This window comes from Dendrobates tinctorius, unplaced genomic scaffold (genome assembly GCF_039654945.1).
Source record: "Dendrobates tinctorius isolate UK_male_01 unplaced genomic scaffold, ASM3965494v1 ptg000086l, whole genome shotgun sequence".
Taxonomy (NCBI): domain Eukaryota; kingdom Metazoa; phylum Chordata; class Amphibia; order Anura; family Dendrobatidae; genus Dendrobates; species Dendrobates tinctorius.
Genome location: NW_027361754.1, coordinates 69,490,884 through 69,562,972, shown reverse-complemented (window position 1 = coordinate 69,562,972; position 72,089 = coordinate 69,490,884). Strand labels below are relative to the sequence as shown.

General features: G+C 46.2%; 1 protein-coding gene across 1 annotated transcript; it reads left to right on the top strand.

Moving 5' to 3' along the window:
• Positions 1-46,998: 46,998 nt before the first annotated feature.
• On the top strand, positions 46,999-70,455 carry LOC141097988 (cysteine-rich motor neuron 1 protein-like). The gene is made up of 4 exons (XM_073585563.1): positions 46,999-47,362; positions 65,207-65,386; positions 69,411-69,548; positions 69,885-70,455. The coding sequence occupies exons 1-4, from the start codon at positions 47,077-47,079 to the stop codon at positions 70,124-70,126; spliced, it is 846 nt and encodes a 281-aa protein (XP_073441664.1). The 5' UTR covers positions 46,999-47,076; the 3' UTR covers positions 70,127-70,455.
• Positions 70,456-72,089: the final 1,634 nt, after the last annotated feature.

The following is a 72,089-nucleotide window of genomic DNA, read 5'->3' as shown; positions in this document are numbered from 1 at the left end:
CCCACAATCCCTCTCTCCTGACCCTGTAGTGTGGCCTATATATGTAGTAGTTGCTAAGGGGAAGCACGCAGTGTGGGGTACAGCACGCAAGCATCCCATAAGCAAAGTATCACAGAAGATAAGCATCCAGCAAAACGGCAGTTATACATGGCATGGAATTAACATTCATCTTCTCTCTTCACACAGGTAATCAACTGAGCCACCCTGCATGTATTTACTCCATTCACTGCCAGCAAGCAGCCTGAATGATACAACTTCCCACCTCTGCTGCCTCTATTCTCTGCTGTATTATATCCAAATGGTAATCAACTGAGCCACCCTGCATGTATTTACTCCATTCACTGCCAGCAAGCAGCCTGAATGATACAACTTCCCACCTCTGCTGCCTCTATTCTCTGCTGTAATATATCCAAATGGTAATCAACTGAGCCACCCTGCATGTATTTACTCCATTCACTGCCAGCAAGCAGCCTGAATGATACAACTTCCCACCTCTGCTGCCTCTATTCTCTGCTGTAATATATCCAAATGGTAATCAACTGAGCCACCCTGCATGTATTTACTCCATTCACTGCCAGCAAGCAGCCTGAATGATACAACTTCCCACCTCTGCTGCCTCTATTCTCTGCTGTAATATATCCAAATGGTAATCAACTGAGCCACCCTGCATGTATTTACTCCATTCACTGCCAGCAAGCAGCCTGAATGATACAACTTCCCACCTCTGCTGCCTCTATTCTCTGCTGTATTATATCCAAATGGTAATCAACTGAGCCACCCTGCATGTATTTACTCCATTCACTGCCAGCAAGCAGCCTGAATGATACAACTTCCCACCTCTGCTGCCTCTATTCTCTGCTGTAATATATCCAAATGGTAATCAACTGAGCCACCCTGCATGTATTTACTCCATTCACTGCCAGCAAGCAGCCTGAATGATACAACTTCCCACCTCTGCTGCCTCTATTCTCTGCTGTAATATATCCAAATGGTAATCAACTGAGCCACCCTGCATGTATTTACTCCATTCACTGCCAGCAAGCAGCCTGAATGATACAACTTCCCACCTCTGCTGCCTCTATTCTCTGCTGTAATATATCCAAATGGTAATCAACTGAGCCACCCTGCATGTATTTACTCCATTCACTGCCAGCAAGCAGCCTGAATGATACAGCTTCCCACCTCTGCTGCCTCTATTCTCTGCTGTAATATATCCAAATGGTACAACTCCATACTTCTGCTGCTTTACCATTTTGCTGCTTATTTAAATGTGCTTGCTAAAGCTTTGGTATAATTCATTTGTTGCACTGTATGTAATACTTACTGCTTTAGATCTGTGACTGGGGCCTTTCTAGATCTTATCAGGTGGAAGGTGCTATAGCATTTTGCCACATCTTGGTCTAGTGCCTTTGATCATCTAACCATCCCCTGGTGTGCTGGCCCCAGCTGCCAAATTATACCCAACCATCTCCCACAATCCCTCTCTCCTGACCCTGTAGTGTGGCCTATATATGTAGTAGTTGCTAAGGGGAAGCACGCAGTGTGGGGTACAGCACGCAAGCATCCCATAAGCAAAGCATCACAGAAGATAAGCATCCAGCAAAACGGCAGTTATACTTGGCATGGAATTAACATTCATCTTCTCTCTTCACACAGGTAATCAACTGAGCCACCCTGCATGTATTTACTCCATTCACTGCCAGCAAGCAGCCTGAATGATACAACTTCCCACCTCTGCTGCCTCTATTCTCTGCTGTAATATATCCAAATGGTAATCAACTGAGCCACCCTGCATGTATTTACTCCATTCACTGCCAGCAAGCAGCCTGAATGATACAACTTCCCACCTCTGCTGCCTCTATTCTCTGCTGTAATATATCCAAATGGTAATCAACTGAGCCACCCTGCATGTATTTACTCCATTCACTGCCAGCAAGCAGCCTGAATGATACAACTTCCCACCTCTGCTGCCTCTATTCTCTGCTGTAATATATCCAAATGGTACAACTCCATACTTCTGCTGCTTTACCATTTTGCTGCATATTTAAATGTGCTTGCTAAAGCTTTGTTATAATTCATTTGTTGCACTGTATGTAATACTTACTGCTTTAGATCTGTGACTGGGGCCTTTCTAGATCTTATCAGGTGGAAGGTGCTATAGCATTTTGCCACATCTTGGTCTAGTGCCTTTGATCATCTAACCATCCCCTGGTGTGCTGGCCCCAGCTGCCAAATTATACCCAACCATCTCGCACAGTCCCGCTCTCCTGACCCTGTAGTGTGGCCTATATATGGAGTAGTTGCTAAGGGGAAGCACGCAGTGTGGGGTACAGCACGCAAGCATCCCATAAGCAAAGGATCACAGAAGATAAGCATCCAGCAAAACGGCAGTTATACATGGCATGGAATTAACATTCATCTTCTCTCTTCACACAGGTAATCAACCGGGCCACCCTGCATATATTTACTTCATTCACTGCCAGCAAGCAGCCTGAATGATACAACTTCCCACCTCTGCTGCCTCTATTCTCTGCTGTAATATATCCAAATGGTAATCAACTGAGCCACCCTGCATGTATTTACTCCATTCACTGCCAGCAAGCAGCCTGAATGATACAACTTCCCACCTCTGCTGCCTCTATTCTCTGCTGTAATATATCCAAATGGTAATCAACTGAGCCACCCTGCATGTATTTACTCCATTCACTGCCAGCAAGCAGCCTGAATGATACAACTTCCCACCTCTGCTGCCTCTATTCTCTGCTGTAATATATCCAAATGCTAATCAACTGAGCCACCCTGCATGTATTTACTCCATTCACTGCCAGCAAGCAGCCTGAATGATACAACTTCCCACCTCTGCTGCCTCTATTCTCTGCTGTAATATATCCAAATGGTAATCAACTGAGCCACCCTGCATGTATTTACTCCATTCACTGCCAGCAAGCAGCCTGAATGATACAACTTCCCACCTCTGCTGCCTCTATTCTCTGCTGTAATATATCCAAATGGTAATCAACTGAGCCACCCTGCATGTATTTACTCCATTCACTGCCAGCAAGCAGCCTGAATGATACAACTTCCCACCTCTGCTGCCTCTATTCTCTGCTGTAATATATCCAAATGGTAATCAACTGAGCCACCCTGCATGTATTTACTCCATTCACTGCCAGCAAGCAGCCTGAATGATACAACTTCCCACCTCTGCTGCCTCTATTCTCTGATGTAATATATCCAAATGGTAATCAACTAAGCCACCCTGCATGTATTTACTCCATTCACTGCCAGCAAGCAGCCTGAATGATACAACTTCCCACCTCTGCTGCCTCTATTCTCTGCTGTAATATATCCAAATGGTAATCAACTGAGCCACCCTGCATGTATTTCCTCCATTCACTGCCAGCAAGCAGCCTGAATGATACAACTTCCCACCTCTGCTGCCTCTATTCTCTGCTGTAATATATCCAAATGGTACAACTCCATACTTCTGCTGCTTTACCATTTTGCTGCATATTTAAATGTGCTTGCTAAAGCTTTGGTATAATTCATTTGTTGCACTGTATGTAATACTTACTGCTTTAGATCTGTGACTGGGGCCTTTCTAGATCTTATCAGGTGGAAGGTGCTATAGCATTTTGCCACATCTTGGTCTAGTGCCTTTGATCATCTAACCATCCCCTGGTGTGCTGGCCCCAGCTGCCAAATTATACCCAACCATCTCCCACAATCCCTCTCTCCTGACCCTGTAGTGTGGCCTATATATGTAGTAGTTGCTAAGGGGAAGCACGCAGTGTGGGGTACAGCACGCAAGCATCCCATAAGCAAAGCATCACAGAAGATAAGCATCCAGCAAAAACGGCAGTTATACATGGCATGGAATTAACATTCATCTTCTCTCTTCACACAGGTAATCAAATGAGCCACCCTGCATGTATTTACTCCATTCACTGCCAGCAAGCAGCCTGAATTATACAACTTCCCACCTCTGCTGCCTCTATTCTCTGCTGTAATATATCCAAATGGTAATCAACTGAGCCACCCTGCATGTATTTACTCCATTCACTGCCAGCAAGCAGCCTGAATGATACAACTTCCCACCTCTGCTGCCTCTATTCTCTGCTGTAATATATCCAAATGGTACAACTCCATACTTCTGCTGCTTTTCCATTTTGCTGCATATTTAAATTTGCTTGCTAAAGCTTTGGTATAATTCATTTGTTGCACTGTATGTAATACTTACTGCTTTAGATCTGTGACTGGGGCCTTTCTAGATCTTATCAGGTGGAAGGTGCTATAGCATTTTGCCACATCTTGGTCTAGTGCCTTTGATCATCTAACCATCCCTTGGTGTGCTGGCCCCAGCTGCCAAATTATACCCAACCATCTCCCACAATCCCTCTCTCCTGACCCTGTAGTGTGGCCTATATATGTAGTAGTTGCTAAGGGGAAGCACGCAGTGTGGGGTACAGCACGCAAGCATCCCATAAGCAAAGCATCACAGAAGATAAGCATCCAGCAAAACGGCAGTTATACATGGCAAGGAATTAACATTCATCTTCTCTCTTCACACAGGTAATCAACTGAGCCACCCTGCATGTGTTTACTCCATTCACTGCCAGCAAGCAGCCTGAATGATACAACTTCCCACCTCTGCTGCCTCTATTCTCTGCTGTATTATATCCAAATGGTAATCAACTGAGCCACCCTGCATGTATTTACTCCATTCACTGCCAGCAAGCAGCCTGAATGATACAACTTCCCACCTCTGCTGCCTCTATTCTCTGCTGTAATATATCCAAATGGTAATCAACTGAGCCACCCTGCATGTATTTACTCCATTCACTGCCAGCAAGCAGCCTGAATGATACAACTTCCCACCTCTGCTGCCTCTATCCTCTGCTGTAATATATCCAAATGGTAATCAACTGAGCCACCCTGCATGTATTTACTCCATTCACTGCCAGCAAGCAGCCTGAATGATACAACTTCCCACCTCTGCTGCCTCTATTCTCTGCTGTAATATATCCAAATGGTAATCAACTGAGCCACCCTGCATGTATTTACTCCATTCACTGCCAGCAAGCACCCTGAATGCTACAACTTCCCACCTCTGCTGCCTCTATTCTCTGCTGTAATATATCCAAATGGTACAACTCCATACTTCTGCTGCTTTACCATTTTGCTGCATATTGAAATGTGCTTGCTAAAGCTTTGGTATAATTCATTTGTTGCACTGTATGTAATACTTACTGCTTTAGATCTGTGACTGGGGCCTTTCTAGATCTTATCAGGTGGAAGGTGCTATAGCATTTTGCCACATCTTGGTCTAGTGCCTTTGATCATCTAACCATCCCCTGGTGTGCTGGCCCCAGCTGCCAAATTATACCCAACCATCTCCCACAATCCCTCTCTCCTGACCCTGTAGTGTGGCCTATATATGTAGTAGTTGCTAAGGGGAAGCACGCAGTGTGGGGTACAGCACGCAAGCATCCCATAAGCAAAGCATCACAGAAGATAAGCATCCAGCAAAATGGCAGTTATACATGGCATGGAATTAACATTCATCTTCTCTCTTCACACAGGTAATCAACTGAGCCACCCTGCATGTATTTACTCCATTCACTGCCAGCAAGCAGCCTGAATGATACAACTTCCCACCTCTGCTGCCTCTATTCTCTGCTGTAATATATCCAAATGGTAATCAACTGAGCCACCCTGCATGTATTTACTCCATTCACTGCCAGCAAGCAGCCTGAATGATACAACTTCCCACCTCTGCTGCCTCTATTCTCTGCTGTAATATATCCAAATGGTACAACTCCATACTTCTGCTGCTTTACCATTTTGCTGCATATTAAAATGTGCTTGCTAAAGCTTTGGTATAATTCATTTGTTGCACTGTATGTAATACTTACTGCTTTAGATCTGTGACTGGGGCCTTTCTAGATCTTATCAGGTGGAAGGTGCTATAGCATTTTGCCACATCTTGGTCTAGTGCCTTTGATCATCTAACCATCCCCTGGTGTGCTGGCCCCAGCTGCCAAATTATACCCAACCATCTCCCACAATCCCTCTCTCCTGACCCTGTAGTGTGGCCTATATATGTAGTAGTTGCTAAGGGGAAGCACGCAGTGTGGGGTACAGCACGCAAGCATCCCATAAGCAAAGCATCACAGAAGATAAGCATCCAGCAAAACGGCAGTTATACATGGCATGGAATTAACATTCATCTTCTCTCTTCACACAGGTAATCAACTGAGCCACCCTGCATGTATTTACTCCATTCACTGCCAGCAAGCAGCCTGAATGATACAACTTCCCACCTCTGCTGCCTCTATTCTCTGCTGTAATATATCCAAATGGTAATCAACTGAGCCACCCTGCATGTATTTACTCCATTCACTGCCAGCAAGCAGCCTGAATGATACAACTTCCCACCTCTGCTGCCTCTATTCTCTGCTGTAATATATCCAAATGGTACAACTCCATACTTCTGCTGCTTTACCATTTTGCTGCATATTTGAATGTGCTTGCTAAAGCTTTGGTATAATTCATTTGTTGCACTGTATGTAATACTTACTGCTTTAGATCTGTGACTGGGGCCTTTCTAGATCTTATCAGGTGGAAGGTGCTATAGCATTTTGCCACATCTTGGTCTAGTGCCTTTGATCATCTAACCATCCCCTGGTGTGCTGGCCCCAGCTGCCAAATTATACCCAACCATCTCCCACAATCCCTCTCTCCTGACCCTGTAGTGTGGCCTATATATGTAGTAGTTGCTAAGGGGAAGCACGCAGTGTGGGGTACAGCACGCAAGCATCCCATAAGCAAAGCATCACAGAAGATAAGCATCCAGCAAAACGGCAGTTATACATGGCATGGAATTAACATTCATCTTCTCTCTTCACACAGGTAATCAACTGAGCCACCCTGCATGTATTTACTCCATTCACTGCCAGCAAGCAGCCTGAATGATAAAACTTCCCACCTCTGCTGCCTCTATTCTCTGCTGTAATATATCCAAATGGTAATCAACTGAGCCACCCTGCATGTATTTACTCCATTCACTGCCAGCAAGCAGCCTGAATGATACAACTTCCCACCTCTGCTGCCTCTATTCTCTGCTGTAATATATCCAAATGGTACAACTCCATACTTCTGCTGCTTTACCATTTTGCTGCATATTTAAATGTGCTTGCTAAAGCTTTGGTATAATTCATTTGTTGCACTGTATGTAATACTTACTGCTTTAGATCTGTGACTGGGGCCTTTCTAGATCTTATCAGGTGGAAGGTGCTATAGCATTTTGTCACATCTTGGTCTAGTGCCTTTGATCATCTAACCATCCCCTGGTGTGCTGGCCCCAGCTGCCAAATTATACCCAACCATCTCCCACAATCCCTCTCTCCTGACCCTGTAGTGTGGCCTATATATGTAGTAGTTGCTAAGGGGAAGCACGCAGTGTGGGGTACAGCACGCAAGCATCCCATAAGCAAAGCATCACAGAAGATAAGCATCCAGCAAAACGGCAGTTATACATGGCATGGAATTAACATTCATCTTCTCTCTTCACACAGGTAATCAACTGAGCCACCCTGCATGTATTTACTCCATTCACTGCCAGCAAGCAGCCTGAATGATACAACTTCCCACCTCTGCTGCCTCTATTCTCTGCTGTAATATATCCAAATGGTAATCAACTGAGCCACCCTGCATGTATTTACTCCATTCACTGCCAGCAAGCAGCCTGAATGATACAACTTCCCACCTCTGCTGCCTCTATTCTCTGCTGTAATATATCCAAATGGTACAACTCCATACTTCTGCTGCTTTACCATTTTGCTGCATATTTAAATGTGCTTGCTAAAGCTTTGGTATAATTCATTTGTTGCACTGTATGTAATACTTACTGCTTTAGATCTGTGACTGGGGCCTTTCTAGATCTTATCAGGTGGAAGGTGCTATAGCATTTTGCCACATCTTGGTCTAGTGCCTTTGATCATCTAACCATCCCCTGGTGTGCTGGCCCCAGCTGCCAAATTATACCCAACCATCTCCCACAATCCCTATCTCCTGACCCTGTAGTGTGGCCTATATATGTAGTAGTTGCTAAGGGGAAGCACGCAGTGTGGGGTACAGCACGCAAGCATCCCATAAGCAAAGCATCACAGAAGATAAGCATCCAGCAAAACGGCAGTTATACATGGCATGGAATTAACATTCATCTTCTCTCTTCACACAGGTAATCAACTGAGCCACCCTGCATGTATTTACTCCATTCACTGCCAGCAAGCAGCCTGAATGATAAAACTTCCCACCTCTGCTGCCTCTATTCTCTGCTGTAATATATCCAAATGGTAATCAACTGAGCCACCCTGTATGTATTTACTCCATTCACTGCCAGCAAGCAGCCTGAATGATACAACTTCCCACCTCTGCTGCCTCTATTCTCTGCTGTAATATATCCAAATGGTACAACTCCATACTTCTGCTGCTTTACCATTTTGCTGCATATTTAAATGTGCTTGCTAAAGCTTTGGTATAATTCATTTGTTGCACTGTATGTAATACTTACTGCTTTAGATCTGTGACTGGGGCCTTTCTAGATCTTATCAGGTGGAAGGTGCTATAGCATTTTGTCACATCTTGGTCTAGTGCCTTTGATCATCTAACCATCCCCTGGTGTGCTGGCCCCAGCTGCCAAATTTTACCCAACCATCTCCCACAATCCCTCTCTCCTGACCCTGTAGTGTGGCCTATATATGTAGTAGTTGCTAAGGGGAAGCACGCAGTGTGGGGTACAGCACGCAAGCATCCCATAAGCAAAGCATCACAGAAGATAAGCATCCAGCAAAACGGCAGTTATACATGGCAGTTAGACAGGGCAGGAGTCAGGTAACCCACACTTTGCCTTCCCCTTTAACCATGTGCTTTATTTTTATCCTCCTGTGTTCCCTTGCCATCCACATTCATCACCCTATCCCCCCTCCATCACAACTCATACACATCAGCCCCTCTATACTTCCCTCTCCCATGTACAGCTCCCACACACTCCTCACCTTCCTGAGAAACCTCAGCCCATCTTGCCCAAACACATCGCAGAAAAAAACTACTTACAATTCCAACAACTATTGGCTCTTTATCTTCCTTCTCCTACTGATTTCAGGGGACATCTCCCCCAACCCTGGTCCACCATCCCCCAACCTCAACCCCTACCCTACCTCATATCGAAACCACAATAATCTGATTAACATTACTTGCACTCCCTCATCTCTATCTTTTAATTGTGCCCTCTGGAATCCACGGTCTGCTTGTAACAAGCTTCCTTTCCTACACAACTACTTTCTGAACAACTCTCTTAATCTGTTGGCCCTCACTGAAACCTGGATTCAGGATTCTGACACTGTCTCTCCTGCTGCCATTTCCTACGGTGGCTTACAATTCTCTCACTCCCCGAGACCCACAAACAGACCTGGTGGTGGAGTTGGCATACTCCTGTCCCCACAATGCACTTTCCAGGTCATCCCCCCAGTCCCATCACTCTTATTCCCTTCTTTTGAGGTCCACACCATCAGGCTCTTCCGTCCCCTCTCCCTCAGGGTAGCGGTCATATACCGGCCCCCAGGCTCACACACCCACTTCCTTGACCACTTTTCAGCCTGGCTGCCACACTTCATGTCCTCAGAACTACCAACCCTCATCCTGGGAGACTTCAACATCCCCATTAACAGCCCTAATTCCACATCTGCATCCCAGCTTCTATCACTAACCACCTCTCTAGGCCTCTCACAGCTTTCAACCTCTGAGACACATAAGGACGGTAACACCCTTGATCTGGTCTTCTGCCGGCTCTGTTCAATCTCCCACCTAAACAACTCACCGCTTCCACTCTCTGACCACAACATTCTCTCCTTCACGCTCACAAATCCTCGCCCACCCCAGCTTATTCCTACCTACCACACAGTCAGAAATCTACAAGCTATTAACCCTCAGACACTTTCAGATTCCCTACATTCATCTCTGTCCCCAATCTCCTCTCTTTCCTGTCCTAATCTGGCTGTTCATCACTACAATGACACTCTTAGAAGCACCCTTGACCAAGTAGCTCCCCTCACCCTCAGAACCTCCAAACACAGAGTAAAACAGCCCTGGCTCACATCGCAAACTCAACATCTCCAGCGATGCTCCAGGAGTGCTGAACGCCTATGGAGAAAAACCCGCACACCAGAAGACTTCATCCACTTCAAATTTATGTTAAGAACCTATAACGCTGCCCTTCACCTTGCCAAACAGACCTACTTCACCACCCTGATCTCCTCACTAGCCAACAACCCCAAGAAACTTTTTGACACTTTTCACTCCCTCCTCAGGCCAAAAGCACAAGCCCCTATCACAGACATTTGTGCTGATGACCTGGCCTCCCACTTTACAGAAAAAATAGATAATATCCGTCAAGAAATCTGCTCCCAACCACCAAGTGCTGTGACTCCCATCCCTTCCTACATCTCCCCTGGCTCACTCTCCACATTTGATCCCATCACAGAAGAAGAAGTCTCCAGACTCCTCTCTTCTTCTCGTCCGACTACATGCACTACCGACCCCATTCCCTCACATCTCCTCCAGTCTCTCTCTCCAGTCGTCACAACCCACCTAACTACAATCTTTAATCTCTCCCTCTCCTCGGGCATTTTCCCATCCTCCTTCAAACACGCCATCGTTACTCCATTACTAAAGAAACCTGCTCTCGACCCATCCTGCACAAACAACTACAGACCAGTCTCCAATCTCCCCTTCATCTTTAAACTTTTGGAACGCCTAGTTTACTCCCGCCTTACCCGTTACCTCTCCATTCACTCCCTTCTAGACCCTTCACAGTCCGGCTTCCGCCCCCTACATTCGACTGAAACTGCACTCATCAAAGTGACCAATGACCTTCTGACAGCAAAACGTAACGGTGACCACTCTCTGCTCATTCTTCTTGACCTATCTGCAGCTTTCGATACTGTTGACCACCATCTCCTACTCTCTAGGCTCCAGTCACTAGGCATTAAGGACACTGCACTCTCCTGGTTCTCTTCCTATCTCTCTGACCGCTCCTTCAGTGTTTTGTTCTCTGGCTCCACGTCATCTCCTCTTCCTCTTGCTGTCGGGGTACCTCAGGGCTCAGTCCTTGGCCCCCTTCTTTTCTCTCTCTACACAGCCCCAATTGGACAGACCATCAGCAGATTTGGCTTTCAGTACCATCTTCATGCTGATGACACACAACTATACACGTCTTCCCCCGACCTTACCCCCGCTGTACTACAGAACGCCAGTGACTGTCTGTCCGCAGTCTCCAATATCATGTCCGCTCTCTATCTGAAACTCAACTTCTCCAAAACTGAACTTCTTCTGCTCCCGCCATCTACTAACCTCCCTAAATCTGACATTTCCCTCTCCGTGGGTGGTACCACAATAACACCCCGGCAGCAGGTGCGCTGTCTGGGTGTTATGTTTGACACCAATCTCTCCTTCACATCCCATATACAATCCCTTGCCCGCTCTTGCCGCTTACACCTAAAGAACATCTCTAGAATCTGCCCTTTTCTCACTATGGAAACAACAAAAACCCTCACTGTTGCATTGATCCACTCTCGCCTGGATTACTGCAACGCTCTATTAATTGGCCTCCCCGTCACTCGACTATCCCCTCTCCAGTCCATACTTAATGCAGCGGCCAGGATCGTCCATCTGGGTAATCGGTACTCGTACACGTCCGCTCTTCGCCAGTCCTTACATTGGCTGCCCATTGATTATAGGATCCAATTCAAAGTACTTGTTCTCACCCACAAAGCTCTCCACAGTGCGGCACCCCCTTACATCTCTTCTCTCATTTCTGTCTATCGGCCTAGCCGATCGCTGCGCTCTGCAAACGACTTTCGACTAACCTCTGCACTAATCCGTACCTCCCACTCCCGACTCCAAGACTTCTCCCGTGCTGCTCCTATCCTCTGGAATGCTCTACCCCAAGAAATCAGGACTATCCACAATTTGCATAGTTTTAGGCACTCCCTCAAAACACACCTGTTCAGAGCGGCCTATCACATTCACTAATCAAAGTCATTCTCTGTGTAAGTGTAAGTGTGCATGTGTAGCCCATTCACTATCTCATTCTCCATCCATCCTTCACTCCCGCAAGATGGCTGGACCTTCATTGTAAATACACCATTGTAAATACACACCTGTACTCTGTATCTCCCTCACCTCATTGTAGATTGTAAGCTCTCACGAGCAGGGTCGTCTTATTTTGCTTTAATTATTGTATTGTTAGCGTTGTTACTTATGACTTGTGTTTTGAAACTGTTAAACTGTAAAGCGCTGCGGAATATGTTGGCGCTATATAAATAAAGATTATTATTATTATTATAACATAACATGAAATATGTTCCTGGTGCAAGTAACCCACCTTGAGAAGGAACTCCTCAGAGGCAAACTTAATAACGTTTTGAGCCAATGGTGTCTTATCAATGGCAATGATATAGATGGGAGTCTCTAGCCTAACTGTCCCTAACTTTAACTTGGACACCAGATTAAAGTCAATGAAATTCATGGAAGATCCACAGTCCACAAAAGCTGAAGTGGTTGCAAAACCACTTCCATAACAAAGTTCCACCTCTAACAAAACTTTTTGAAATGATGAAAATGGTACCTGAGAGTCTGGGTGACGTCCTCGACAATCACCCAGACTCAGCAGCTTGTTACTCGATGGACAAGAGGGGCAGTCCTTCTTCCAATGTCCCGGATCTCCACAATAAAAACATAATTTCCCATCATGTTGTCGCTTCCTCTCTTTCTCCTCTCATTTCCAGATGATCTGGGTATAAGGGGGAAAAATAGTTTACAACTTTCTCTGAATACGAGAAACCTTTCCTTCTCTCCAGAAAAGTGTCAGGGAGCCTGATCGTAGGTTCAGGAGAGGGTAAGGACACATCATTGGGGTTAGATTGCCTAACAGCTGATTTAGTCATGGAACCTTGAAAAGATTTAACAGTCTGAGTAAGCTCCCGCTGGGGTTGGTTGTGAGAGGAAGCAAAAGCCCCATGTTCCAATTACAAATCCTGCATTATTTGGGTCATATTGGACACCTGATCCACGAAGTTCCAAAGCGGATCCATGATCAGAGAAAAAAAAAAGCAAAATCCCCTTTAAATGTATAGGTCATCTATAATGTCATGCTACTGCAGGATAGCACAACCTCCACCAGGGGGTACTGGTGAGGAAAGAGAGGTTGCACACACAGCGTAGCAACACTGAGCAGCAGCACAAGCGCCACCAGATGGTGAAATAGTGGTCAGACAAGCCGAGTCAGAAACAGTCAGGAGCAGAAGTACCAGAGGACAAAGACAAAGGACAGAAGCAGGTCCGAATGCAAGCCAAGTCAAAATCAGGGAGTCAACAAACTTACAGGAAAACACTGAGTCAGGACAGACAGAGGGCATAAACAGACATGGGGCGAGTCAGGGATCACAGCAGAACAAATCGGGATATACCAGTCAGATGCACACGTCAAAGGCAGAACTATAGCTGATACCGCCTGCAGGATGCAGCAGAGCTAAATAGCAAACCTCAGACCAGATTGAGGCTGGGAAAAGTTAACCAATGAAATGACCAGACCGGGAACATGGAAATACAGGACAAAATCTGGTCTGGATCATGACACCAACCTGCAGTTGCAATCAAAATTATTCAACCTTCATTGTAAATTGGGTTCATTAGCAAAAGTGGTTTCTTTAAATTCACTACAAACTACCACTACCAGTAGTCTCAGAATTAGGGTACCGTTACACCTAGCGATGCACCAGCGATCCCGACCAGCGATATGACACGGTCAGGATCGCTGGTACATCGCTAGGTGGTCGCTAGTGAGCTGCCACACAGGCATATCTCTCCAGCGACATCGCTGGGGACGGGGATCGCTACTTACCTGTCAGACGCGGCGATCCTGTGTCCTCCCGCCCGGCTCCACACGTCGCTCCTCGGCGCCACAGGAAGCGCCGCAGGAAGTGACCGACGAGGAACGGTCCAGGAGCTTCTCGCGCGATCAGCGATAACCAGCGGGGGAGCCGGTCGGAGGTAAGTATCACATGCAGCGATATCGCTAGCAATATTGCTGCAACGTCACAAAATCGGTGACTTTACAGCGATATTGCTAGCGATATCGCAGTGTGTAACGGGGGCTTTATTCAATCACGTAAACTAAATCACTCAAAAGCAAAAGAACAAACATTTATCTCCAGCAGCTGATAGGACTTTACTAGTTACAACAGATGGGCTTGAGATATAACACATCAAAGACCTGAACTGGCTAGGGGATTTGTTGTCTTTGATGTTTGATTTCATGTTAGAAATAAGGCTACAGTAAAAGAGGAATCCAAATTTTTAAAAGGATTGTGCACTTTTGTAAACTTTTTTACTTAAATGCATGTATTTGGAGCTAAAGATAATTCATGCAATTAGATCTCATAAAAAATGTTGCACCATTTGGCTTTTACAGACTTTATTTTCCTTAACATTCAACAGTAATATGTGGTGGCAGCAGACGCTGAGGTTTTAGTTTACAACGTAAGGAGCATACCTAATGCTGAAGGCCTCCAAGCCTGAATTCCAAGAAAAGTCATCTCCAATATTCTCAAAACCATATAAATAAGTCACAGATCTTTTGGGATTATGTTCCATGGAGAGATGACACAAAACTGGAACTTTTCAGACCTACTGATCAGAGGTATGATTGGAGAAGTAAGAATGAAGCATACACTGAAAGGTACACCCCGCCTACAATGAAGCATAGAGTTGACTCAGTGATTCCTACAGTGATGCATGGTGGTGGCTCAGTAATGCGGTAGATTTGTTTTGTCTACAGTGCAGCAGGATGGTGGATCAGTAATGCCTATAGTGAAGCATGGCGATGGTTTGGTGATGCGTACAGTGAAGCATGGTGATGGCATAGTGATGTCTACAGTCAAGTGTGGAGATAGCTCAGTGATGCCTGTAGTGAAGCATACTGGTAATTTGGTGATTCCTAAAGTGAAGCAAGGTGGCAGCTTTGTGATGTCTACAGTGCAGCATTATGGTGGCTCAGTGATGCCTATAGTCAAGCATGGCAATGGCTTGGTGAGTCCTACATTGAAGCATAGTGGTGGTTTCATGATAACCAGTGAAGCATGGCGGTAGCTTGTGATGTCTACTTTGAAGCATGGTAGTGGCTGGGTGATGTCTACAGTGAAGCACAGTGGTGGCTCAGTGATGCCTACAGTGAAGCCTAGTGGTGGCTTGGTGATGTCTACAGCAATGCATGGTGATGGCTCAGTGATGCCTACAGGGAAGCCTGTTGGTGGATTGGTGATGACTACAGTGAAGCATGGCAGTGGCTCAGTGATTGCTACAGCAAAGAATGGTGGTGACTTGGTTGTGCTCTAGGGCTTCTATTCTTATTCTGGCATCAAAAACATTCAGCATGTGGAGGAGAAGATGGACTCAGTATAATACCATTAAATCCTAGGATAAAACCTCATACTTTCTGTGAGGAAGCTGAAACTTTGGCGGCATTGACCATGACAATAATCCAATGCATACCTTACTGTCCACCTGAAATATTCGTGGAAGGCTGTTATAGTTGCTTGACTTGAATTCCATAAAAAAAATGTTGTTAAGATTTGAAGAATGATGTTTGTTAGAAAGGGGATAATTCTGAGACTGCATTAGTCAGTAAAATTGTAAATTTGTGAGGAATTTGGAGAAACCACTTTTTATGTTAGTTGTGTTGAGATATTTAACCCCAGAGTCAGAAAAAGCCGAGACCCTGGAGAGCATAATCAGGGACAGATTTTCCGGTGTCCGTCATATGATTGCTGTTATTCAGTGAATAATAGCAATCACAAAAAAGTGCCCTGACTGTTTCAATGATTTCTCATCAGGAGAGAGAAATGATGCCACCCGAGACCCCCGGTACCTCCACCATCCCCAGATCCCTCCTGACCCGTTCCCCAGGTCGGCATCATCTTCCTGGAAAAGAAATGGTGGGCGCATGCGCAGTGCACCCGCTGAGATCTGCCAGCTGATACCCAGCAACAATAGGAATTTTCTCCAATGGGTTCCTTTTGATCACTGTGATATAGATCCTATCACAGTGATCAAAATAAAAAAAAAATAGTAAATCAAATTCCACTTTGTCACCCCCCATAGTTAGATAAAAATGCTAAAAGATATATTTTTTAATTTTTTGCAGTTGGGCATAGGGTTAGAGTTAGGATTAGGGCTGTATTGGGGTTGTGTTATGGCTTGGGTTAGGGATGTATTAGGGTTAGGGTTGGGTTAGAATTGTTTTTTTTAAGTAAAAATAATGACGATATGATGGCTGGTGTTGAGCGTAAGTGTGCGTTACTTGAGTTTGCATCAGGTTCTCGGGTATGCAGGGAGTATCGTGGATCTCCGCATGATTTTTTTGAGTGTCTAACAGCCACAAAACATGCAGGGCAGAGACTCGGGCATATGACTCGAGCAACCATGATATTCGGTCCATACCTGAGCGCCCGATGCAAATTGGAGTAGCAAGCACTTGCGCTCAACACTAATGACGACCTATTCAAAATGACAACCTAATGTTATTAAATTCTGTGACATACCTGTGGGTTCAAAATGCTTACAATACCCCTGGATAAAATTCATGAGGAGTATGGTTTCCAAAATGGGGTCACTTGTCGGGGTTTCCACTGTTTAGGCACATTAAGAGCTCTCCAAATGCAACATGGCATCCACTAATTATTCCAGCAAATTTTACATTCAAAAAGTCAAACGGCGCTCCTTCCCTTCCGAGCCCAGCCGTGTGCCCAAACAGTAAATTTCCCCCTCAAATAAGGTATTCAGGAGAAATTACACAAAAAAAATTTTAGGGTCCATTTTTTCTTGTTACCCTTGTGAAAATAAAAAAGTTTGTGTATAAAGTAATTCTTTGGTAAAAAAATTAATTGTTTTTTTTCCTTCCATATTGCTTCAGTTGTTGTGAAGCACCTGAAGGGTTAATAAACTTATTGAATGTTACAGTTTTTAGAATTGTGTATTTTCGGTCATATTGACCCCTCAAAGTCACTTCAAATGTGAGGTGGTCCCTAAAAAAATGGTTTTGTAAATTTTATTGGAAAAATGAGAAATCTCTGGTCAAATTTTAACCCTTATAACTTCCTAACAAAAAAAATTATGTTTCCAAAATTGTACTGACGTAAAGTAGACATGTGGAAATTGCTATTTATTAACTATTTTGTGTGACATAACATTCTGATTTAAGAGCATAAGAAATAAGTTTGAAAGTTGTGAAATTTTGAACATTTTTGTCCAATATCCAATTTTTTTCACAAATAAACACAAGTCATTTCGAAGAAATGTTACCACTATCATGAAGTACAATATGTCATGAAAAAACAATTTTAGAATCAGTGGGATCCGTTGAAGCGTACCTGAGTTATAATTACCAAATAAAGTGACAGAGGTTAGAACTGTAAAATTTGGCTTGGTCATTAACGTCAAAATTGGCTCGGTCACTAAGGGGTTAAATTGTTATTCTTTGGTCTATTGCAAACAACAGAACGTTTGTACATTTTGTTAATAAACATGATTTGCAATAGGGCTTTGAATAATTTTGATGATATCTGAATTCTAAAGTTTTCCGTATTCCAGAGGAAATGTAAGTGTGACCTATATTTTACTATTGCTAAATAAGTGGTGGTTAAATTATAATGAATGCATTGTGAATTAGTGTATGATAATAATTATGGGGGAAATTATGTCCCTATTTAAATCCTCTTGGTAGATGACAACCAATGATAGCATAAACTCTCCATTTAATGTTACCCGCTTAACCCAGCAAGAACTTTGGCACTGCTGCAAAAACATTAAAAGAGATGAATCACTGTAAGGAGTAGTAAATATGTGTGATTGGGTTAATAAGTGGCTCAGTGATAGGAAACAGAGATTAATTGAAGACACTCAGATTGGGTCCCGGTTAACAGTAGAGTAACAGAGGGGTCAGTATTGGGCCTTTTTCTTTTTAACATATTTTTTAATGAGCATTCAGCGTAAAATGTCAATAATTTAAGTTATTACTAAATTCAACACAGAGGGTGATAATTTGATATGACAGAGAGATTTTTGTAAGTTGGAGTTTTGGGCTGAGACTTTGGATTCTTTACTGTTAAAGAAGTGACACTGGATTCTTTACTGTGCAAGCAGTGAGTCTTTGGAACTCTGCCTAATATTGTAATGGTTGAGTCACTAAAAAATTCAAGAAGGGCCTGGATGTCTTACTTGACAACTATAATATGATAAGTTATGGGTTAGATTGGGCCTCATGTGGTTTTTGCCTTCCTCTGGATCAACATGTCTGGTTATAAGTTGATATGGATGGACTTTTATCTTTTTTAAATATTTTTTTTATAAAATAAGTGAAGGAGATATGAATGATACATAAAAGAAACACCACAACACACCTTCTGTTTGGAGAAAAGATATTCTATCTCCAATACCTCTTCAGTATGAGTTGTGTTAATCTGTGAAATAGCCAACCTGAGGAGCTGGGCACTAATGGAACACTCTATGGCTTAAAAAAGCTTCATTAAAACTGACCCCATGTTGTGACACGACCCGACGGGTGGGGGGGTTAGGTCAGCAGACAACGAAAGACACACACGAGATGGAAATGGGGAGAGGAAGGCCCTACTGATAGTGAAATGGGGGATGGTCATCACCTGAGCTCAAACCTGAACCTGTCCCTGCACTCCCCTAATGCCCTAAGTGGGTCCTTCTCCCCACCACTGTCAGGAACCTCATCCCTCGCTGTCACCTAGCACTTCCCTTGCTAGTGCACTGGCTGGCAAGGGGTGCTAGCCTCACCACTGCAGATAGTACCACACGGGGACAGTGTGACAAACACGAAAGGGACAAGGAATAAACACTACACTTAGCTTCCAGACATCGCTGCCAAGCTCCACACTACAGATGACACAGAAACAGGACTCCAAACACCAGAATTAGCTGACACCAGAGAGCTGCAACTGAACCACTGGTCTCCATTGAGAAACTCTATGACCAACAGTCATCTGATGCATCAGGTGACCATTTAAAGGATGGTGGGTGTTAGGGCTGGCGGAACGCCCCAAATAATAAAATGATAGTAAGGTGTGTCATGAACTCATTTTCTGCTCCACCAGTTGAGAGTTCCCCTTCCGTTCTCCCTCTGGTGGTGACAGGAGGTAGTGCGGTTGGTTTAAGTGGTAGTGTTCTGCCACCTCATGAGGAAGATAATGATTGGATCTCTGGAGTATCAGACTGGATATAAGACAGCTGACGCCCTATCTGGGTAATGGTGATTCAATCTGCTTCTCAGGTCCTGGACTTCAGCTCTCTTCCAGTCTTCTCAAGTTAAGTTTGTTTTTTTGCTAATGTTCACACTTGCGCTTGTTTGTCAATTCAGTTTTTTGTGTAATCAGCCTGCCCCTGCTGGGGCTATGCTGAAATTCCACTCCTATTAATCAGTATTTGCCAATCTTGCTTTTTGTCGTCCCTTATTAGATTGGCCTCTTTTTTGCTCTGTCTCAGAATATTTCAGAGTGCTGATATAGGTTTAGAAGTCTAGTGACTTCAGGGTTAATTTTGCTATCAGAAGTGTTGGACAATATTTTTGTAGGTTTTTTTGGGCAGATTGCAGACAGTGTCTTTCCTTTTCTTTCCTTTTTAGTTAGCTGGGCCCCATCGTTTGCTCAGCCTATTTTTCTGCCTTTGTTTGTATTTTCATCTTGTTTCACCGTCAATACATGTGGGGGCTGTCTTTCCTTTGGGGTCTGCTCTGGGGCAGTTAGTTTTCCTCTTTTCCTGCATTAGGCTTATGTAGTTCTCCGGTTATGACGAGGGATCTAGGACCAACGTAGGACCGCTCCATGACTGCTGCTAGTTGTACGGGTAAGATCAGGGATCTGAAATCTGCATAGATACCAACTTCTCTGGTTTTCTGAGACTTAGCTTGTTGTCTTTTTTTCCTCCTCGGTTTCCCATTCATAACAAAGGTGCGTTCGTAGCCCGGGGTCCACAGTGCAGAGGTGGTAAACTGCTGCTTGGTAATGGTGGATGTATATAGTGGTAGGGGTTACAGAACTCAGCCCCAAGGACACGAGATCTGAGTCCCTCTTGATCTACTGAGCGTGCGGCGTCACACCTGTGGACGCCCCTAATGAACGCTGACCACCGAGGAGTGCAGACTATGTGTACCGTGGCATACAGATAAAGTCAACGGTGGATGCTGATGCCAGTCTCTGACTCTGCCTCTACCTGGACCTCAGCCTGGGCCCTAGCAGGATAGGCTACACAACACATGCGTATCAAGGGTAGGGATTTCTGTTGTGAGTTCATTTTCTGGTCTACCAGTTGTGAGTTCTCCTTCCAGGCTCCCTCTGGTGGTAACAGGAGGTAGTGAGGCTGATTTAATCAGTAGAGATCTGCCACCTGATAATGAGGATGACGATTGGACCTCAGGAATCTCAGATTGGATTTAAGACAGCCGACGCCCTACTCTGGTGCTGGTGATTCCTTCTGCTTGTCAGGTCTTGGTTCTCAGCTCTGTTCAAGTCAGGTCAAGCTAAGTTTTTCTGCTAATCTTCACACTTGATTTTGTTGTTCTATTCCACTCTTATTTATCTGTATTTGCCAATTTGCTTTTTTGTCCCTTATTACATTGGCCTCTTTTTGCTCTGTCTCAGAATATTTCAGAGTGCTGATATAGTGGCAGAAGTCTAGTGACTTCAGGGTTAATTTTGTTATCAGAAGTGTTGGACATTATTTTGTAGGGTTTTGGGCAGATTGCAGACAGTGTCTTTCCTTTCCTCTCCTTTCTAGTTAGTTTGGGCCCCATCCTTTGCTCAGCCTATTTTCCTGCCTGTATTTGTGTTTTCATCTTATTTCACCGTCAATACATGTGTGGGGGCTGTCTATTCCTTTGGGGTCTGCTCTGGGGCAGTTAGTTTTCCCCTTTTCTTGCTTTAGGCTTGTTTAGTCCTTCGGCCGTGACGAGGCGTCTAGGTTCATCCTAGGTATTCTCCACGGCTGCTGCTAGTTGTGTGGTTAGGATCAGGGATATGCAGTCTGCATAGATACCAACCACTCTGGTTTTTCTGGGCTTAGCTTGTTTAGGTTTTTTCCTCCTCCGTGACCCATTCATAACAGATTTCAAAATGAGTCATTCACCAGAGACATTCATACAGGCATACAACACTCATTCCACATGGTCTATATCTTTCTCTATATTAGCGCATGGCCCGGGCAGCCATGCTAAGCTTTTATAGTTGCAGGCTTCCGAGACCTTCCTGGTGGTCCAATCAAAGCAGCAACAGGATCTGAGCATGTGACCTCCGACCTCCAATGAGAGGTCGTCCAACGGGCATGCTCAGTAGGAGAAAAGCAGGACTTAGTCCCAGGAGCATCTGCTTTCCGTTGACTCATGCATGGTAGAATAGCTGAGCCTGGAGGAGCAACCTGACGCCTAGCATTAGCCTGAGCAAGACACTGGGACCGACATCTCTGCTGAGCAGGAACCTCTGTGGCTGCAGAAGAATGGGAGACTGCAGAGGGCATGGCTCAAGACTCCCCCTGTGCAGTGCGAAAAACTCGATGCCTAACATTACCCCCCCTCCTTGAGCCTCGCTTTGTTCGAAAGCTGCAATGAGCTGGGGAGCACTAATGTTGTGAGTTCATTTTCCCCTTCGTCACTGAGGTCTGGTGAACTCCCTATTCTGGTAAGGGAAGGTAATGAGCCTGATTATCAGGCACCTGAGCCTAATGAGGATGACTGGCTGAGTGGAGTCACGGACTGGATATAAGGCTGCCGACGCCCTTCTGCCCTGCAGGTGATTTCTCTGTGGACTTCTAGGACTCCAGTCTGATTCCTGCTCCTCTAAAGCTAAGTTTTCTGCTTTGCCTGTTAGCATTTGTGTTTTGTTTTTGTTTTCCTTGCTTTTCTGGATTCTGCCATTCCCTGCTGGGGTGAGCTGAATCTCCTTTTGCCTGTTGCTCTGTCTTCAGAATATTCCTGAGTACTGACATAGTTTTTTTGAAGCCTAGCGTCTTCAGGGCCTTTTTCACTGTCAGTCTGTTGGCTCTTATTTTCATCGGGTTTTTCACGGTTTGCAGACAGCAGCCTTCCTGTCCTTTCCTATCTAGTTAGCTTGGGCCCCGTCTTTGCTCAGTCTATCTTTCTGCCTGTGTTAGTGTTTTCATCTTGCTTCACCGTCATTATATGTTGGGGGTTGCCTATTGCTTTGGGGTCTGCTCTGGGGCAGTTTAGATTTCCCCTTTCTTTCTTTAGGCCTATTTAATTCTCCGGCTGTGATCAAGGGGTCTAGGGCATCGTAGGAACCCCCCACGGCTACTGTTAGTTGTTGTGGATAGGATCAGGGGTCTGCAATCCGATAGCTGCCAACCTCTCTGGTTTTCTGGACTTAGCTAGCATAACAGAATCACCCGCCATACCGCAGATCCTAGGGTACTCAATAGCAGGAAAGAATTGTGTTTAAAAAAAAAAAAAGTGTGTGTATATTCTTTCCTCTATATCTCTGAGGCCGTAGGGGGAATTTTTTTTTTTCTCTCAATGGAGTTAAAGCAATTGTCTGATCGTGCGGAGCAGCTTGCTGCGGAAGTGCGGGGAACTTCTGCCTACCTTGCCCGTTCGCATGCTGTTGAACCAAAGATCCCTACACCTGATGTATTTTTTGGGGATCGATCTAAATTTTTGAGTTTCAAAAATAATTGGAAATTATTTTTTGCCTTGAAGCCTAACTCGCCAGGGAGCTCCGCGCAGCAGGTTAAAATTGTCATCTCTTTGCTGCGTGGCGATCCCCAGGATTGGGCGTTTTCTTTGAAACCAAATGATCCTATTCGGACTAATGTGAACGCATTCTTTCAAGCCTTGGGGTTGTTGTATGACGAACCTAATGCTATTGATCAGGCTGAAAAGACCCTGTTGGCATTGAACCAGGGTCGAGATTCTGCAGAGTTGTACTGTCAAAAGTTCCGAAAGTGGGCGGTCCTTACTACCTGGAATGATAATGCCTTGGCTGCTCTATTTCGGATGGGTTTGTCAGAAGCCATAAAAGATACTATGGTGGGATTTCCTGTTCCCTCTGGTCTGGACGATTCTATGTCATTAGCCATTCAGGTTGATCGGCGTTTACGTGAACGCAGGATTGCACAAGAGGTGTTGCCACCGGTTGAACATACGTCTGAACCTATGCAATGTGATAGAGTTTTGTCTAAGGCGCAACGTCAGGAGTTCAGAAGGCGTAATAAGCTGTGTTTTTTCTGTGGAGATGCCTCGCATATTATTTCTGTTTGTCCTAAACGAGAGAAACGCTTTGCACACACGTTTTCTGTTGGTGGTGTTCAACCTAAGTTTCTTCTGGCAATTACTCTGATCTGCTCCCTGTCCACATTTTCCGCCAAGGCTTTTGTGGATTCGGGAGCAGCCCTAAACCTAATGGACTTGGATTTTGCTAAACGTTGTGGATTTCCGATGACACTTCTGCAGACGCCTATCCCTTTGAGGGGGATTGATGCTACTCTTTTGGCTTAAAATAAACCTCAGTTTTGGACCCAGGTGGTCATGCGGGTCACCCCAGACCATCAAGAAAATTGCAGATTTTTGGTGTTGCATGGTCTGCATGATGCCGTTGTTCTGGGGTTTCCCTGGTTGCAAATTCATAATCCAGTTTTGGATTGGAAATCTGTGTCTGTGGTGAGTTGGGGTTGTCGGTGTGCCTTTAGTGAGGCTCCGTTTTTTTCCACCTCTCCTCAGTCGCATGATGTTCCTGACTATTTGGCGGACTTTTATGATGTATTTAGTGAGAATGAGTCTGCGTCCTTGCCTCCTCATAGGAGTTATGACTGTGCAATCGAACTAAGCCCGGGGTGTAAATTTCCCAAGGGTCGGCTCTTCAATTTATCTGTACCCGAGCACGAGGCTATGCGGTCCTATATTAAGGAGGCGTTGGAGAAGGGTCATATTAGACCATCCTCTTCACCCTTAGGTGCCAGTCTTTTTTTTGTGGCCAAAAAGGATGGTTCTTTAAGGCCTTGTATTGATTATCGTGCCCTCAATAAAATTACTATTAAATATCAGTATCCGTTACCCCTGATTTCGGATCTATTCTCTAGAGTTAGAGGTGCTTGCTGGTTTACCAAGCTTGACCTCAGGGGGGAGTATAATCTTATCCGCATTAAGCAGGGGGATGAATGGAAGACGGCGTTTAATACTCCGGAGGGACATTTTGAGTACCTGGTGATGCCTTTTGGGCTCACTAATGCCCCTTCTGTCTTCCAGTGCTTCATGAACGATATTTTCCGAGACTTTGTTGATAAATTTTTGATTATCTATCTGGATGATATTTTGATCTTCTCCAAGGATTGGGATTCTCATGTGGAACATATTAGGACTGTGTTCCGGATCTTGAGGGAGAATTCCCTGTATGTCAAAGGATCGAAATGCCTGTTTGGAGTACAGTGGATTTCATTTTTGGGGTTCATTTTGTCTCCGTCAACTATTGAAATGGACCCGGCCAAGGTACAGGCCATTTATGATTGGGTTCAGCCCACTTCTTTGAAGGCCCTCCAGAAGTTTTTGGGTTTTGCTAATTTTTATCGGAAATTTATAGCAAAATTTTCTAGTATTGACAAGCCATTGACTGATCTGACTAAGAAGGGTGCTGATGTGTTGAATTGGTCTCCGGAGGCTGTTGCTTCCTTCCAGGAGCTGAAGCGAAGATTCACTTCTGCCCCGGTTTTGTGGCAACCTGATGTCTCACTCCCGTTCCAGGTAGAGGTGGATGCTTCTGAGATTGGTGCAGGAGCTGTTTTGTCCCAAAAGGATCCTGTAACATCTAAAATGAATCCCTGTGCTTTCTTTTCCCGAAAGTTCTCTCCATCTGAACGTAACTATGATGTGGGGAATCGAGAACTGTTGGCCATGAAATGGGCATTTGAGGAGTGGAGACATTGGTTGGAGGGAGCTAAACATCAAGTTGTGGTCCTCACTGACCACAAGAATTTGATTTACCTAGAGTCGGCTAAACGCTTGAACCCTAGACAGGCTAGGTGGGCCTTATTTTTTACACGTTTTGATTTTGTGGTCTCTTTTCTTCCTGGAACTAAGAATGTCAAGGCAGACGCCCTCTCTAGGAGTTTCTTTGCTGATTCTCCTGTGGTGACCAAGCCTGCTACCATCTTAGGCGAAGGGGTAGTTCTTTCTGCCATCTCGGCCGATTTGAGACTTGCTCTGCAAGAGTTCCAGGAGGACAAACCTGAGCGTTGTCCCAGTGGAAAGTTGTATGTTCCTGACCAGTGGAAGAAGAGAGTGATGTCTGAAGTTCATTGCTCTGCATTGGCTGGTCATCCAGGTATTTTTGGTACTAGAGATCTGGTGAGTCGCTCTTTTTGGTGGCCCACCTTGTCTCATGATGTCAGGAATTTTGTGCAGTCCTGTGGGACTTGCTCCCGGTCTAAATCTTGTTCTCGCTCTAGTGGGTTGTTGATGCCTTTGCCGGTCCCCAGGAGGCCATGGACCCATATTTCAATAGATTTCATCTCTGATATGCCGGTCTCTCAAAGAATGACTGTTATTTGGGTGATTTGTGATAGGTTCTCTAAGATGGTTCATCTTGTACCATTCCCTAAGTTGCCATCTTCCTCTGAGTTGGTGCCCCTGTTTTTGCAACAGGTGGTTCGCTTACACGGGATTCCTGAGAACATTGTATCTGACAGAGGAGTTCAGTTTGTGTCTAGATTTTGGAGAACTTTCTGTTCCAAGCTGGGAATTCAGTTGTCCTTCTCCTCTGCTTTTCACGCTCAGACCAATGGGCAGACAGAGAGAACAAACCAGACCTTGGAGTCGTATTTGAGATGTTTAATTTCCGCTGATCAGGATGATTGGGTTTCATTTTTGCCCTTGGCCAAATTTGCTTTAAATAATAGAGCTAGTTCGGCCACTTTGATGTCACCTTTTTTTTGTAACTTTGGGTTTCATCCTCGATTTTCTTCAGGGCAGGTGGAGCCTTCTGCCTGCCCAGGTGTTGACACTGTGGTGGAGAGAATGCACCAGATCTGGGACCAAGTGGTGGATAAGTTCTCTCTCCCAGGAAAAGGCCCAGCGGTTTTCCAATCGACATAGGACCATTGGTCCCCAGTTTAAGATTGGTGATATGGTGTGGTTATCATAAAAAAATATTGCTATGAAGGTGGCTTCTCCTAAGTTTAAGCCTAGATTTATTGGACCTTACAAGATTTTGGAGATTATTAATCCGGTCTCTTTTCGTTTGGCTCTTCCTGTCACATTTAAAATCCATAATGTGTTCCATAAGTCCTTGTTGAAGAGGTTTGTTGAACCAGTTGTTCCTGGGGTGGCACCTCCAGACCCTGTATTGGTTGAAGGTAACATGGAATATGAGGTAGAGAAAATACTGGATTCCCGTTTAGCTAGACGGAGACTCCAGTATTTGGTTAAGTGGAAGGGTTATGGTCAGGAGGATAATTCCTGGGTCTCTGCCTCTGATATTCATGCCAAAAGATTGGTGCGTGCCTTTCATCGGGCTCACCCTGATCACCCTGGTGGCGTGGTTGAGGGTTCGGTGACCCCTCCTCAAGGGGGAGGTACTGTTGTGAGTTCATTTTCCCCTTCGTCACTGAGGTCTGGTGAACTCCCTATTCTGGTAAGGGAAGGTAATGAGCCTGATTATCAGGCACCTGAGCCTAATGAGGATGACTGGCTGAGTGGAGTCACGGACTGGATATAAGGCTGCCGACGCCCTTCTGCCCTGCGGGTGATTTCTCTGTGGACTTCTAGGACACCAGTCTGATTCCTGCTCCTCTAAAGCTAAGTTTTCTGCTTTGCCTGTTAGCATTTGTGTTTTGTTTTTGTTTTCCTTGCTTTTCTGGATTCTGCCATTCCCTGCTGGGGTGAGCTGAATCTCCTTTTGCCTGTTGCTCTGTCTTCAGAATATTCCTGAGTACTGACATAGTTTTTTTGCAGCCTAGCGTCTTCAGGGCCTTTTTCACTGTCAGTCTGTTGGCTCTTATTTTCATAGGGTTTTTCACGGATTGCAGACAGCAGCCTTCCTGTCCTTTCCTATCTAGTTAGCTTGGGTCCCATCTTTGCTCAGTCTATCTTTCTGTCTGTGTTAGTGTTTTCATCTTGCTTCACCGTCATTATATGTTGGGGGCTGCCTATTGCTTTGGGGTCTGCTCTGGGGCAGTTTAGATTTCCCCTTTCTTTCTTTAGGCCTATTTAATTCTCCGGCTGTGATCGAGGGGTCTAGGGCATCGTAGGAACCCCCCACGGCTACTGTTAGTTGTTGTGGATAGGATCAGGGGTCTGCAATCCGATAGCTGCCAACCTCTCTGGTTTTCTGGACTTAGCTAGCATTTCTGTTTTTGCCTCCTACGGTGACTCAATCATAACACCCTAATGTGCTCAACAGGTTCCCAGGTCCTGTCCTCTGGACCATGACCCTTCCAGTCTACTAGATAATATTTTTTGCCCTGTACCACCTTACACCCCATGATGGCGTTCACCTCATACTCGTCCGAGGACAAGCTTGATGTCCCGGTAGATGGCTTAAAAAAATGGGACATGTGAAAGGGCTTAAGGAGGGAGACGTTGAAGGTGTCAGTGATACCCAGGTGCGGAGGAAGGGCCAGACGTAGACCACAGGGTTAACCTGCTCAAGTACCTTGAAGGGACCTATTAAGCGAGGCGCAATTTTAGAGGACTCGACCCATAGCCTGATATTACGGGCGGAGAGCCACACTAGGTCACCAGGAGCAAAGATCGGAGCAGGGCATCGGTGAGCATCGGCGGAAACCCTCATTCTCTCCTTGGAGGCCTGGATGGCATCCTGTGTGCAGTCCCAAATATCACGTGCCTCCACTACCCTTTCTGCCACCCTAGAGTCGGTGGAAGACTCGGGCATGGGCACAGGAACCTGCGGATGCTGGCCGTAGTTAAGGAGAAACGGGGTTTGTCGGGTGGAATCGGCTATGGCATTGTTCAGCGCAAACTCTGCCCATGGTAGCAAGGACGCCCAGTCATCCTGCCTGGCCGAAACAAAATGCCACAGGTACGTAACCAGTGTCTGGTTGGCCCTCTCTACCAACCCATTCATCTCGGGATGGTAAGCTGAACAGAGATTTAGCTCAATGCTGAGTGTTATGAATGGGTCACCGAGGAGAAAAAAAAGCAATACAAGCTAAGTCTCAGAAAACCAGAGAGGTTGGTAACTATGCAGATTGCAGATCCCTGATCTTAACACACAACTAGAAGCAGTCGTGGAGCGTGCCTACGATGGTCCTGGACGCCTCGTCTCAACAGGAGAGCTAAGAAAGCCTAAAGTAAGAAAAGAGGAAAACTAACTCCCCCAGAGCAGACCCCAAAGGAAAGACAACCCCCCACATGTATTGCCGGTGAAGCAAGATGAAAACACAAACAAAGGCAGAAAAATAGGCTGAGCAAACGATGGGGCCAAACTAACTTGAAAAGACAGGAAAGGAAAGATACTGTCTGCAATCTGTCAAAAACCCTACCCAAAATAATGTCCAACACTTCTGATAACAAAATTAACCCTGAAGTCACTAGACTTCTCCCACTATATCAGCACTCTGAAATATTCTGAGACAGAGCAAAAAAGAGGTCAATCTGATAAAGGACAAAAAGGCAAATTAGCAACAGATAAATAAGAGTGGAAATTCAGCACAGCGCATCCGGGCTGGCTGACCACACAAAAACTGAGCTGACCAACAAGAGCAAGTGTGAACCTTGGCAAAAACAAACTTAACTTGAGAAGACTGGAGCAGAGCTGAAGTCCAAGACCTGAGAAGCAGACTGAATCACCAGCAACAGGATAGGGCATCGGCTGTCTTATATCCAGTCTGATACTCCAGAGATCCAATCATTATCTTCCTCGTCAGGTGGCAGACCATTACCAATTAAACTAACCTCACTACCTCCTGTCACCACCAGAGGGAGAACGGAAGAACTCCCAGCTGCTGGAGCAGAAAATGAGCTCATAACAGCTGAGTAGTCAACAGAGCTCTCTCCAGAACCGAGATGCAAACTGGGGACCCCGATCACTGACAATTTTGTCTGGCATACCATGTAAGCAGAAGACATGCTTTATAAACAACGCCGCCAAGGCCCATGCAGATGGTACCCGAGGGAAAAGTACTAGGTGCACCATTTTGGAGAAATGGTCAGTGACTACCTAGATGACGGTACAGCCGCGAGACTTGGGTAAGCCCACCAAAAAGTCCATTCCGACCATTTCCTAGGGCCTCTCTGCCACTGGCAGAGGGTAAAGTAACCCAGCAGGCTGTTGCCGAGGAGACTGATTCCTGTTGCAGGGGAAACATGCCCGAATATAGTCTCCGACGTCACGTGCCATATGCGGCCACCAGTACATCCTCGCCAGGAGCTCAGATGTCCTCTTGGTCCCAAAATGTCCACCCACCCTGGACGAATGAGCCCAAGAGAGATCCTCTGGTCACAAATTAGATGGAACAAAAGTCATACCGGGGCACAGACTCTAGCAAAACTGGGGCCACAGTTCTCAGGCTCTCTGGAGGGACAATTAACTGAGGCTCCTCTTCCTCCTCCTCTGATGACACTACGGAGCGGGAGAGAGCGATGGCCTGAATGTTCTTCTCCCCAGAGAGGAAATGCAGGGTTAAATGGAGCCAGGAGAAGAACAGGGACCATCTAGCCTGGCGAGAATTTAGCCGCTGGGCAGTTTGTAAATAAACTACATTTTTGTGGTCAGTGTAAACTTGGAAGGGATAGCGAGCCCCCTCCAGGAGGTGTCTCCATCCAGAAATGGCCAACTTCATGGCTAGCAACTCCCTGTCCCCAATGGAATAGTTCCTCTCCGCCCGTGAGAAGGTCTTGGAATAGAAGAAGCAAGGATGCTTCTGACCTTGAGCATCCTTTTGGAACAGGACTGCTCCAGCACCGACGGACAAGGCATCCATCTCTAAAATAAATGGCTTATCCACATTGGGGTGATGTAAAATGGGAGCGCTAGTGAAGTGAGACTTGATGGAGAGGAAGGCCTTGGAGAACTCCTCTGACCACAATTTAGGATTCACTCCCTTCTTGGTGAGGGCAACCAAGGGAGCTACCAAAGTCGAGAAGTGCGGGATGATTTGGCGGTAGAAGTTAATAAATCCCATAAAGCGCGGCACCGCTTTGAGGGAGTGAGGCTCCTGCCAATCCATCACCGCCTGTAGTTTGGCAGGATCCATGGCCAACCCCTGGGCTGAGATGATATAGCCCAGGAAAGGCAAGGACTCCTGCTCACACACACTCGGCATAGAGGGAGTTTGCCCGTAGGAGATTGAAGACTTTGCAAACATCCTTCCGGTGGGAGTCTATATCTGGAGAGTAGATGAGGATATCATCCAGATAGACTACAACCGAGGTCGTGAGCATATCCCAGAAGATGTCGTTCACAAAGTCTTGGAAGACGGCAGGAGCATTACAGAGCCCGAAGGGCATCACCAGGTATTCATGATGCCCGTCCCTGGTGTTAAATGCCGTCTTCCATTCGTCTCCCTCACGGATGCGAATCAGGTTATAAGAACCCCGCAGATCCTGCTTAGTGAAGACCCTCGCTCCCCGCAACCTATCAAAAAGCTCAGATATCAGGGGCAGAGGGTACTTGTTCTTAACGGTGATGGCGTTAAGACTCCTGTAGTCAATGCATGGCCGTAGTTCTCCGTTTTTCTTCTGCACGAAGAAAAACACCGCCCCTGCAGGTGACAATGACTTCCTAATAAAGCCCCTTGCCAGATTCTCCCACATGTACTGAGACATAGCCTCCATCTCCAGGACAGAGAGGATAAACTTGACCCCGGGGAGGCTCAGCACCAGGCAAGAGGTCAATAGGGCAGTCATAGGGGCGATGAGATGGAAGGGTCTCCGCTGCCCACTTGGAGAAGACGTCCGCATAGGACCAATAGTGCTTGAGAAGAGAGGAAAGATCTGTGACTACCTCAGTAGTAGCAACCTGAATGCACTCCCTCTGACATCTACCAACACAGTATTTACTCCATCCCAGAATTCTCCCTGAGGACCACTCTATATGAGGGAGTGATACCGTAGGCATGGCTTTCCTAAGAGGACCTCATCAATTCCCTCAGGAATGACAAGTCTCCTGATGGAAAGGAGACATGGATAAAGTAAAAGGGACGGTCTGATGGGTTATCTGCGATGGTAGTGTCGACCCATTTATCACCCGAATGGTCACTTGTTTGGCGAGCATAACTAGTGGAATTGCGTGCTGTCGGGAGAAGGTAGAAGACATGAAGTTGCCCTCCACCCCGGAATCCACGCAAAGCTCTACCATATGGGTGGCTAGGCCAATGTTAATTGTCCCCTTAAATGTCTGCTTAGAAGAAGGCGCCGCTGCATCTAGTGAACCAGCTCCTAAGGACACTAAACGAGGACGTTCTTCCGAACGTCGAGAACATTTGGAGGCGGGATGTCCTGACTGCCGGCAGATGTAGCAAACCATGCATGCACGAGCGATCTGGGACTTAGAACCCGCTCATGACACCTCCATGGCCTCATGTGATTCGGACGCCTGGTTAGGAGATTCCAGAGCTTCGGTGAAGGTGGGAGCCAGCTGAAACCTCTGCTTACACTGGGCTTGCTCCAACCCTCGCTCGTTAAAACGAAGGTCGATGCGAGTGGAAACTGCTATAAGCTCCTCCAGTGTGGCGGGAATCTCCCTGGTGGCCAGGGCATCCTTCACATGATCAGCCAATCGCCTCCAAAAAACCGGAATGAGGACTTTATCCGGCTACTCCAACTCAGACGCTAGAGTCCGGAAGAGGATGGCAAAATGGCTGACCATGGACGAACCCTGTGTCGATGCCAGCAGTTGGAGCGCCGTATCATGGTTGACTCTGCACCACACGATCGTCGCGCTCCCACAACGGCGTGGCCCCACTCCAACGCCCTGTCCGACAAGAGGGATATTATAAATCCAACCTTGGCCCGCTCTGAGGGGAAACATGCTGCCAGAAGCTTAAGGTGTATTGCACATTGGCTCACGAATCCCCTACAGGACTAGCTATCACCAGAAAATTTCTGGCAGGGGGAGGTGAGATTATGTTGGAACAGGGATGACAGTGGACAAAGTAGCTGCAGCCATGCTAGCAGCCTGAGCAGCAACTGTGGTAATATCCACAGCTGTGGTTGTGCACTCAAGAGCCACCAACCTACCAGGGGTAGGCATTGCAGGGGTGGCATTTATGCACATGTAATCTAAGTACATGTATCAAAGTACTTCTGGCAGTTATAACATGGATGAATGTGACACGCATCTCTATTCTCTTCATACAGGTAACCAGCTTTTCCAATCTCTGCTCTGAATCCACTCCTGTGTCTCCATTCAATGTCAGCAAGCAGTTAATCCTGAATGCTATCTTCTATGTGTTTTCAACTCTGCAAGCTTATATCTGGTAACCAGCTTTTCCAATCTCTGCTCTGAATCCACTCCTGTGTCTCCATTCAATGTCAGCAAGCAGTTAATCCTGAATGCTATCTTCTATGTGTTTTCAACTCTGCAAGCTTATATCTGGTAACCAGCTTTTCCAATCTCTGCTCTGAATCCACTCCTGTGTCTCCATTCAATGTCAGCAAGCAGTTAATCCTGAATGCTATCTTCTATGTGTTTTCAACTCTGCAAGCTTATATCTGGTATATAGTTTTTGTCAACTTACTCTGCTTGTCCCCTTATGTTGTGAGGTCAAGAAACTTTTCAAAGTGCTTTATGATCCATGTAGTGCTGGACATGTGTTTATTTGACCACAACATTTTATTGGGTCCTGGTGTCTCAATTTAGTGTGATTGATTAACGAGCAGAGAGAGCCACAAAAAAAAACAAAAAAAAACTTAGCCTTAACCTCCTATATATTCAGACATAGCTAGGGGGAGCATTTATGCACATGTAATCTAAGTACATGTATCAAAGTACTTCTGGCAGTTATAACATGGAAGTTAGACAGGGCAGGAGACAGGTAAGGCTGGTTTCACATTTGCGTTTTTTTGCGCTGGAAAAAAACGCATACGTGCGCATGCGTTTTTTCCCCTATATTTAACATGGGTGCGCATACCTGCGCGTTGGCATGCGCACGTATGCGATTTTCATGCGCTGCGTTTTTTTGGGGTGTGCGTTTGTATTTTCCAGACGCAGCATGTTGCATTTTTTGGCCCTGCAAAAAAGCGCATGCGCACGTATGCGCACGTTTTGCGCTAAAAATGGCCATTATAGCCTATGGATGCGCATACGTGCGCACTGGCATGCCCATGTAAGCGTTTTTTTAGCGCTGCGTTTTTTTGGTGGTGTCCACTTGTTGTACTAGTTATAATCTTCTAAAGTCAAAAAAAAAAGTCTATATAAAGGAGGTGCCTGCCAAAACTCTGCCACTACTACACTGACAGATTGGAGAGCAGACAGTCAACAAGGAACCCATCTTCTATCAGCGAAGAATGTGAGTATATTACATTATATGCCTGTCCTTTTAAATTATGTATGTACTAATGATTTTTATTATTTTTACATGCAGTATGTCTTCAGAATCCGAGTATTCCCCATCGCGGCAGGAATTGGCGCAAGCAGACCGTGAGGTGATTATTTTCGTGCATCTGGTAAGTATATCTGCAGCTTCTCCAAATCTCTTACGTTTTTTTCAACTTTTTTAAGACATCGTCATCATCATCTTCTGCGGACGGGACTAGTGAGGGCGAAGAGCAGGAGCAGCGAAGCCAAGTCCCGGTGGTGATACGGAATGTATGTATCAAATGATTTGTAATGTTCTTTATTTTTTATCTTCTATTTTTACTCTTTTTTATGTTTCTTTTGTGGTAACTTTTTATTCAATTTAAATTTGATTATTCTAATGAATGTGTTTTGTCTAGGTTCCACAACGGGATGAAGACGTCTACCTGGATAATGAGCAGCTCATCAGCCTGGTCCAGGAGCGTTCGCCGTTGTGGGACTGCCGTGACCGGCTGCACAAGGACATTGTGGTGACCCGGCGGCTATGGAATGAGGTGGCCGCAGCGTTGATGGATGGCTGGGACAGCGCCACAGCATCCTCCAAAAAGGCGTTTAGTGAGTATTTCCCTGCTCTGTATTGTGCCGCAGTGACTGTTGTCCTTGACGGCACTGTTGGGTTTCGTGCTAGGCATATTCTAGCAGGAAACCCAACAGTGTCATTGGGGTCTACAGTGACTGCTTTGAGTATTGTATTGCTACATTGTGCCGCAGTGACTGTTGTCCTTGACGGCACTGTTGGGTTTCGTGCTAGGTGTATTCTAGCAGGAAACCCAACAGTGTCATCGGGGTCTACAGTGACTGCTTTGAGTATTGTATTGCTACATTGTGCCGCAGTGACTGTTGTCCTTGACGGCACTGTTGGGTTTCGTGCTAGGTGTATTCTAGCAGGAAACCCAACAGTGTCATCAGGGTCTACAGTGACTGCTTTGAGTATTGTATTGCTACATTGTGCCGCAGTGACTGTTGTCCTTGACGGCACTGTTGGGTTTCGTGCTAGGTGTATTCTAGCAGGAAACCCAACAGTGTCATCGGGGTCTACAGTGACTGCTTTGAGTATTGTATTGCTACATTGTGCCGCAGTGACTGTTGTCCTTGACGGCACTGTTGGGTTTCGTGCTAGGTGTATTCTAGCAGGAAACCCAACAGTGTCATCGGGGTCTACAGTGACTGCTTTGAGTATTGTATTGCTACATTGTGCCGCAGTGACTGTTGTCCTTGACGGCACTGTTGGGTTTCGTGCTAGGTGTATTCTAGCAGGAAACCCAACAGTGTCATCGGGGTCTACAGTGACTGCTTTGAGTATTGTATTGCTACATTGTGCCGCAGTGACTGTTGTCCTTGACGGCACTGTTGGGTTTCGTGCTAGGTGTATTCTAGCATGAAACCCAACAGTGTCATCGGGGTCTACAGTGACTGCTTTGAGTATTGTATTGCTACATTGTGCCGCAGTGACTGTTGTCCTTGACGGCACTGTTGGGTTTCGTGCTAGGTGTATTCTAGCATGAAACCCAACAGTGTCATCGGGGTCTACAGTGACTGCTTTGAGTATTGTATTGCTATATTGTGCCGCATTGACTGTTGTCCTTGACGGCACTGTTTTTTTTTTTAACAACAGTGGACAAAGTCCGAACACGTTGGCGTTCGATCAAGGACCGCTTCAACAGTGATGTTCGTGCTGAGGGCCAGGTTCGCAGTGGATCTGCGTCAAGGACCAGAACTAGATACCGTCACTATCACGCGTTGCAGATCCTAAGACCGGTCCTTGCCACGAGATCGTAAGTATTATAAATTTTGGGTTTTTATTTTTATTAATCTGTGTTTTTCTAATCCACAGCTGATGCTTCTTGTAAAGGCATGGTAGTAATGATTTTCCTTTCTTCCACAGCACCTGGAGCAGCACCCTGCAACCTGGCCCTGGAGCGGTCCTTCCTCGGACGTCCTCTGACCCGTCCCAGCCATCCGACAGCCAGGAAGCACCTTGCAGGTCAACCACACACACAGCTGGTGACCAGGAAGCTGGGCCATCAGGTGTTCCCCTGTCCCAGGTCTCTGCCACTGGTTATGCGGGCACTACCCGCCAGCGGCAGAGGGCCTTGGACCGGAATGTCTTGCCCGAGTTTATGCATTTGAGCGAGGCCTTTAATTCCAGCCTCAAGTCACTGTCCGACAGAGTTGAAAGCGGTTTTGCACTCATGGAACGTGGTTTTAACCACTTTGAACACCGCTTCAATTCTGTAGAACAGCGCCTTGACCGTCTGGAGGCCGACCTCAACAGACCAGCACACCATTTTTTTAGTAAGATTGAAAAGGGCATGGCGGAACACCTTAGGCCGGTTTCACATTAGCGCTTTTTCAGCGCGCGCACGGCCGGGGGTAGCTCCGCCCCCGAGCCGGCTCTCTGCCCGGCGTGCCCGCCCCTTGCTTGTAGCGCCGCCTACTAGCGGACAGCGGCGCCTGCGATCGGCGCACCCTATCTTTAGCATAGGGTGCGCAGATCGTGCGCAGGCCGTGCGCTAGTTGCGCTTTGACCTGCGCTGCGCACTTTTGACGGTGCGCCGTGCGCGCCAAAATCCGAAAAGTTTGATTTTGGCGCGCACGGCGCACCGTCAAAAGTGCGCAGCGCAGGTCAAAGCGCAACTAGCGCACGGCCTGCGCACCCTATGCTAAAGATAGGGTGCGCCGATCGCAGGCGCCGCTGTCCGCTAGTAGGCGGCGCTACAAGCAAGGGGCGGGCACGCCGGGCAGAGAGCCGGCTCGGGGGCGGTGCTACCCCCGGCCGTGCGCGCGCTGAAAAAGCGCTAATGTGAAACCGGCCTTAGTCCTGAGCAACAGCTGAATGTGCTGCAGGCCTGCAACAATGCTTTCTTGCAGGCTATGCAGCATAATCGGTACGGTCAGCAGTCAGTGGTGTCATTTCCACCTGTGCCACCATTGACTCGCTTCACCTCACTACCGACTTGTGCTGCATACCACTGCACGGACACCTCTATTCAAAGCCAGGACACCCACCGTTACACCACCACAAGTCTGAGTGCAGCTGGTCACTTCACCGACACCACCATGGCAAGCGCTGCTCCTGTCTGGAGCACCACCGCCACTCCCATGCATGCGTGGAGCTCAGCCACCACTAGGCAAACATGGAACAGCCCTGCCACTACAACAACATGTAGTAGCCCTGCCACCACCACTCTGCAAACCTGGACCATCACTGCCGCCACCAGTCCTCCTGCAAGGACGAGCACTGCCAACGAAGAGCAGCAGCAGCAGCCACCTCAGCAGCAGCAGCCACCTCAGCAGCAGCCACCTCAGCAGCAGCAGCAGCCACCTCAGCAGCAGCAGCAGCCACCTCAGCAGCAGCAGCAACCACCTCAGCAGCAGCAGCAGCCACCTCAGCAGCAGCAGCAGCCACCTCAGCAGCAGCAGCAGCCACCTCAGCAGCAGCAGCAGCCACACCAGCAGACGGGGGACCTACATTCAATATTTGCCCCTAGTTCAAGGCGAAATCTATCAAGGCGGGCATTGGGCCAAAGTCGGTCCAGGCACACAAGCCTACGGCGACATGCCATTACAACTAATGTACCTGAACAGATTTTCTCTCCTCCAAGTGTTCCTAGTTTAATTCCCTTAACTGGACTACCTTCCCCCACAAGTTTTGTTGCCCCTTCCCCTCAAACACCGTCTTCAACTGCAAGTGTTGCATATTCCCTGCACACCCCCAAATTGAAACCATCTGCCCCCAAACGCCGGAAAAAATAATTTTTTGGTTTATTTTTGTGATTAAAAATAAATATACATTTGTGGTTCACCATTACAAAGTTTCATTAATGTTGTTTGCGCCGCTCACACACACTGATGGGTAAATACATGTTAAAAACCAACCCAAGGCCTAGTATAGTCATATGTGAAATAACACGGACTAGTATAGTCATACCAAGGCCTAGTGTAATAACTCGAGTTTTACCAACTTGGATCTGGTTTCATGAAAAACAAACTGTTGAAACTTGTCTTAAAAATAAGTTTCTTTCTAGTTTCACCAGTTTGTTTTTTGTGAAACAAGATGCTAGTTGTTAAAAATCGAGTTATTACAGTAGGCCTTGGTATGACTATACTAGGCCGTGGTATTTCACATATTACTATACTACTAGCCCCAAGGCCTACTATACTCATATTTGAAATACCACGGCCTAGTGTAGTCATTACAAGGCCTAGTGTAATAACTCTAGTTTTACCAACTAGAATCTGGTTTCATGAAAAACAAACTGTTGAAACTTGTCAAGTTTCACCAGTTTGTTTTTCGTGAAACAAGATCCTAGTTGGTAAAAATCGAGTAGGCCTTGGTATTACTATACTAGGCCGTGGTATTTCACATATTACTATACTACTAGCCCCAAGGCCTACTATACTCATATTTGAAATACCACGGCCTAGTGTAGTCATTCCAAGGCCTAGTGTAATAACTCTAGTTTTACCAACTAGAATCTGGTTTCATGAAAAACAAACTGTTGAAACTTGTCTAAAAAATAAGTTTCTTTCTAGTTTCACCAGTTTGTTTTTTGTGAAACAAGATGCTAGTTGTTAAAAATCGAGTTATTACAGTAGGCCTTGGTATGACTATACTAGGCCGTGGTATTTCACATATTACTATACTACTAGCCCCAAGGCCTACTATACTCATATTTGAAATACCACGGCCTAGTGTAGTCATTACAAGGCCTAGTGTAATAACTCGAGTTTTACCAACTAGAATCTGGTTTCATGAAAAACAAACTGTTGAAACTTGTCAAGTTTCACCAGTTTGTTTTTCGTGAAACAAGATCCTAGTTGGCAAAAATCGAGTAGGCCTTGGTATGACTATACTAGGCCGTGGTATTTCACATACGACTATACTAGTAGGCCCAAGGCCTACTATACTCATATTTGAAATACCACGGCCTAGTATAGTCATTCCAAGGCCTAGTGTAATAACTTGTAAGTTGGAATGGAGCAGATTACATTCATCCACTCAATGCTGACTTGTATTCCCCATGGACTTTCATTGGGGTTGGGTTTTGAGGGTTGTGTTTTGAGAAAATCACATACTTTTTTTTCAACTAGTTGCACAATTTTCTCTTGAAAAAAATTGGTTTCCTGATTCATGGCCTGCAGCTTTGCTCGTTCCAATATATTTTTATTTAATTGGAGTTTAAAAAATATGGTGCACTCAGTAATGGTATCAAATAAGGTTTTTTATTACCATAAACAAACAAAAACATTACACCATTTCATCTTGCCAGTGCACCCGTCCTACATCAGAAATAAAGTAGGCCGCAAATTGGTCCCTCATTTGGCCAACTTCAACGGATGACCTGAGAGTGTGCTGAGTGAATTCAGGCAATGGGTTAGGAGCATCATCGTCCAGTTCAAAGGTCGGGTGCTCTTTAGCCATCACAAAGTTATGTAGAACCACACAGGCCTTCACCACCTCATCGACTGTTTCAAGTTTAAGATTAATGGCCGTGCCCAGAATTCGCCATCTGGAGACAAGAATCCCAAAAGAACACTCGACAGTTCTTCTGGCCCTGGTCAGCCTGTAATTAAATATTTTTTTGGTGTGGTCCAAGTCCCGGCTGGAGTAGGGTTTCAGTAAGTTTCCGCACATTTGAAAAGCCTCATCGCCAACCATTACAAAGGGCAGTGGCGGAGCTTCGGTGTGAGGAAGAGGCCGTGGCATAGGGAAATTAAATTGGTTGCCATACAACCTCCGGCCCATGTCTGAGTTTTTAAAAGCCTGTGAGTCATTACCACGGCCAAATGCTCCAATGTCCACTGCTACAAACATACATCCGGCATCCGCAATCGCCATGAGTACTATTGAAAAGTACTTTTTGTAATTATAGTACTCAGATCCCGTTCTTTGGGGTTTGATGATCCATATGTGTTTACCATCAACAGCTCCCAAACAGTTGGGAAAATTGCATACTGTCCAGAATTTGTCAGCAATTTCCATCCACTTTTCAGCGGTGGGCAGGGGCATAAATTCTGGACAAAGAACATTCCAGAGAGCCCGGCAGGTGTCAGCAACAATTCCAGACAAGGTAGAGATTCCAATACGGTACTGGAAGTGTAGTGAAGATAGGGTTTCTCCAGTCGCCAGGAATCTGTGAACAGACAAAGAAGTAAAATTAATATTTGTGTATATTATTTTAAAAAACTATAAAATAAAATATTAGTACATTCACGAAAACTAATTACCCAAGGTTTTGAATACTAAATTTAAAAAAAACCCATCAGACCGCACCCCTTGGTTTTTAAAACATACCGTAATGTCACCAGTAGCCGTTCCTCAGGAGGAATCGCACGACGGAGCTGTGTGTCCTGTCTCCGGATGGATTGTTGGACACGAGCAAGCAAATCCATGAAACTTTCGTGGGACATCCGGATATAATCTGTAAATTTCTCCGGGTTTGACTGGAGCTCGCTGTAGAGGGTGTGGTATGCCCCACGGCTCTCCCGGAGTTCAACAATCGGATGTATCCACATACGCCGCCGTCTTCGCTGCCTCTCTCTCTTCCTTTGTTCATGTCAAGCAACTGCATACGCCTGAGCCATCGCGATGTCCAAATCCAAGTTGAAGTGAAAACTCTTCCAGCGCAGATCCATGGTCACGAGAAGAATCAAGCAAATGTGAAGAATACTGTAGACAGGGTCTATATATTAACATACCACACCCACAATGAAGTCCCATTGGTCTTGTGTGTTGTTGAATGGTTGTTTTTTCTTTTTTTTGGGGTTTTTCCAAAGTCTGTAAAAAAACGCAAACGCACAAAAAACGCATACAAACGCACAAAAACGCTGCGTTTTTTTCCTGCATGCGCATAAAAATGCTTGAAAAAAACGCAGCGTTTGTATGCATTTGTATGCGTTTTTTTAATGCGTTTTTTTGCGGGAAAAACGCGCTGCAAAAAAAAGCAAGTGTGAAACTAGCCTAAGACATTTATATACATCTACTCCCTGTACATTTGGAGTACAACAAATATATACCATATGCATTTGTGTAATTTTTATCCTGGCCGCTGCATTCACACACATCCACCGCCCTGGCATTAACTCTCCACACTCCATCCATATTGGCCCCTCGCTTCTTTCCTCTCCTATGTATAGCACTCATGCTCTTTTCACATTGTTAAATTGCACAGATCCAGCCAGTCCCACCATTCAACACCAGAGACGCTCTCACAAATCACTTAACCATCTGCTCACTCTTTCTATCCTCCTTCTCCTAGTTGCAGGAGACATTGCTCCCAACCCTGGTCCCCCATGTTCTAGAAAGTCAAACCCCCCCACTGCTACACTCAGAAACCCCTCTAATCTTATTAATATTCCCTGCATGCCATCTGTCTCTCTTAATTGTGCACTTTGGAATTCTCGCTCAGTGTGTAACAAACTCTCCTTCATTCATGACTTCTTCCTTTCTAATTCTCTTAACCTCCTGGCTCTTACTGAAACCTGGATCCAGCAGTCAGATACTACCGCTGCTGCTGCTCTTTCATACGGGGTGCTACACTTCTCTCATACCCCAAGATCAGACAATAGAGCTGGTGGAGGCGTTGGTCTGCTCCTATCACCAAAATGTACCTTTCAGGTTATCCCTCAAGTACCCTCACTTGTCTTCCCTTCTTTTGAGGTCCATGCCGTCAGACTCTACACCCCCTTCTCCATGCGAGTGGCGGTGGTGTATCGTCCTCCCGGCCCCTCCCATCAGTTCCTGGATCATTTTGCCACTTGGCTTCCACATTTTCTCTCCTGTGACATCCCTACCCTCATCATGGGAGATTTCAACATCCCCATTGCTCTTCCCCTCTCCCCATCTGCTACTCACCTTTTATCTCTAACCTCCTCATTTGGCCTTTCGCAGCTTACTAATTCTCCGACGCATGAAGACGGAAACTCCCTCGACTTGGTCTTCTCTCGGCTTTGTGCAGTGGATGATTTTGCAAACTCCCCTCTCCCGCTCTCTGACCACAATCTTCTTTCATTCTCTATAAAGAACTGCCAGGCTGCTCAGGTCACCCCCACTGTCCAGACTTATAGAAACATACAGGCCATTAACACCCAGAAACTTCTGAAGAACTTGCAGTCTTCATTGGCCCCTATCTCCTCCCTCTCATGTCCTGATTCTGCATTGAAGCATTACAATGAAACACTTCAAAGTGCCCTGGATGAATTTGCACCCCCTATAAATAGAACACCACAACGCAGACGGCGACAAACCTGGCACACGGTGCAAACACGTTTCCTGCAGCGGTGCTCCAGGTGCGCCGAACGTCTGTGGAGAAAATCCAATCTACACGAAGATTTCATCCATTTTAAGTTTATGCTTAGAACATACAACACTGCCCTTCACCTCTCCAAACAAACCTATTTCAACACCCTCATCATCTCACTGTCCAATAACCCGAAACGTCTCTTTGACACTTTTCATTCTCTACTCAATCCAAGAGTACAGGCCCCAACCACGGAGCTCCGAGCTGACGATCTGGCCAATTACTTCAAAGAAAAAATTGACCAGATCCGACAGGAAATTATCTCCAAATCCCCTCATACCATGCACTGTCCTCCCTCCCCCACTGCATCTAACTCACTCTCTGATTTTGAACCAGTCACAGAAGAAGAAGTAAGCAGGCTCCTTGCATCTTCTCGCCCAACTACTTGCACCAGTGACCCATTTCCGTCACATCTCCTCCAGTCCCTTTCCCCTGCTGTCACCCCTCACCTAACTAAAATATTTAACCTCTCTCTCTCTTCTGGTATTTTTCCCTCCTCATTTAAGCATGCCATCATACATCCACTACTTAAAAAACCATCCCTCGACCAAAACTGTGCCACTAACTATAGACCTGTCTCTAATCTTCCCTTCATCTCTAAACTCCTGGAACGCCTGGTCCACTCCCGTCTTATCCGCTATCTCTCAGAAAACTCTGTTCTCGACCCTCTCCAATCCGGTTTCCGCTCTTTACACTCCACTGAAACTGCCCTCACTAAAGTCTCTAACGATCTGCTAACAGCTAAATCAAATGGTCATTACTCCATGCTAATTCTCTTGGATCTCTCTGCAGCATTCGACACTGTGGATCATCAGCTCCTCCTCACTATGCTCCATTCCATTGGCCTCAAGGACACCGTTCTCTCCTGGTTCTCCTCCTATCTCTCCGACCGCTCCTTTACTGTTTCTTTTGCCGGTTCCTCCTCCTCTCACCTTCCCCTTACTGTTGGGGTTCCTCAAGGATCGGTTCTAGGCCCCCTCCTCTTCTCCTTGTACACTGCCCCTATTGGTCAAACAATCAGTAGATTTGGTTTCCAGTACCATCTCTATGCTGATGACACCCAATTATACGCTTCTTCTCCTGACATCACGCCAGCCTTTCTAGAAAACACTGGCGATTGTCTAAACGCTGTGTCTAATATCATGTCCTCACTATATCTGAAACTGAACCTGTCAAAGACTGAACTCCTTGTGTTTCCTCCCGCTACTAATGTACCTACACCCGACATTGCCATTTCCGTGTGTGGTTCCACTATTACTCCCCAGCAACATGCCCGCTGTCTTGGGGTCATACTTGATTCCGAGCTTTCCTTTGCCCCCCACATTCGATCACTGGCTCGCTCTTGTCATCTGCACCTCAAAAACATTTCTAGAATTCGACCTTTTCTTACTTTTGACTCTGCAAAAACTCTTACTGTTTCTCTTATTCATTCTCGTCTCGACTATTGTAACTCTCTTCTAATCGGTCTCCCTCTTACCAAACTCTCCCCTCTCCAATCTGTCTTGAATGCTGCAGCCAGGATCATATTCCTCACCAATCGTTACACCGATGCCTCTACCTTGTGCCAGTCATTACACTGGCTACCCATCCACTCCAGAATTCAGTATAAACTTATGACCCTCACCCACAAAGCCCTCCATGGCTCAGCACCACCCTACATCTCCTCCTTGTTTCAGTATACCACCCTACCCGCGCCCTCCGTTCTGCTGATGACCTGAGGTTAGTATCCTCATTAGTCAGAATCTCCCACTCCCGTCTCCAAGACTTTACACGTGCCGCGCCAATTCTTTGGAATGCACTTCCCAGGTCAATACGATTAGTCCCCAATCCCCACAATTTTAAGCGTGTCCTGAAAACGCATTTATTCAGACTGGCCTATCGCCTCAACACATTAACCTAACCTATCCCTGTGTGGCAGAGCCAAAAGTTTTACCATAACCAGGTTCCCAGCATCATGTTCCCACATGCTTTATGCATCCATTAGCCCTCTGTGTCTGTACTGTTACACACTTAACATTATGGCTGGTCCATACAATCAGGGCAACTGTTACCACCCACCTTTCGTGTCTACCTCTTTCCTCATAGACTGTAAGCTTGCGAGCAGGGCCCTCACTCCTCTTGGTATTTGTTATAATCTACTGTATGTGATTATTGTTATGCTGTAATGTCTATTGTCTGTACAAATCCCCTCTGAAATGTAAAGTGCTGCGGAATATGTCAGCGCTATAAAAATAAAATTTATTATTATATTATTATTATTACCCTCCAGCTGCTGGATGTAATGCTGCAGTCGCTGTTCATCCGCTATTACTAGCCAGACCCTGGCGCTAATATAATGTTAAGGCTGGCAGAACGCATCAAATAATAAAATGATAGTAAGGTGCATTCGCAGCCCGGGGTCCACCATGCAGAGGTGGTTAACTGCTGCTTGGTAATGGCGGATGTATATAGCGGTATACAGAAGGTCACATGCGGGTTAACGTCATCCAGTGGAAAAGGAGCGGACTCAGTATTTTGGCAATTGGCTTTTTGTTCCTTACTAGTTCGGTCTCTTTTTGCTCTGTCTCATAATATTTCAGAGTGCTGATATAGTGGGAGAAGTTTAGTGACTTCAGGGTTAATTTTGCTATCAGAAGTGTTGGACATTATTTTTGTAGGGTTTTTTGCAGGTTGCAGACAGTGTCTTCCCTTTCCTTTCCTGTCTAGTTAGATTGGGCCCCATCATTTGCTCAGCCTATTTTCCTGCCTGTGTTTGTGCCTTCATCTTGTTTCACCGTCAATACATATGTGGGGGCTATCTATTCCTTTGGGGTCTGCTCTGGGGCAGTTAGTTTTTCCTTTTCTTGCTTTAGGCTTATGTAGTCCTCCGGCTGTGGCGAGGCGTCTAGGTTCATCGTAGGCACGCTCCACGGCTACTTCTAGTTGTGTGGTAAGATCAGGGATCTGCAATCTGCATAGTTACTAACCACTCTGGTTTTCTGTGGCTTAGCTTGTTTTGCTTTTTTCTCCTCTATGATCCATTCATAACAAGTCGCAGTATCGTGGAACATAAATGCCGGAGCCTGTTAAAACTCATAGCACTCGGCAAGAGAGCGCTCAGTATGGGGTCACAGAACTCAGCCCCAAGGACACGAAGTCTGAGTCCCTCTAGACCTACTGAGCATGCGACGTCGCAACTGCTGACGCCCCTAATGAACGCTGATTACCGAGGAGTGCAGACTATGTGCACCGTGGCGTACAGACAAAGCCACCAGTGGATGCTGATAGTCTCTGACTCTGCCTCTACCTGGACCTCAGCCTGGGCGCTAGCAGGCTAGGCTACACAACACATGCGTACCATGTGTAGGGGTTTCATAATGAATCATTCACTAGAGACATTCATACATGCATACAACACTCACTCCACATGGTCTATATCTTTCTCTATATTAGCGCATGGCCGGGCGGCCATGCTTAGCTTTCATAGTTGCAGACTTCCGAGACCTTCCTGGTGGTCCAATCGGAGCAGCAACAGGACCTGTGCATGTGACCTCCGACCTCCAATAAGAGGTCGTCCCACGGGCATGCTTAGTAGGAGAAAAGCGTGCTTATTCCCAGGAGCGTCTGCTTTCCACTGACTCATGTATGGTAGAAAAGCTGAGCCTGGAGGAGCAACCTAGCATTAGCCTGGGCAAGACGCTGGGACCGACATCTCTGCTGAGCAGGAGCCTCTGCGGCTGCAGAAGAATTGGAGGCCGCAGAGGTCAAGACTTAAGACTTCCCCTGTGCAGTGGGAGAAACTTGATGCTAACAGTGGGAGTGGTCACCAACCACATCAGCTGACCCAGCAACTCTGCAGTTACAGCAGATTGCCAGCGGGGGGATGGGGGAACCGACATTAACCCTCACTGGTCCTGAAAGCAAAAAAGCTACATTTAAAACAGAGTGGAACCAGAGCTTCCATGAATCCAAAAATGGATCGTGACATTATGTAAATGTTTAAGAATCTTTTTCGGAATGTCGATCCAGTCTGATTGACACTCAGGATCAGGAGGCAAAATTTGCCTTTTTTGGTTCATGCATTATTTTATTTCACCTTCTTCTAGGAGTTTTGGAAATAGCAAATCTGTAAAATATTTATCCATTCCTCTTCCATCCCTTGGATGAACATGATGTAACTGTCATGATCCAGGCCGGGTTTTGTTTCCTGTCTCTTTTTCCCGGTCTGATTATGTCAATGTTAACTTTTCTCTGCCTCGTTCTGGCTTCAGGCTGGCTATTTCTCTCCACTGCATCCTGCAGGCAGTGTCAGTTATAGTTTCTGCCTACGGCGTGTGTAGCTAACTCTGCTTGCCCTGATTTGTCCTGCTGCTTATGCTGACCATACCCCTGTCTATTTGTCCCCTCTTCCCGTCCCAACTCTGTTTTCCCCTTCTCGTGTTTTGACTCCCTGGTATTGAACTTGGCTTGGATCCTGACCTGCTGTTTGTCTCTTGTTTTTGTCATATCTGCTCTTGACCAATATTGACCCATTTGGCTTGCTTCTGACTCTGTGCTTGCTTATTCCTTTGGTACTGCGCTACAGACTAATATCGACCTGGCTTGTTATACTATTCTGCTGCCACCTGGTGGTAGCTTTGCTGCTGCGCTGCAGGTCTGCTCCTGCTATGTGCAGTCCTCCCTCCTCTCTATTGCCATCTAGTGGAGCTGCATCTACCTGCATAGCAGCAGCGTGACAGTAACTAAATATCAAACTTTCTAATAAAATTGAACCATATTGATGGATGAGGACTGATCTGTGCCCTGGAAAATGTTATTTGGAGGGAAAGTTTCTTTTAATATTTCCTATATATAAAAAATACATAACACAGTACAGAGAATAACATGAGATGGGTAATGGGAATAATCAGTAAAATACAGATTAGTGGCTGCACTTTGTTCCTTTTTGTTTGTATGGGTCAGGTCAGTGCCCCCTGTGGTTCCTACTGTGCCAACTATTGTGCAATGATACTTTTTTAAGTTTTAAAGGCTTCTTCAGGCCAAACATTTTACCAGTGAAATCAAGAGAGAAGCTTCCCACCAGCAGAAAAACCGAGCTCAGGAGCAAGTCAGTGACAATGCTGCTTTTCTTTCTGGTTTTTCTTTTTTCATCATTTTGCCAATCAACAGAATTAGCCTACAACTGCACAGCATGCGAAGAAAGACACTGTCCACCAATGATAACGCCCTGCCCTGGAAGGCAAGCCATAGATCCATGTGGGTGCTGTCTACATTGTGCCAAGCAAGAAGGAGAGATCTGTGGAGGTCCAGACTGGGAATATGGTTATTGTGAGAATCGCTATAAATGTGCAGCGATCAATACCACTGGACTGGTAGAAATCCCGAACATAGGAGTCTGCAAAGGTAAAATTATTATTATGGAGTATTAAACAAGTAACCAGAACGTATACAAAAGGGAGTAGATGTCTATGAGGCATCTAGGGGCACCCTCTCCTTTGCCCTTTTCTACAGCTATAGTAAACTGTAAAGCGCTGTGGAATATGTTGGCGCTATATAAATAAAGATTATTATTATTAGCTATAGTAGGGAATTATAAGAACAGAAAGAAGTGACGCGCTAGCGAACAATGGCAAATTTTGGCCGCGTAACTGGTTACGCCCCAATCCAAACACATTTACCATTTTATTGTACTTTGGCAGGTGGAAAAGATGTCAGAGGGGTGGTTGCATTAAAAGATATTCAGACACCTGAGACTGCAGGGAGTAGACCAAAATCCAGGACTGTCTGCTGTATCTGGGGTGATTAGGGACTACTTATGAGTTGATTGATTCACGGGACTGCCTCAGAGTTATATTTCTATTACATTTTTTATGGGTTAAACAGAGAAAAAATATCAATCACACCATTTTCTTACACCATTTCCCGATCCCCGTAAATAACCTGATCCCTGTATTGTGCGAGGGGTTACAATTACAGGGACACCAAATATGTCCGTGTTATCTGCTGATTTGTGATGTTTATTATTTAAAAAAACACATAAAACATGTCATTGTTCTTGTATTTATTATTTTTTAGTAATTTTATAGGAATTAAAATAATCTTTTATTCTCCATCTAGAAAGCAGAGGCATAAACATACACTGCTATGTACAGATGTATCAGTATAATCTGCCTGTAGAGTCAGAGCCTGCAATACAGATTAAGTATACAAAATTCTCCCAGTCATATAACTAGAGCCTGTGACTTAATTACTTTAGGTCCTGTCAGTAATGTTGAAGGTTGTAGGTTCAAGACCTGTGGAGACTCACAAAGGAAGAGAAAATTAAATTTCTGTAATTGCTTTTTATCATTTCTAGTAGTTTTATAGGAACAAAAAAATCTGACTTTTTCTTCATCTTAGTATACAAGTACAAGGAAATACATTGCTATTTTCAAAGTACATGTATAATCTGCTTCTGGGTTCACAGCCTGCAATATATTTCAAGATTACCAAATTCTCCTATATTTATAATTATGGGTTGTTGTTCAGAGATAGAGCTGCTGCCTGAGAATATGGAGATATGAGTTTGAGTCCCTGAGTCCTGATCACAGGAGAAGAAGTGAATAGTATAATATAATTAAATTTATGTCAGTGCAGAGAGATGTGGCCACATACCCACAGAGTAGAAGCTACAGAGCAATGAAGACGTCTGAGAGCGGTGAGTATTTGAAGCCAGGACAAAGCTCTGATGTTCCAGAACAGTCCCTCTGAATCTGGGATGGTTGGGAGCTATAGTATATCTACCTTGTGTCTTGTTGCTGTGCTCAGTCTTGTTATCGTGTATGACGTGTAATATGAAGCTTTCTTCCACAACCTCACCTTTTATGCAGAGTTTGTCTGTTCATTAACCCCACCACAACTGTTTCTGTTTCAGTTAATTACACATGAAATTGACAGTCAATATCACCTGTCTGGTATAATTGGTTAGTTATACTCCTGACTATAATCCTACAAAGTACCCCATTTTGAGTAAGTGTGCAGAAAAGATTGATGCTGTTTTGAAGGCAAAGGGCGGTCACTAGAGTTGAGCGAAACAGGTGGATCAGATTAAAAAATCGCCGACTTTCGCCAAAGTCGGGTTTCGCCGATCGAAACCCGACCCTAGCGTGAGGTCGGCCATGAGGTCGCCGATCAGTGTGCCAAAGTCGCATTTCAAATGATACTTTCAGCGCCTTTTCTCACCCAACGATGGAGGGCGCACACTGTGGGCAACGCGATAACATGTGCAGCGGCCAGCACCATCTTAGAGAAGGGCATTGAAGTGATTGGCTGGCTTTGTGTGGCGTCACAGTGGGTATAAAAAGGCTGTGAACGCCGACCGCCATCTTACTTCTGCCGATCTTACAATAGGGAGAGGTGCTGCTGCTGATTCTGAACAGGGAGAGCGTTAGGCAGGGAAGAAGAAAAAAAAACTGCTTCTGCTGATAGCGCTTTTCACTGTACAGTTAGTGTGCAGAGAAAGGGGAGGATTTTTGTTGTGTGGAGCAGCGCTGGTGGTGATTAGGCTGCCTTTTATGGCTACCTGCTAGCTGCATTGCTGTGTGCACACTGCTGTTCAAACTGCTTTTTTCAAAGCACTCCAACTTTTATTATTTTGTCCTGGTGAGTTACTGAGCATTCATTTTTTTCACACACCGTCTAGCGGTGTACGCTCCTCACACACTACCGTGTACCGGCTGATATCACGGACAAATAGAAGCTGAGTGTGACTCTGGAAGAAAAAGCAGAGGAGTTTGTCCGTTTTTCCAGACCTACACCTTAGAGCTGTGTCCGTTTTTCAAACAGTTCGTATATCTGCTGTTTGATTACAGTCAAAACTAGACAGAGACAGCGTGTGTCAGTCCGTGTACAAATACATGGAGCTTGACAATTTTCCTTACACACATCGTATAGAGCTGTCCGATTCTCCAACAGTATTGTATATCTGCCGTTCGCATTACAGTCACTTTTATACCTAGTCAGCGTGTGTGTGTGTGACACTCCGTAAATACATATACGGAGATTGTTAGTTGAACAAAAATCATATTCAGCTGTACACTTCTGATACAGTTCCATATATCTGCTTGTTGGATGATGGTCCAATACATTCTGTGAGAGCGTCTGTGACTACCATAATATATACGTTAATTAAATTTTTTTAATACACCTTACACAGCTGGACGCTCCTCATACAGTATCATCTCTCTACTGGCATTTTTGTTACATTTTCCCAAACATGAGGAAGTATGGTGGAAGAGGCCACGGACGTGGGCAGGGGGGCGCAGCTGGTACTGATTGTGGTGGTGCAACGGCTGGTTCTGGCAAAAGCACAATAGCAGCTAAGGCAGGAGGTGTTGAGCCTGCGTCATCGTCTGGCCCAAGAAGGCCTGTAAGGTTGCCTTTTCTTGGAGTAGGAAAACCGCTTTTAAAGCCAGAGCATCAGGAACAGGTTTTGGCGTACATTGCCGAAACAGCCACCAGCTCTATTGTCTCCTCTTTTGAACTGTCAAAACCTGCAAGCACGGAGTCGTCAGTGCAGGGTTCTGGTAATTAAAAACCCCTTTCCTTGTGTCCTTCACCCCCACCAAAAGTTAAGGATGCGGCAGCCCACACTTCAGATTACTCTATTGAGCTCTTTTCACATACCATGCCTGGGTTATCCAGTCAAATCCTGAATTCCCCAGTCCAAGATGAATCTGACATGGAGTGCACTGATGCACAGCCACTGCTAGATGATTCTGCTGGTATATTGACCCACAGCACTACATTGCCCTCGCAGTCTATTGAGCCAGAATCTGACCCTGATGAAACCCAGGTGCCCCTTCCCGCATACTATACCACCTTACATGGTGACACAGAGGAAGGTAAAGAGGAAGGTGCAGATGACTTTGAAGAGGAGGTGATGGATGACCCAGTTCTGGACCCGGATTGGCATCCATTGGGGGAGGAGGGTGGCACTGGCAATAGTTCAGATAAGGAGAAGGATCCGCAGCAGGCATTGACATCGCAGCAGCGGTTATCTAGCAGGCCCGTAGCGGTCCTAAAATGTGGAACAAAAACTAAAAGAGTTGCAGGACAGCTTGACCAGACGGTCAACTTAGCACAGCGTGCAAGGCCAGAAAATGTTTACCATAGTAGGAAGAGTGCAGTGTGGCACTTCTTTGTCCAAAATCCTACTGATGAGGCAAAGGTTACCTGTAAGAAGTGCGGAAGGACCTTTAGCCGAGGTAAACAACTCAGAAATTTGAATACCAGTTGCATGCTTAGACATTTAATCAACATGCACGTGCAAGCGTGGACGGACTACAAAACCTCAGGTAGCACATGTGCACCTGCTCCGACTGATGGTAGCCAACAACGCTCCATTGCTACCCCCACTGTAAGACCACCGCAACCATTAAGCACACCACCAGCACAAAATGTGGAGGTGTTGTTGCAAGGCAAAAGCACTCAGGGAATCACAATGGTTTTACAACACAACACTGAATCTAGCCCATCACCACCAATACCATCACCAACCTCCTCTCACTCCATTCGGTCCACCGCTACTTCCCCCATATGCAGCTCTCCAGTCCAGCTCACCCTACCAGACACTCTGAGTAGGACAAGAAAGTACTCATCCTCTCATCCGCGTACACTGTGTTTGAACACCTACATTGCCAAACTAATCTCATTAGAGATGATGCCCTACCATTTGGTAGAAAGCGAAGCTTTCCGCGACCTTATGGCCTATGCTGTCCCACGCTATGACCTACCCAGTCGGCACTTCTTTTCTCGAAAAGCCATCCCTGCCCTCCACCGGCATGTGAAAGACCGCATTGTCCATGCACTAAAACAGTGAGTGGAAAGGTGTACCTCACAACGGATGCATGGACCAGTAGGCATGGCCAGGGCCATTACGTGTCCATCACTGCGCACTGGGATAATGTGGTGGATGCAGGCTCCACTGGGGACAGCGGCGGTGGAGCAGTGCTGCCTAGCCCACGGTATAGGAAACAGTTGGCTGTAGGCTTTCACTCCTCCTCCTCCTCATCTATCAGCGAAAGCTCGTCCACAGAGCACAGTCGCATGAGCACTACATCCGCAGCTGGCAGTGTTGCACACGAGGTGTCCCACTATCGAACAGCTAGTGATAAGCGTCAGCAGGCTGTGTTAAAGATGATGTCTTTGGGCGACAACAGACACACCGCGGAGGTACTGGCCGACTACTTGCAGTGACAAACAGAGTTATGGCTGGGCAGTCTACATCTTGAGGCAGGCAAGGTAGTCAGTGATAATGGCCGTAATTTTGTGGCAGCCATAGCCCGTGCAAAATTCACACAAATACCTTGCCTGGCTGACACTTTGAACCTGGTGGTGCAGTGCTTCCTTAATAATTATCCGGAGTTAACATCCCTGCTCCACAAGGTGCGAAGTCTGTGCTCGCACATCCGTCGCTCGGCCGTACACTCCAGTCGTATGCAGAAGCTACAGCAATTGCTCCACCTCCCCAAGCACCGCCTAATCATAGACGTTGCAACAAGGTGGAACTCCATCCTGCACATGGTTGAGAGGCTGTGCGAGCAGAGGCAGGCTGTAATGCATTTGTGGGAAGATACATGGGCAGGCAGTTTGAGGGAAGACATGGCATTGTCGAGTGTGCAGTGGTCAAAGCTGAAAGACCTCTGTAAAGTCCTTCAGTGTTTTAAGGAATGCACACGGCTGGTAAGCGCAGACGACGCCATCATAATCATGAGCATCCCACTTATGTGTTTGCTCATGCAAAGTTTGACGCACATTAAGGATCAGGCGTCTACAGCGGAGGAGGAGGAGGGAAGCCTTGATGACAGTCAGCCATTGTCTGTTCAGGGAACTGTCCTGGACAAGGTGGAGGAAGAAGAGGAAGAGGAGGAGGATGAGGATGAGGGGGATGATTATTTTGGGCAGGAGGATGTTTCTCAGGGGGCAAGAGAAAATGTTGGCTTTCCAAGGTCAGGGACAGTGTTTGTGCATGACTATAGGGATGTGGATTTGCCAGAAACTGCTCCTCCACCCACCACAGGCAGTGCATTATTGACACCTGGAACATTGGCCCACATGTGTAATTATGCCTTGCGGATCCTAAAAAGGGACCCCCGCATTGCCAAAATGATGAGGGATGACGACTACTGGCTGGCCAGCATCCTCGATCCACGCTACAAAGGCAAATTACACAACATCATGCCACAGGAGAACCTAGAGATAATATTGGCAAACAAACAAGCAACTCTGGTAAACCGTTTGTTTGAGGCTTTCCCAGCACACAGCAGCGGTACTGGTTCTCCCACAAGCCATAGTGGGCACAATGGAAAGGTGTTCGTGGTGCACACAGCAGAAGTGGCGTTGGAGACAAGAGTTTAATGACCATGTTGTGGAATGATTTCTCAAGTACCGCTCACACGACTGCTAATACTGCATCGATTAAAAGTGACAGGAGGCAGCAATTGTCAACTATGGTTACAAACTACTTTTCCTTTTCTATGTTCTCCTTCACAGGTCATTCCCCTTTGACTATTGGGCCTCTAAACTGGACGCCTGGCCTGAATTGGCACAATATGCCTTACAGGAGCTCGTTTGCCCTGCTGCTAGTGTGTTATCTGAAAAGGACCAGTCTGTCGACCCAAAATGTTGATGATCTAACCTTCATTAAAATGGACCATGCATGGGTTTCAAAGGATTTTGTCCCACCTTCCCCTGATGACACATAGGTTACCAGAAAAGTGCCTCGGTTTTTTTCCTCCTCTTCCTCGGACTTGCCCAATTACGCTCTTTGCAGCAGCTGAATGTCCAGCCAACACATCTACATATGCCAAGTTTTAAACCTCCCTAACTGGGCTGCCCACCCCTCCCCCAATGGCTGGGATCAAGACCTGGCGCACCCGGGCAAGTGCCGTTACTCTGAACAGGTGGATGGGCCCACTGATGGCCGACGGCAATGGCACAGGGCCCCTCATAGTACAATACAGTGTCTCAGATGGTGGGAGGGCCCACTCGCCGTCAGACACACCAGCGTACTATGAGGGGCCCTGTGCCAGTATCGTCGAACATGATTGTGACCCCCCTGCTTGGTCATGGCCACAGCACTTGCAAGTTGCAATACTTACCTCTCCCTGCTCCACCGCTGTGTAGTCAGGGCAGTTAAATTCTTCACAGGGACGGCCACTAGAAATTTGGTGTATTGATCAATGATGGTTAAGATATAGCTATTAGAGTTGAGCAACTTTAGTCAGATCGGGTTTCATGAAACAAAATTTGTTTCAGATGAAACTGGTTCGACTAGGGCAAAAAAAGTCGGAGTTTCGTCCGAAACCCGACCCCAATGCAAGTCAATGGGAAATAAAAGTCGGCATTGAGCGGATGACATTCATCCACTCAATGCCGACTTTTATTCCCCATTGACTTGCATTGGGTCGGGTTTCGGACGAAACTCTAACTTTTTTTTGCCCTAGTCGGACCAGTTTCATCTGAAATAAATTTTGTTTTATGAAACCCGATCCGACTAAAGTCGCTCAACTCTAATAGCTATGGCCTGTCCTGCTGGCCTCTACCTTCAGATGATCAATGGCTACCATTTGAAATGGACGTCAGCTTACAAGCGGATGCAGTGGTGGTTTATGATCACCTTTCACAGTTGTGATAGTCACAGACGTGTGACATTCCTGCCACCATTTTTCAATGTCTCCTCTCATGCCAATCCAATAGAATCGCCTACGGCCTGTGGCTTCTGTCTTTTGCACTCCAAAATGACCAGACACATCATGATAGGCAGTGAGAACCATGGGTACATCTCTCCCTGTGATTACAATTTGATGGTGATGAGTAACGGTGATGTGATCCACGCTGCTGCGATAAAGCAATTCTTTCTTCACATAGAATCTTTTTTGCTTTCTCCACAGACACAGTAATTGAGGGTCTGCATCGTCTCTGCAACATCTACCGGGAGGTTTTCCCACGATGAGTAATTCCAAAATTTCTGCTAACACTCGACTTTGCGTCTATACTTTTATCCATGTAGTTTCCAGTAGCGGAGATTCTTGAATGGCTTACTGAGATTGAAATATATACGAAGATTTAAAAGTACCACAACACTGTATACTGGTGTACGCTATGAATACCTTTCCCTTTTTCAACTTTTTTAATTATGGTGTAATACATGAGCCTGTGAGTATCTGTGTCTGACTCCGGAAGTATAGACGGAAATTTAACCCTAGACTGGACACACCTGGTATGTGCTGATACAGTACCTTGTTTCAAAAATTTGTATTAAGGTATCATCTGTAGGATAACCAACTGTGGGGGGGGACCCTCTTCTTGCTGCAGACAAACATGAGACTGAGACAGAGTTTGCATTGAACAGGTCCATTTTTAGTGCCCATTAGAGTTGAGCTAATAGAACCGCACATGTTCGAATTTCGAACATTTTTATCGAACATTAGCGGTTTTTGTGCGGTTCGATCGATTTCAAACTGATTGTGCGGTCCGATACTGTTCGAAATCGTGTTCGAAATCGTGTTCGAAATGGCTGTTGTGTTCGAAATGGCTGTTGCGTCGCACTTTCAGTTTCGCCGCCACGCCCGACATTGTGTCACTGCGAATAGAACCAATCATCATGAAGCGAGGGAAGGGTGCCACGGCCATGTTCATTCCTGGCATTACACTGATTGGCTCAGAGCGGCGCATCATCGGTCGCGTCAGCGCTCGCGTCCTCGATCACGTCATCGCCCGTATAAAAGACTCAAGAACGCGTTCGCCGGACGCTGTTTTGTGGGAGCTCAGATAGTAGTAGGTGGTTGGAGAGTTAGAGCAAGCAAAGCAGTCAGTTTCGCAGGCAAGTGGCAGTTAGTAGTCGGTGCAGTGTAGGTAGGGCTAGCTGATCCAGTAGGGCAAGTGCTGTTCTGTAGACTGGTCTAGTGTAGGGAGATCTGTGAATACAGTGATTTTTACATAGGGCCAGTTTATAGTTCAGCTGCACTACTGTGAGAAGCTTAGCTCTCATCAACTACTGTGCTGAACTATTGTCCCCCTTGTTTCTCGAAGCACTAAAGTCCTTTAAGGCCGAACCCAAAAGCTCTTTTTAGAGCTACAGACCCAAAAGTCCTCTTCAGGGCTAATTTATTGTGTGCACAGGCACTTAGTGCGTAGCTGGCAGCTGCAGTTCTGACACAAAATGGTCAGAAGGATCCATAGTGCTGCTCTTGCCCGCGGTGCAAATGCGGGTGCAGCGCAGAGTCCAATGCTGCCGTCCAGCAGCGTTAGTCGTGCAGCTGGGGGACGAACTCTCAGTTCGCTTGTGCGTGGCCGTCAGCGTATTAGTCTGGCTGACACCCGCACACAAGAGTCCGTCTTGAAATGGATGACAGCCACACCATCCTCCCAGTCTGTAGCTTCGCAGTCTGCTGCCTCGTCTTAGTCTGCTGTATCACAAGAACACCCCTCTGCAGTGGCGCCCCCTGTTTCTGTGGTACGAGTAACAGACTCCGTGGAGCTGTTTTCCCACACAGTTCCTACATCTCGTCTGCACAACCCATTACCCAGCAGTTTGGGTGCAGATGATGATGGTGATCTGCTGAGTGATGCCCAAACCTGGGATTTATTTGAGGAGGTGGCGCAAGTTGTCGCAGGGCCTGCAGCAGAATCCTCACTGCTCAGACCACTCATCATGGACACTGATGATGAGGACGACACATATGCTGCATCACAGGGCCCCATAAGTGCTCATTCGCCTGTAGTACGTTCGGATGAGTCACTTGAATCTGCTGCGGCTGATGATGACGAGGTTTTGGACCCAACATGGCGTGAAGCCACGGTGTCCCCAAATCAAACCTCTGATGAGGAGGGGCGTGGAGCAGAGGAGACTCTAGCTTCTCTACAGCAGGCTAGTAGTGATCCTCCCATAGACACTACGCCAACAGCAGCACTATTGCCTGTGAGTCCCCGCAGTGAACCCCGAGCTGCATCTTATGGGCGCAACAAATCCTCTTTGGCGTGGGATTTCTTTAGGCTGGCCGACGGGAGTACTGATGTCATATGTAAGCTATGCGGTAATCGCTATAGTCTTGGCACAAACCGCTCGAATCTGACATCAAGTGTCCTGACCCGGCATTTGCAACACAAACACGTTATTGTGTGGCAAAGCCATCTGGAAAAATGCGGACACACGGTGCCAGCAGCTACCACCTCTACCTCACAGAGACGCGCTATTGGCACTGGTACATCTGTGCCAAGCGCTGCTGTTGGTGCTGCTGGAAATGTGGGCCCGTCCGTCGGTCAGCAGAGTGTGAGACGCAAGCGTGTGCGTGACACTGGCTCCACAGTGTCTGCTGGCAGCATCTTGTCAGACACGACATCACAGGAAACCCTGCAGACCTCTGTTTCCGAAATGTGGGCACGCATGTCTCCCTGGCCAAATAGCAACCCTAAGGCCCAGAGTCTGACGTTTGCAATCACTAAGCTGCTGGCTAGTGAAATGCTGCCCTTCAGACTGGTGGAGATGGAGGATTTCTAAGGAGTCTTTTCCCTGGCTTGCCCACGCTACCAACTTCCAAGCAGGCATTTATTTTCGAAAACTGCAATGCCAGCGCTCCACAGGTACATAGTGGCCAACATAACAAATGCCCTGCGGAACTCGGTGTGTAAGAAGGTCCACCTTACCACCGATACGTGGACCAGCAAGAACGGGCAGAGGAGATACATCACACTGACGGCACACTGGGTGAACTTAGTGTCACACAGTGCCGAATGTGCTGGTGGTGAACCACTTCCAGTTTTGAAAGCCCCAAGACTGGCTGGCCAGACAGCAGTGCACAGCACCTCCACTGCAGAGTCCTCTCCTTTCTCCTCTACAGGCAGCGGCATGCGCAGGCAGGCCATCCTGCATATGCGCTGCTTAGGAGACAGCTTGCACACCGGTGACGAGCTGTGGGCGGCAATATCAGAGGACTTTGAAAATTGGCTCACGCCAAATGATATTGAGCCTGGGAAGGTTGTGTCAGATAACGGCACAAACCTTTTGGCAGCTTTTCAGAGGGGTGGGCTGACTCATGTGCCCTGCATGGCACATGTGCTAAATCTGGTTGTGCAGAGGTTCTTGAGGAACTATCCGGGTCTGCATGTGCTGCTGGATAAAGTGCGTAAGCTGTGTGCACATTTCAGGCGCTCGCCCACATTCTGTGCTCGTCTGGCTGCACTGCAGCGTTCACTGGGGCTGCCTGTCACTCGCTTACTGTGCGATGTTCCCACCCGGTGGAACTCCACCCTGCACATGCTGCAGCATCTGTGCCAGCAGAGACAGGCTGTAGTGCAGTATGTGGTGGGGCAACGCAGTGCAGACACTGGCAATTTCAGCCCTTCGGAGTGGGCACAAATGAAGGACCTGTTTGCGGTGCTCAGCGGCTTTGACACCGCCACTTATATGTTTAGTGCCGATGATGCACTGGTCAGCATCACAGTGCCTGTCCTTCATTTGCTCGAGCACCTACTCCGAAACCTGAGATTTCAGGTGCAGTCACTGCTACCTTCCGATGGGGAGGAGGAGGAGGAGGCTGCACTTACACAGGTGCAGAGTGCACGAGAGCCCATCATACACTGGAGCATCATCCATGAGGCCCATCATGTACTGGAGCAATGTAAATAGGGCAGATCAGACACTGGAGCAGCATCTAAGGGGGCACGGTGGCTCAGTGGTTAGCGTTGCAGCGCTGGAGTCCTGGGTTCGAATCCTACCAAGGACAAGATCTGCAAGGAGTTTGTATGTTCTCCCTGTGTTTGCGTGGGTTTCCTCCGGGTACTCCGGTTTCCTCCCACATTCTAAAGACATACTAATATAGGGAATTTAGATTGTGAGCCCCATCGGGGACAGTGATGATGATGTGTGCAAACTGTAAAGCGCTGCGGAATATGTTAGCGCTATATGAAAATAAAGATTATGAAAAATAAAGATTATAAGGGGCCCATTATACACTGGAGCATTACAAATGGGGCCCAAATTTTGTTTAAATGCAGATTGCACATTTTCTGTTAGTACAATAAACCTCATTTGAATCCAGAAATATAACTGAGTCCATCAGTTATTAGATATGTGAAACTGAAATAGCTGTTGCAAAAACCAAAATTGGTATAAAGAAAAAAGGTTAACATTAATAGGGGTGCCCAAACTTTAACATATGACTGTACCTATATTCCTGTGCCGTATCGGTGCATCATGAATTGTGGTATGTGTTAAAGGGGCACACTGACACTCTTTGGCCCAGGGCACACGAAAACCTGGAGCCAGCCCAACCTCCCCACAACATTAGACAAATAACTCCCAGTTTTCAATGCATAACTATTATTAGGAAGTTGTCACGGGGGCTTAGTTCAACTAAGGCTGAAATACCCGGGGCCCCTGTGGTGTCCCTTTACTAGGGGAAACCCTGTCTGACCCTCAACCCAGGGTTTTTGCTGAAGGTGCAAATGCCTGAGCCTCCGACCTTTCCTTATCTCCTGCTCAGCCCTGCACTTAACCCTCCACCCTCCACCCAGTGAGAAGTCACCACCAAAGCTCCCACACAAATAATGACAGACAGGGAGAACTTAAACTGCACTGCGCCGCACACACACAGGAATAAACAGTAATGTGAACAGGGCACAACTAAACACAAATATGGGAAGGAGAAAGGATAACGACGGATCATACGACACCAGATATGAATCTCTCTCTCTTGAACACCTCCACTCCAGACCGGAACCACTTGGTATGAAACACAAGCTATAATCGGCGACGCCCATATGCCAGTATGACTATTTAAAGACCGTGGGCGTGACTAACCATCCAACCTGGTCTCCAGCAGTATTAACCCCCGAGAGCCTGAAGATCAGGCCGGCGCCACTGAGGCTATAGTGGCTGGAGGTGGAACTACCTCTGCCTGCCGGATGCTGTGGTGTGAACAGCGTCCGACATGACAGTACCCCGTCTTCTACGAGGGACCCCAGGGCCCTCAAGACTCATAGGACCCGGCTTGTCCGGATGACGACGGTGAAAAGAACTGACCAGCTGATCCGCATGTATGTCTGAGGCTGGAACCCAAGACCTCTCCTCTGGACCATACCCCCGCCAGTGCACCAAATACTGAAGAGTACGGCGTACTACTCGAGAGTCCACTACCTTGGCGACCTCGAACTCTAACTCGCCATCCACCATGACTGGAGGTGGCATCGGCGTCGTGTCCACCAAGCCTACCACCTTTTTCAATAAAGCCCTGTGAAACACGTTGTGTATCTTGTACACCGCGGGAAGTTCCAACCGATAAGCTACTGGGTTAATGATGGCAGAAATCCTAAAAGGCCCAATAAACCTTGGACCCAGTTTTAAAGAAGGGATTTTGAGTTTTATGTTCTTAGTAGCTAACCACACCCATTCACCCACACACAGGTCCGGACCTGGCATGCGTCTACTGTCAGCCACCCGTTTGTACCTGGCACTCATGCTCAACAAACGCTGTTTCACCCGCCTCCAGACTGATGACAATTGGGCTCCTAGCTGATCCTCCTCCGGGACACCCCCGGAGTCACCCTGATGTAAGGTACAAAACTGAGGATGTTGACCGTACACACAAAAGAATGGAGACTCTCCTGATGACTCTTGGCGGTGATTATTTAATGCGAATTCGGCCAGAGGAAGGAAAGTAGACCACTCCTCCTGGTTGTCGGACACAAAGCATCGTAAATACTGTTCTAGATTTTGGTTCATGCGCTCAGTTTGTCCATTAGACTGTGGATGAAACGCCGATGAATGTGACAACTTGATCCCCAACCTTGAGCAAAAAGCTTTCCAAAACCTCGCCACAAATTGCGTACCCCTATCAGATACTATGTCAGACGGTACTCCGTGGAGTCTGACCACCTCCTTCACAAATACCTGAGCCAACGTCTTAGCATTGGGCAAAGAGGACAACGCCACAAAATGCGCCATCTTAGAAAAACGGTCAACCACCACCAGGATGACCGTGTTCCCTGCCGAGGCTGGCAAGTCAGTGATAAAATCCATGGAGATTTCTGTCCATGGCCTATTGGGTACCCCCAGAGGCTGTAGCGTGCCAGCAGGACGGGTTCGGGGTGACTTAGCCCTAGCGCACGTGATGCAAGCTGCCACGTACGAGACCACGTCCTGCCGGATTTTGGGCCACCAGAAACGACGCGATACCAGCTCTAAGGTGCCCTTCACCCCTGGGTGACCAGCCAGTACCGAATCGTGGTGTTCCTTCAACACCTTAGGCCGAAGATGCAGGGGTACAAATGATTTGTTGGCGGGAAGTGCTGGTGGTACCTCCTCTTGGGCCTCGGCAATCTCCGCCTCTACCTCAGTCGTGAGAGCCGAGACCACTACCCCTTTCTGGAGGATGGGTACCGGCTCTTCCCGAGGTTCTCCCCCCGGAAAACACCTAGACAAAGCATCCGCCTTGGTGTTTTTAGCCCCGGGACGGTACGTCACAAGAAAATTGAAACGAGTAAAAAACAATGCCCAGCGAGCCTGCCTAGGAGACAGACGCTTGGCCGACTCCAGGTAGAGCAGATTCTTATGGTCGGTGATAACTGTGACCTGGTGAGCCGCCCCCTCCAAGAAGTGTCGCCATTCCTCAAAAGCCAGTTTGATGGCCAACAACTCCCTGTTGCCGATATCATAATTCCGTTCGGCCGGCGACAACTTCTTGGAGAAGTAGGCGCATGGATGCATCTCGCTCAAGGACGAGCCTTGAGACAGTACTGCCCCCACTCCCACCTCCGACGCATCAACCTCTACCACAAAAGGTTTAGACACGTCTGGTTGCACCAGAATGGGGGCTGAAGCAAAACTATTCTTCAGACGCTCAAATGCACGTATAGCCACCTCAGGCCAGTTCGCCAGATCGGCACCCTTTTTTGTCATGTCCGTGAGCGGTTTGGCGACAGTCGAAAAGTGTTTTATAAATTTCCTATAATAATTCGCAAACCCAAGGAACCGCTGGAGTGCTTTCAGACTCTCCGGCCTCTCCCATTGCAACACCGCTTGCACCTTAGCGGTGTCCATTTTAAAACCAGCTGCGGACACAATATATCCCAAAAAGGGCAACTCCTGGACAAAAAATAAACATTTTTCCAGCTTAGCATAGAGCTTATTCTCACGGAGCAGCTGTAACACCTGCCTGACATGCTCTAAATGAGTGTCCCGATCGCTAGAATAAATGAGGATATCATCCAGGTATACAATCACAAATCTCCCCAGGACATGAGCAAAGACATCATTAATAAAATGTTGGAAAACGGCAGGCGCGGTGGTCAACCCAAACGGCATAACCAGACTCTCAAAATGACCCTCAGGAGTGTTAAACGCCGTCTTCCACTCATCCCCCTGACGGACCCTTATGAGGTTATACGCCCCCCTGAGGTCCAGCTTGGAAAACCATTTTGCCCCCGCTACCTGGTTGAACAAATCCGGGATCAACGGCATTGGGTAGGGATCACGGATAGTAATCTGGTTTAACTCTCGGAAATCCAGACACGGGCGTAACCCCCCATCTTTCTTCTTAATGAAGAAAAACCCCGCGGCTACAGGCGAGGATGAAGGCCGGATGTGACCTTTGCTCAGACTCTCCGCGATGTAGTCTTTCAGAGCTTGTCTCTCAGGACCAGAAATATTAAACATCCTGGCCTTAGGTAATTTGGCCCCGGGTTTTAACCTAATAGCACAGTCATAGGCTCTATGTGGAGGCAGTTCTGAGCAACTCTTCTCAGAGAAAACATCCGCGAAATCCTGCAATGCCTCCGGCAGGCTGGGCGTCACGGCGGACACACATGTGGCCAAGCAATTGTCTTGGCAGAAACCACTCCATTGTACTATGTCCTGAGTTTTCCAATCAATTACCGGGTTGTGCCTGGACAGCCATGGAAAACCCAGGACCATTTGAGCTGGGAGATTACGGAGGACCCTACATGTAACCGACTCAGAATGTAGGACCCCAATGTGGAGTTTCACCTCTGCCACAAACTCAGTAATCTCCCCTTGAGGGAGGGGAACAGCATTAATGGTAACCACCTGTATGGGGTGAGGAAGTCTTTCAATCTTAAACCCGGCGGTGTGTGCAAACTCCTCATCTATGAGATTGGTGGCGGAACCGCTATCCACAAACACTGATATAGGTAGCTCTCTGCCGGCGACAATAACCTTGGCAGGGAGCATACATTGAGATACCATCATGGAGGATATGCATACGCTCAGTTGGGTCTCCTCCATACCCTCTGAGCTTAACAGTTTTCCGCCGGTGTGACCCTCTTAGGTAGTACCGGGCAAACGTTAACATAATGACCTCCTTTACCACAGTAGAAACATGCTCCGGACTTCCGGACTCCCGGAGCGCGAGGCTGAACCTGTGCCACGCCAGCAATCTGCATAGGTTCATGGGACTCATCTACTTCAACCACACCTGCACCTCTGTTTTCCCCCAGAGGTAGCGTCTCCTGTGCCCCCTGACGAAAACGGCGATCAATACGTATCACCAAACTCATGGCAGACTCCAATGATGCCGGAGTCTCATACATCAGGAGGGCTTGTTTCACCCTCCCTGATACCCCATGAATAAACTGGCTCCGCAGTGCTGGGTCATTCCACTGTGTGTCTACAGCCCAGCGGCGAAATTCCGAACAATAGTCTTCTGCCAAGCGCTCCCCCTGGCGGAGGGCGCGGATTTTAGATTCCGCTAGAGCCAGTCGGTCAGGGTCATCGTAAATGAGCCCGAGGGCAGAAAAAACATTATCGACCGAATGAAATGTAGCAGAGTCAGGTGGTAAGGAAAATGCCCATGCTTGGGGGTCACCACTCAGTAATGACAACACCAGCCCTACTCGCTGGGCCTCATTACCTGAGGATATTGGCCGCATGCGGAAGTATAATTTGCAGGCCTCCCGAAATATGACAAATTTGCTGCGAACGCCTGAAAATCGTTCTGGCAGCGGAAACTTCGGCTCTGCACCGATACCTGCAGATGTCGTTTGCACCTTTGCTACTACCAGGCCCTGCTGCTGAACTGCCCCATTCAACTCGGAGACCTGTATGGACAGCGCCGCCAACTGGCGGGTTATGGAATCTAATGGATCCATGGACTCCTGAAAAAATGTGGGCCGATTATAATGTCACGGGGGCTTAGTTCAACTAAGGCTGAAATACCCGGGGCCCCTGTGGTGTCCCTTTACTAGGGGAAACCCTGTCTGACCCTCAACCCAGGGTTTTTGCTGAAGGTGCAAATGCCTGAGCCTCCGACCTTTCCTTATCTCCTGCTCAGCCCTGCACTTAACCCTCCACCCTCCACCCAGTGAGAAGTCACCACCAAAGCTCCCACACAAATAATGACAGACAGGGAGAACTTAAACTGCACTGCGCCGCACACACACAGGAATAAACAGTAATGTGAACAGGGCACAACTAAACACAAATATGGGAAGGAGAAAGGATAACGACGGATCATACGACACCAGATATGAATCTCTCTCTCTTGAACACCTCCACTCCAGACCGGAACCACTTGGTATGAAACACAAGCTATAATCGGCGACGCCCATATGCCAGTATGACTATTTAAAGACCGTGGGCGTGACTAACCATCCAACCTGGTCTCCAGCAGGATTAACCCCCGAGAGCCTGAAGATCAGGCCGGCGCCACTGAGGCTATAGTGGCTGGAGGTGGAACTACCTCTGCCTGCCGGATGCTGTGGTGTGAACAGCGTCCGACATGACAGAAGTAAATTAACGTTGACAAGCTTCAGTTATAAGAATTGATGTTTTTGCCATTGAAATGGGCACTGTAGGTGTGTTTACTGTCCTCCACTCCCTGCCGACTTTGCCTCTCCATTGTCTTGCATTGGGTTTCGTGTTTCAGTCGGCCTCCGACTTTTCCCTATAGTCGGCCAATTTTGTTCGACCCGACTTTTGCGAAAGTCGGGTTTCATGAAACCCGGCTCGACCCGAAAAAAGGCAAAGCCGCTCATCTCTAGCGGTCACCAAATATTGATCTGACTTAGATTTCTCTTTGGTTCATTCATTTTGCATTTTGTTAATTGATAAAAAATAAACTATTCACACTTCTATTTTTGACAGCATTCTTGCTTTGCAGTAGTTTTTTCCGCCTGCCTAAAACTTTTGCACAGCACTGTATATGTGCAATATACGTCCAAATAATTTCTTCTTATTTTTCTCTGCTACAGATATGCCTGGTTACACAAGAGCATTAGCTTACTTTGAAGATGATGATGAGAACTGTCCGGAGCAGTCTGGTTGTTATAAAGTCATGGGGATGTGTGACTGTATCAAAAAGCGTACATGCATACCAGACTTCAGCATGTCCAGTTACAACCCGCTATATTGTGATCCCAGATACGATACACGTAAGTTTATTAAGGTGGTCCCATCAACAATTTTTATCTCCCGAATAATTTATATGACTGTGTATCCCTTTAAAATATAAACCAGTCAATCCTTTTTATGAATCAAAAGTTCTGCTTCAGCACTGAGAAGTCGTGTTTCGAAGCTCAGTCTGGAAGTGAATTGTTGTGTGATGATGCACTTACAGCTTCTTAGCCTCAGGCTGTATTTCCTAACTAGCAGCTCCCTCCACCGGCTGACTGACAGGTCAGTGACCAATGTACCAGAGCAAATGACCTGTCAATCAGCCAGAGGGAAGGTGCTACTTGATTGGAAATACAGCATGAGTCTGAGAAGCTGTAAGTGCATCACCAGGCTCGTTTTCCTGCAGTGGCTTCGTCATCAATTTTGCTGCCTTTCAAGTATAGCGAGCAGGACACTTCCTATCCTAGCGGAAGCCACTTCCTTTCCTAGCGGAAGTCACCTGGAGAATGAAAATGTCAGTCCTTTTGACTGCTTCAAGGTTTCCGAAGCCAAAAGTGGTTAAAAAATAGTGACACAAGATGGAACTGGTGCACAGCAATGTCTTTTTGACATGATTATGCATTATGTTCATTTTACAGGGCACTTTGGTGGCTTTTTTTACTAGGATACCAGGCTGAATCCTCCTGAAAATGACGCTGCGTGGACATACCTTCAAGGATGTATTCATAAGGAGCGTTTTGTCGTGGATTTTAAAGCTGATCAGCGTCAAAAGACACTAGGTGTCTATACCCTTGTCAACAGCATATATGAGACACTATATTTGCATCTGTCCATTACTTAGTAGTGTGAGCCTGGTTCTCAATTATTACTTGCTCAGTTTTTTTCCGATCCCTGTTGATCAACAGTTAAAATATATTGTACTTCTGTGCGTTCATTGCTGCACAAGATGTCAGTTTGGATTTTGTCTTTCATGGGCTTAATAGGGGACATTCAGGTTTTCATTTATACAGTATATTTTTGTAAATATTGTTTTATATCTTTTCATGGGACACCACTGAAGATCTGTGACTTTGATATAATGTAAAGTAGCCAGTGTGCAGCTTGTATAACAGTGTACATTTGGAGTGCTGTTGTGAACACTCTTGACCTGACTTCTGAGTTTGGGCTCCCTCTGGTGGTTGCTGCGGGTAGTGGAAATGGTCGGGTTGACAGAAGTCAATCACCTGAAGAAGATGAATGGAGGTCAGGTATTACAGACTGGGAAGATTTAAGTGAGCAAGCTTCCCTCAGTTGTTGTTGGTGATTTGGTTTTCTTCCTGTGCATTTTGAAGTCCGATTGTCCTCTGCTTGGTCCTGCATCGTTCAGATAAATTATTTGTTTGCTGGTATCTTTTTGCATTTGATCCAGTTTTTGCCTTTCTCTGCTTTCTGCTTTGCTGTGTGGATTCAGCATTGTTCTCTGCTGGGACCGGTGATAGACCCCGTTCCATATGCCACAGCTTATGTCAGTCTGTTTAGTATTGCTAGTCCCCTGTTATATCAGTATCTTTGCTTTGCTTCCAGTTCACACCAGAATGCTGATCTAATGGGGGAGAGGTGTGTGGCCTCAGTATTTTTGCATATCAGACGTGTTGGATTTTTTAGGGTTTTTGTGTAATTGCAGACAGTATCTTTCCTATCTCATTCTATCTAGACAGTTTGGGCCCCATCATTTGCTTACTCTATTTTCTGCCTGTGTTTGTGCCTCATCTTGTCTCACCGGCAATATATGTTTGGGGGCTACCTATTCCTTTGGGGTTCTACTCCGGGGAAGTTTAGCTTTCCCCGTTGTTGCTTTAGGCTTAGTTAACTCTTTGGCTGTGTCGAGGCGTCTAGGGCATCGTAGGTACGTCCCACGGCTAATTCTAGTTGTGTTGTTAGGTTTAGGGGTCTGCAATACGCTAAGTTACCAACCTTTCTGGTTGCCTAGCTTATTTTCCGGCTATCCTCCTCGGTGACCTAATCATAACCGAGTGCCCTCTAATTAACTCATACACAGCTATTAATGTTGAAACCTTTAGCAACAAAAGTGAGTACACCCCTAAGTGAAAATGGCCAAATTGTGCAAAATTAGCCATTTTCCCTCCCTGACGTCATGTGACTCATTAGAGTTACAAGGTGTCAGGTGTGAATGGGGAGCAGGGGTGGTAGATTTGGTGTTATCGCTCTCACACTCACTCATACTGGTCACTGAAGTTCATCATGGTGCCTCATGATAAAGAACTCTCTGAGGGTCTGAAGAAAAGAATTGTTGCTCTATATAAAGATGACCGAGGCTATAAAAAGATTGCCAACACCCTTACACTAAGCTGCAGCACGGTGGCCAAGACCATACAGCGGTGTAACAAGACAAGTTCCACTCAGAACTGGCCTCCCCTTGGTCAACCACAGAAGTTGAGTGCACGTGCTCCGCATCATATCCAGATGTATGAGTGCTGCCAGCATTGCTGCAGAGGATAAAGAGGTGGACTAACGACATGGTTTACTGGAACCATGCCATATGGTCTGATGAGACTAAGATAAACTTATTTGGATCAGATGGTGTCAAACATGTATAGAACTCAGGAGATAGTTCTTCCATCCTTCCTCCCTAATCCCACGAACAATAAGGAAAGGAAATTACACACGCTAGACGTTAGGAGATGTATCCTAGAGTACCTGACAGTTACCGACCCCTGGAAAAAAGATAATGCCTTATTTATTTCCTACCAGGGCACTAGAAAGAGCCTTAGGGCTTCATCAAAAAGTTCGCTAGCGAGATGGATTAGGGAGGCCATTTCTTTAGCATACACCTCAAAAGGCAAACCGGCCCCTGGCAAGCTGAGGGCGCATTCCACCAGGGCCATGGCAACTTCGTGGGCAGAGAGATCGGAGGTCTCAATCGACCAAATATGTAAGGCAGCTACTTGGTCCTCTCCGAGCACCTTTTATAACCATTATAGACTAGACCTGGGTGCTTCCTCAGACCTCTCCTTTGGTGTCAGGGTTCTGCAGGCTGTAGTCCCTCCCTAAAGTAATTATTACTCTCTGTAATTCTCTCAGGTGGTGCTGTCATGGACGACTGAATAAAGTCGTAGTTACTCACCGGTTAACGGTATTTTTCGGAGTCCATGACAGCACCCGTACATTCCCTCCCTTTAGTTTAATTTGGGGGTGCACTTCTTCCTCTTATATGTACACGGGTAATTGATAGTCGTGTAGAGTATTGTATATAAATTATGCTATTAACCATTACGGTCCTCTTGTGCTCTGTAAACCATCTGATGTGTGGGAGAGGTGCCGCCCTTATGTATCTGTAGGATTTCCTGTTCCTGGAGGGCGGATCCCCTCTCTCAGGTGGTGCTGTTATGGACTCCGAAAAATACCGTTAACCAGTGAGTAACTACGACTTTCACTTAGGGGTATACTCACTTTTGTTGCCAGTGCTTTTGGCATTAATGGCTGTGTTGAGTTATTTAGAAGGCACAACCACATTCACACTGTTACACAAGCTGTACACTGACTACTGTACATTGTATCAGTGTCATATTTTCAGTGTTGTCCCGTGGAAAGATATAATAAAATATTTACAAAAATGTCAGGGGTGTACTCACTTTTGAGATATACTGCATATAAATACAGCAGATGGAATAAGTATTGTACACGTCCCAAATTTTCAAAGTAAATGTATTTCTAAAGGTGCTATTGACATGAAATTCTCCCTAGATGTCGGTAACAACCCATGTAATCCAAATAGGCAAAAAAAAATCAAACCATGTCCATAAATTATGTGTAATAATGAGAAACGATGCAGAGGAAAAGTATTGAACACATGAAGAAAGAGGTTGCATTATTACACACAGAGGCCATATAATCCAAAAACTCTAATACATGATTTGTTAAAAATTTCAAAAATAAGCAAGGCCCCCGGGTGATGAGAATGCATGGCTGTTCTTGTGTGATTCCTCTGCTCCTAAAAGAATAGGAGGATAGAACCAATTTTTAGATATGTGTGTCATTTCCTCTCTTTCTTTTTTTTTTTAGCCGATTATGATCATTTGTTCGAATATCGCTGCACCCGCTATGGCTGTAACCTTGTGGACGACGAGTGTAAATGTGAAAGTAGCGGATGTGACCGTACGTTTGAATACGAGGATAAAAAGAGTTGCCACAAAGTGATAAGTATGATTTTACTTCTCTACCTGATGTAAAGAATTTTACAAAGTATGTGTCTATATTACCCAACGACGGGTGGTCACGTAAGGAGGATGCTTCTGTACCTTCTCATGCCGGTATACATCCCAGAGACAACTCTGGTGGCTCTCTAATCGTTCAATGGGGCAATTGTCGACAGTATCTATCAGGTCAAAATTTTCACTCCCCAATCTGCAAAACATGATGGAGATTGGGTTGGTCACTATGGGCAGTATCTATAATTTTGGTTATTATAAGACCAACTATGAATTTCTGAAAAGTTAGGGGGTTAGTTAGGATATAATTACATCTGTTCTGTTACAGGAGAGCGGCTGTGTGCCAATGTGACCTGTCCTGAAGAAGAGCCACTGAAGTGTCCACGTCATTCTGTGGCTACAAAACCCCATACTCCTTATGGGCAGTGCTGTCCGACTATACCCAGTGAGTGCACGTGCAACTTCAAATTATGCAACTACAAGTGCCCGGACGGAAAAAGAAAAGTGATGGTTTGGGAATCAGATGGTATCCCTGGAAGGTGCTGCGATAAATTTCTGTGCCTGATATAAACTGAGAAAAGGGACACATGTTGGGCTCCTCCTTTGCCGCTCCAGAAATATAAGGAGAGCGAAGAATTAGAATACGACAAATGCTGATATAATGGAATGTTTTAGCATTGTACAAGCCAGTACCATACTTAATTTTTGGCATTCATACAAGGCCATTTGTGTGTCCTCTAACCCCAGCACTCACTGGAACGTAGGGTAATCCGCATGCTAGACCCTTGGGTCACACATCATGACCGCCCTTTGTGATCACCTCATAGCTTTCAGATATATTCAATGATCTGTAAGGTTTTCTGCATGTCAATAAAACATTAATAATTGTATGATACAAACTTCTGCATCTTTCAAATATAGTTTAGGTTTCAATTTCTTACTTATTCCCCTGGAAGCTGTCAATGAGTAGAAACATTAACAGTAGAGATGAGCGAATCTTTTCTAAATTCAAACTTATCAGTTTGGTGAAAGTTGATGAAAAATTGGATTTGCAGTGAACTGCTTCTCTGCAAATGGCAAGCACAGCAGAGTAAAGATGAGTGGATAGATCAGCGGAGAATCGACTTCGCAGTACCAAGCAAGTTCAAATACTTTGCCCACAAATACTGTACATTTTTTCAGTATTTTACGGCTTTTCCCTCTGTTTCTATGGCTAAGTTGTGAGATGTGACATCCTTTCACTATCCAGATCCATTGCAAAATGGCTGCTGCATTCCCTGCCTCTGCTTTCATACATTTTTGTATAAAATTGTACACAGTATTCTAAATGTGGCCACACTAGTAACTTGTATAGAGGCAAAATTTTGATTTTATTTGCATTAGTACCATTCACTAAAGTTGACTTTATTGCTCACCTAAACAATGAGTCACAATGAGATGAGCGGATTGATCAGAGGAGGATCAACTTCATAGCACCCAGAAAGTTCAAATACTTTGTGATCAAATACTGTACAGTTTCTTCAGAGTTTTAATACTTTTTCACCCTATTCATTTGGTTAAGTTGTGAGGTGTGATGTCATCTCATTGTCCAGATTCATCGCAAAATAGGGCTGCTGCATTCCCTGCCTCTGTTTTTATACAGCTTTTTGTAAAATTTTACACAGTATAAGTGATTTGTATAGAGGCAAAACTATGTGCTTGTCATGAGCATTTATGCCTCTTTTAATGCATCCCATGATTGTATTTGGTTTGGCAGTAGCTGCCTGGTACTGACCACTAAAGATAAATTTATTGCCCACGTAAAAATCCGCTGTTTCAGTCACAATTTTACTCAAGGTTTTACCATTTAGTACATAATTATAAAGTTTATTTCCTCTGCCCAAATGTATGACCTTAAATTTACCTACATTAAACTTCAATGGCTTTGTCTCAGTCCAATCTCTCCACCTTACCTAAATCTCTCCATAATATTAATTTATCCTACTCTTTGTTGATTGCCTTGCTTACCTTCATCTGCAAATATAATACTATACATTATATGATTAAATATTATGACAATGTTTATATAAAAAAATTAAATTTTGTGATACACTCCCTTTAACCCCCTTCACGACATGTTCCTCCATTTGATGTGGACTCCGGTGCTGAGTCCACATCTTTCCCGACACATGTCAGCTGTTTTGAACAGCTCACATGTGCCTCTAACAGCCGCGGGTGGAATCGCAATCCACTCGTGGCTGATAGCCCATTAAATGCTGCTGTTAAAAGCTGACAGTGGCATTTAATGTGATCGCAGCGGAAGCGCGTCGCTAATCCCACCCATCGGTGACCCTGTCACATGATCGCGGGTCACCAATGGGTCGGCATGACAACCAGTTCATTGCTGGATTGTTATGAGCGCCGCCCGGTGGTTGGTGCTCCTAGCCTGTGTGTAGCAGAAATGCACACTTGCTATCTGATCATCGCCTGTATGTAGCAGAGGTGATTGGGTTATCGCAGCTTCTAGTCTCCAATGGAGACTATTGATGCATAC

What these genes read in the sequence shown, in the direction of transcription:
- LOC141097988 (XM_073585563.1), top strand. Translation starts at nt 47,077, where the DNA reads ATGCTGCTTTTCTTTCTGGTTTTTCTTTTTTCATCATTTTGCCAATCA. An exon ending in GAACATAGGAGTCTGCAAAG is followed by an intron (nt 47,363 to 65,206) that starts GTAAAATTATTA and finishes TCTCTGCTACAG; the next exon opens with ATATGCCTGGTTACACAAGA. An exon ending in GAGTTGCCACAAAGTGATAA is followed by an intron (nt 69,549 to 69,884) that starts GTATGATTTTAC and finishes GTTCTGTTACAG; the next exon opens with GAGAGCGGCTGTGTGCCAAT.